This window comes from Musca autumnalis, unplaced genomic scaffold (assembly GCF_047663935.1).
Source record: "Musca autumnalis isolate F117 unplaced genomic scaffold, ASM4766393v1 scaffold_3, whole genome shotgun sequence".
Classification (NCBI taxonomy): domain Eukaryota; kingdom Metazoa; phylum Arthropoda; class Insecta; order Diptera; family Muscidae; genus Musca; species Musca autumnalis.
This window is the reverse complement of record NW_027411866.1, coordinates 207179332-207251420: the sequence shown is the minus strand read 5'-3', so window position 1 is coordinate 207251420 and position 72089 is coordinate 207179332. Positions and strand designations below refer to the sequence as shown.

The 72089-nt window shown below is 35.6% G+C and overlaps 2 protein-coding genes across 3 annotated transcripts; both read left to right on the top strand.

Moving 5' to 3' along the window:
- Positions 1-22347: 22347 nt before the first annotated feature.
- Positions 22348-31909, top strand: LOC141398412 (very long chain fatty acid elongase 7-like). The gene is made up of 4 exons (XM_073975697.1): positions 22348-22410; positions 22490-22595; positions 31309-31500; positions 31833-31909. Exons 1-4 carry the CDS (start codon positions 22348-22350, stop codon positions 31907-31909), a joined length of 438 nt encoding a protein of 145 aa, XP_073831798.1.
- Positions 31910-42255: 10346 nt separating this feature from the next.
- LOC141397009 (very long chain fatty acid elongase 7-like) lies at positions 42256-57433 on the top strand. 2 transcript variants are annotated; one of them, XM_073972779.1, is made up of 6 exons: positions 42256-42302; positions 42413-42518; positions 42585-42775; positions 42987-43130; positions 56715-56820; positions 56904-57433. In XM_073972779.1, exons 2-6 carry the CDS (start codon positions 42458-42460, stop codon positions 57260-57262), a joined length of 861 nt encoding a protein of 286 aa, XP_073828880.1. In that variant the 5' UTR covers positions 42256-42302; positions 42413-42457; the 3' UTR covers positions 57263-57433. The 2 variants fall into 2 exon arrangements, with proteins under 2 accessions (XP_073828880.1, XP_073828881.1); XM_073972780.1 differs by lacking the exon at positions 42256-42302 and adding an exon at positions 42307-42325.
- Positions 57434-72089: the final 14656 nt, after the last annotated feature.

The window sequence follows — 72089 nt, the reverse complement described above, 5'->3', positions numbered from 1 at the left end:
ACAGTTATCTTTCAATTGGATACTACATACAGTTACAACAGGTTTTTATAAAAAATTAACTCATCTTAAAATACAAAGGCGTGGACCGATATAACCCATCATCGAACTTAAACTAAGTTTTGACTAAATATTACCAAATTTTGGACCGAATCGGTTGATCCGTTCGAGAGTTATCGTGCGCTCCAGCCAGACAGACGGACATTGCTCAATCGACTCCATATTGTCTGAAACGCATTTCGTCCACACATACTTGGGGTCTAAAACCATTATTTCGATGAGGCACATTTTGCCCGTATGAAAGTGTATATACCCTCGTTAACATAAATGCTGAGGGTATAAAAACACATTTTTACCCACGTAATTTTAAAAAGTTTTAAACGGACCGAACCGAACGCTTAAAAAATTACGTATATTTGGGCTGAAAGAGCACACTCTCGGGCAATATTCTGTTAAAACGGAAATTATTTCAAGCTGTTCCCTAAAAGTACTACTCCAGTAAATTGAGAATTTCACTTAAATTTTGTAAAGGCTAATTTATTAAAATGGTTCTTAAAACAACAATTGTTCCTACCTACCTAACCAAAAACAATGAACACAACTTCTTTATAGTTTCCGGAAATAGCAATTTCTTGCTCCAGAAATTTGCAAAAATTGCGAATTTTCCAAAATTGCGAAGCAAATTGTCGTTTTTGGGAGTGGGGTGCTCACATTTTCAAATATTTTGAACCAATTTTTTGGTTTCCTTAGTTTTTATATTGTTACGAAAATCACTGATAATTTTATGTTAATTTAGACGAATTTCTGTTAATTTAAATATTTGAATTTTTTTTATTTTTTTATTAAGGATTAATTCATTTAAGAAGAATCACAACTTTGCTATGTTGTACGCCTTCAGTTCTCTCTCTTCAGTTCTTCAACTGTAAAAATTTCATGAAATTAGGCGTTGTTAAATCGAATTCCCCACTACAGCAATTTTAATTTTATGATTTTACTCTACTATGGAAGTCGATCTAGAGACGCATAATTTGATGCAATTTTTTCAATGAAATCACTCTAGTGTGGATCGGGTCTTACATAGCTATTGTTGTTGTACTCTTTCTTTCTATTTACTTTGACTATTCGATTATGTTTCTGCATTGTAACCCCTTCTTCTCTTCCTTATTTACTAGAACAGCCCCATTACTACCCTGTAGGAAATATGGGGGAATGTGTTGACATGTCATCACTTTGTCTACTATTATGGTAGGTAAGGTTAGGTTAGGTTAGGTTGAAAAGAGGGGCGAATAATCGCCCTATGCCGTGGTGGACATACACATAAGTAGACATCGGATTTTTGCATATTTTTGAAATTTATAATGCAAATAATTCGTTTATTAAACAAAAGAAATTGGAGCTTTGTACGCATGATTGATTATTTTCAATATGACATCCAATTTCCATTATTGGAACGACATTGTTCTATATAGTAACGTAGTTAGAATTGTTTTAAATTTCAAAAATATGCAAAAATCCGATGTCTACACATAAGCCATGAAGTAGGCCTGTTATGCGCCCTAGACTAGGTTTTTTGAAGAATGGGACTCTACTGTATTTTATTTAAGGAACTCTGTTCCCTTAACAAAATCCCGTAATTGTTTCAGGTCGTCTACAATTTCCTGATTAGGATCTGGTATTGTGTCGTTCCCTAAAAACTGGTATCTGATGTTCGCGAAAGCGGGGCATTGGCAGAGAGAATGGTAACAAAGTCAACACTTTGTCAACAGGTTGTCAACAATTGATACTTTTACCTTAATAAGAAGAAGCATTGTTTATATTGACAGCTGATAGCCCAACGAAGCATCTTCTTAGATTTTTGCATTTTCTTAATTGTTTGGTGTATAATAATTTTTGCGGTTCGTGAAAAAAGTGTTTTTTTATACCCTCAGCCTTTACGACCAAAAATGTGCCTCATCGAAATAATGGTTTTAGAGTAGATCTAGCAATGTCCGCAACGGATCAGTCGATTCGGTTCAAATTTTGGGTATCGAAATATTTTGTTCAGATTTGATTTAATTTCGAAGATGGGCCATATGGGCCACTCCTTCAGGTTCCTCCCCCACAAATGTTCAAAAATTGTCGCAAAACTTGTGCGCACGATAACTCTCGAAGGGAGTAACCGAATTGAACCAAACTTTGCATAGGGTAATACTACCTCTAGGCATACATGGATTATATCGGTCCACTCCTTCAGGTACATCCCACACAAAATTTGAAATAAGTGCAGTTTAGTGACACCTCATGAATCGTTATGAAATTTTTTGTAGCAGGATGTTCGTGCGGCCCCCGTTACGTCCATGTATTTCGAGGGCAAGCCTCAAAAAAAAAAAAAAAACGCTGCTCTATGTCGCGAGTTCATATAAACGGTGGCCAAATATAAAAGGAGTTGGCGTTGGCAGATGAATTTTGGTATAAATACTTATAGTTCACTGACAATGTCGAGAGCAAAAAATTGGGAAGGTCGGTCCACGTTTTGGGATAGTCCCCATGCAACAGTACTTCTTAATCTTTCGGTATTTTAAATATGTTAGCTAAAATTATCAACCAAAAAGGTTGAATTTTGAGATGCGGGGTTTTCACTTTACAAAAAACTTTTCCGATAAAAATTATGGACATAGGTCCCTTTTTGATACAGACCCCATATAACGGTACCTCCCGATTTTCGGAATTTTGAAGATTTTACACATGTTTCACGCCTAAATATTCCGAAATTTTGCATTAAGGGCTCTCAATGGACCAAAAAACTTTTCTGATAAAAATTATGTACATAGGTCCACGTTTTGAATAGCTCCAATAGAATGGTATCGCCCAATTTTCGGTAGCTGATATTTATACCCTCAGCATTTATGCTAACGAGGGTATATACAGTTTCATACGGGCAAAATGTGCCTCATCGAAGTAATGGTTTTAGACCCCAAGTATGTTTGGGCGAAATGTGTTTCAGACAATTTGGAGTCGATTTAGCAATGTCCGTCCGTATGTCTGTCTGTCTGGCTGGCTGGTGCGCACGATAACTCTCGAAAGGATGAACCGATTCGATTCAAATTTTGGCTTTCGTAATATTTTGTCCAACAAATTTAAATTCGAAGACGGGCTATATCGGTCCACTCCTTCAGGTACCTCCCCCACAAAACTTCAAAAATGTTCGGACAAATTTTGCGCACGATAACTCTTGAAGGGAGTGACCGATGCAATCCATACATTGCACATCCTAAAATATATACCAGATAGAGATCAGGTTCGAATATGGACTATATTTGTCTACTCCTTCCGGTACCTCTCACACAAAATTTTGGATATGTTCACTTTAAAACCTGCTCTCGAATGACTTTGATTTTTGTTAAAGCGATTTGCATTCGCCACCTCCATTACGACAGTAAAAGTTTTTTCAGGGGCAAGACCATATTTCTTGGGAAAACAGCCCGAAAGGTGTAAAAAACCCCTATGTCACCATATGTGGCGGTCGGAGAACACGATAACTCTCGAACTGTTTGGTCCAACATTTGGTCTTCGTCATATTATATCCAAACTTAGTTTCATGGGCAATACCAGTTCACAACTTTCTGTACTTCTCCGCAATATTTAAAAAACGTCACTAAAATGCTAGGACGATATCACTTGAATGGGCCAACCAATTTGGTCCAAACTTTGGATCTCCTAATATTTTATCAAAATTTAGTTTAACTTCTAAAGTAACCCATATCGGTCCTCCCTAAGAGTACCTGCCCTACAAAAGTTCAACATTTGTGTTTTAGTGCAGTTAGTTCCTAATCCACATTTTGGTCGGCAAGTACAAATGTCCAAAAAGGGCCACAAAATTCTTAAAATACTTTAAATACATTCGATCTGTCCGGAGGTGAAAGTTTCGCTTCACATTGGCTGAGGGTGTATATCTGTCGGCAAAGCCGGCTGACACATTTTTTTTTTTTTTTTTTTTTTTTTTTTTTGAAAAATCAATTAAATATGTTGAATTTAATGAATGATTAAACCTAAGGTATGTAATTTTAATAACAAGTATGAGCAAAAGAAATACGATTTCAGAGGCGGCTGATAACATTTGTGGTGAAAATTCGATAATAACACATTTTGTGGAACCTTTAGAGAAGATTGTGGAGCATGACGAATTTATTGTCCCGTCTAGCTGGAAATGCTGAACGCAACTTATATGTGATATTTGAACACGACATAACAATGAGTTACAATGTTGAAGGATTATTTGCCTAAAAATCGTTTGTGAGATTTTTCAATTCCTAGATGTTATATCAACATTCAGCGAATCGCATGATAAAACGTTAAGTGCAACACAAGGATAAATATTTTATGCAGACAAGTCGCGCCAAGTCTGATGGTCAAGAAAATATAATGGAAACTTCTGTTTTTTATTATTTAAATGTTAAAATGTTTAGCCAGCCTTGAAAACATTGGCTTTTGTTACTAATTTTGTGCTTATGTTGAATCTTTGGCTTAGCCGTTTATACAGATAACAAGACTGTAATAAGCAATTTGCACTTTTTGAGCATTTTCAATATTATATGTTTTTTGTTTTCTTTAATAAGATATACTTTTTATACAAAAAAGTAAATTCATTGCCTTATTAAACGTACTATATAACTTTTTAATCTTGTTATTTTTAATCTATGAAAAATTCCAAATAGGCCATGTTAAGTCTGTATTGTATTTTTTTGTATTTTTTTTTGTCCCCAGGGCAAAACATCACTTAATATTCAATATAATTAAATATTTTACTTTACTAAATATTTCGTTAAAATTGTTTTGATTCATTCAATTAATTCATTTAAATTGTTTTTTTTTTTTAAATAAATCTATTTGTTCTCCATTCATATTTATGTTTAATAATTTGTGTCGGAAACTTAGTCACTTTCATCTTATTTACTGCACAATAAGTGCCACCCTAATGTTATTTGGTTATTACTATTTTTGTTATGTGCTTCAAATTCTCCCAACAGGGAATCACAAGTAATTTTTTAATTCGCCCAACAGAGAGAATAATAAGCAGAATCTGAATTCGCCTAACACAGAGAATAACAAGCAGTGTATTGTTGTTGTGAATTGGTTCAGCCATAGAGCGATCAAACAGCAATGCACATATGTACAACGTACATACATACATTTGAGTGCGTATTATTTTCTATGCTTGTTTTCTCTGCCTCTGCTTGTTATTCTGCTGCTGGCTATTGCAAAAAAAAAAAATATGTAATTAGATTGTCCCGCTAGCCCTTTTGGTTTGTAACACACAAAATTCAAGAAATAAATTATTACTGGTGACATTGAAAACGAATGTTCTTTTCATGTTTGTGACGGGAATAAGGGCGAATTTTTAAAGTAAAAAGTGGTTAACATAACTGCAACAAAATAATCAACGCATATCGCCAGTTTGTGGAGAAGTTTATTTGAATTAAAGTGATCTGCCTTACACATTGGGTAAGAAGAACAAAAGGTGGCTCTATTGGAAACAAGTGTTGCTGTGTGAAACAATTAATTATACAGAAATTGGAGCAAGGTTTATGGAAGAAGAAGCGTCAGCTGGATATTTTGATGTTAGCTGGATACAATCTTGTTTGTGAGACACATTTGAGGAATAATACGTGGCAGTATTTCTACGAGAGTTGTCCCAGGGACATTCTACACGTTTTACCCAAAAAGTAAGTAGAATTTACATTTGCGATTCACATACTCAAGTCGGACCCTTGAGTTAGGAGATAGACCAATTACATATAGGATTTTCTCCGGGGTTGTCAAAATAGGCAATCTTCAAACAGGCCAAAAAATTAGAAGTGAAAATCTGGAACTATTGACTCACTACCTCCTATGTCTCTATATACTCACTACTTCCAATGTCTCTACTGAGTCACTACATCCAATGTCTATACTGACTTACTATCTCCAATGTCAACACATGGTCCCTCAGCAACTACTGGCATACTAGTTCCAATGTCACTACTGACTTTCGAATGACACGTTCATACAAAATGTCTATAGGAAATTCCATGAGTTGTGTATAGTTTGTCAGTAGTAAGTCAGTATAGATTCACTATTGACATTTCCTACAGGGTAGTTGTAAACACTCAACGCACAGTGCGAAATATGAGCACTTTAGCGGAACTTTACTAATAACTTTTAAAGGAAAAGGTGCAGATTCCTAAAATTTTGCACAAATGTTTATTATATTAGTGGACAGTGTGGGGCTCAAATTCGGCCACATAGACCCGCGGTTTCCTGTAGCGCTCATGTGGTGGTGGCTGCCGTTTTAACGTTTTACATTCATTTTTCAATCGATTTTGATGCAAATTGGTATATTGAGTTTTCAGCGGATAGAAAACTTATGTACAAAATATTTTCAATATAGGTTCGCGTTTTGGAATAGCCCCCACATGCCGGGTTCCCTCATATTGGGTATTTTAAAGGTTAAAAACAAAAATTGCAACCAATTTTGATGCAAATGTAAATTTTAAGATGTTAGCGAATAAAAAACCTCCTCACACAAAAGCTGTCAACATAGGTCCACTTCTGGGTGAAGCCCCACAACCCTACACATCTATTAAGGAGTAAAATGTCAATATTTTTTGTTTTCATTTGTATCTATAATGTTTATTGGTCCATTCAGCAGGTCTGTACCATTAATTTTGTTAATAATGCCTTTCAGATCAATTTCAGGTCTGCACTGCATTACAATTTTTAACGTATTTTGGTATTTCCACCGCAGCATCTAAAATGTTGCACTATATGTAAATCACCAACATTTAGAGGTCAAAACTATGAAAAATTGCGAGAGGTTTCTTAATTTTACAGAATTTATCATTGTTAGAATTAGTGAGTTCATTTCTTCAAAACACAGTCAACAATGGCGGTCATTGTCGCGTTTACCTTCCACTTTTGGAAAATGCAACTGAATGAAATTCCCGAAGTCTTTTTAGAAAAACTTGAATATCTCCAAAGACCGCGCGATACCGCAGCAGTTTTATAGCTTTGCGAACAGAGGAGAATCCAATCTTTCAGATTATATATATCTTAACACGTGAATGTACGTAACTCACTTTTGAAATGTCCACGGAAAATAAAAAATTATAATTTTGAAAACTTCAAAAATCACTTCTTTCCGACTACAATTGCGCGAAAACAATAAGGGTTTTTTGCATTTTTTAAATTGTAAAATATCATAATTGTTTTGTAAAACATTAAGAAAAATAAATCATGGCATACTGACTTACCATTTGTCCGCGCCACTCCATGTATTTAATGAATCAAAAATACATTTCTTACAAAAAAAAAAAAAATATTAAACAAAAGTGCAACTTTAAGTGCATTTTTAAGTCGTTTCGTGGAATAAATCGACAAACTGAGTATGGACCACTTGCAGTGGAGTACTTAGCTAACGAATTCAATAAAAGTTTAATTAATTTCATGTACTTTGAATATCCCTTAAAGTTCCACTAAACTTCCCAAATTTCGCACTGTGCAACGGTCTGTTTGTATGTGCGTACATGTGTGTATTTGGCAATTGGTTGGCAGTTCGCCTGAACATTGTAAAAGCTCCTAGATCAAGGAGACTAGAACAGTCTATGTAAAGTTTACATTGTAAACACGCGAACGGAAAAGCTGGGAGTTTAGTTTTGAATTGAACGCGATCTTAAGCCGAAAGAGTAAAGAAGTAAAGTGAAAACCAATTAAAGTAAAGTTTTGTGTGAATAACTGAAGTCAAGTCAATAACGCATTGTAGAATCGTAATCTAACAAGAAACCCTGTTTTATTTGGTACAAATTGTATTGGGGAATAAAACAACGTCAACACGGGATTAAGTTCAAACCCTAATTCCGTAACAATATGTTTACTATCGAATCCCATATAGCAATTAACAATCGGTGACCACAAAATATTGTTGGTTTCGGCCAGGAAAATTGATTCCTGAACCACGAGCTGTATCTTGATTTCAACAGACACACAGACGGACGGGCAGGCGAAAATCGTTATTTCTATTTAGAATTTTGTGCTGATCAACAAAGTCTCCGATGAACATTTCGATGTGTTATAAACGGAATGGCAAATAAAATTATAACCTTCATATTATGGTAGAGGGTATAATAATCAAACTAGAAAATAAGCAATTTCAAGCATTGAACTTCCAAAAAAAAATATACAAAACCTGAATTAAGTATATAATATGCAAATGCTTTTAATTTCTTCCACACTTTCGCGATTTTTTGTTATTATTTTGGCACATTGTATATAAAACCATATCGCTAATTTCATTAAAGAAGTCTTATGTCAGAAAATGCGTCATTTTAAAATTTATAAATGCAAAGGAATTTGTAGAATACACAGAATAAAATATTTCAAGAATTTTAAAATATTTTCATTCGTGATGTAGTTTTTTCGTACTGTACAGGTACCTCACATAAGATACATGTGCAGTTTCCTATTTCCTTCCGAAAGCCACTATTTTTTGAAACATATGTAAGATTTTCATGAGATGCAAAATCACTTTCATATTTTTCTCTATATTCCACTATTTGCTCTCATATTTCCTCTCTTGTTTGGTAAATGCTCTCAACTTTGTTCTCGTTTACTTTTGTCTCGTCCCCAGCAAAAAAGTCCTCCAAAAATCATGGGTTTTGTAAAGGATTTTTGGCAGCCGTAACTACTCGCAAACCACCTTTCTTCCCCATTATTTTTACAAGGGCATGTCGCACTCAGTTTGTAGTTATTTTATGGCCACTAGAATAACTAGTTATTCTGTGGCCACTAGAAGTTGAAAAGTAAGTTGAAAAAAATTCTATTTTTAGAACAGTTGATGTAGAGATTTTATTTTTTTAATTTCATCACACTTCTTACTTTTATTTTATTTTGCTCGCTGTGCGATTTGAACACACGAACCCTCTGATTTCTAGCCAAAGACACTACATAGTGTAAGTGCACCTAATGTCGGCATGTACCAGTAGTCGGCACCTTTTGAATTTGAACTCAAATAACTAAAAATTAAGAAAACAAAATAGGAAAATTATCTTAAAAATCCTTCAACAATATTGTCAGCTAACTTTATATAAAATTTCATTGAGCTAGGACCAATTACTATATCGAAATTTAAGTTTTTGTCAGTGAGTGTTTTTCACCACAACCGAAAATGCATGTTTCTTAAGAAAAAAATTGTGGAGATGTTAACCTTATAAGCTCTGTAATTATTTTAAAATGAAGAAATTTTCCATAACATTTTTGTTATATAGGTAGAGAACAGTTAAAAGAACACTTCAGAAAAAGAAATTTTAAAAAATATTTATAATTGTGCAATTTTTGCTGATGCCGACTTTAGGGACAAAAAAATATAAAATTTGCCTGAAGTCGGCATGGAGTTATAAACATTGATTTTTATCAATTACTTTTAGCTAAAAATTATAAAAAATACTAAAGAAATACTTTAAAGGCTAATTAATAAAAAAATAGTTTCAATTTGAAAGGAACTTTAGCGATTTTAAGCAATATTAGCCATGATTTGAAGTACGTACGTTGTGGGGTGCCGACAACTGGGTAATAGATGCCGACTACTGGTACGAACTAATTTATTTAAACAATATGTTTAAATTCCCTTATTTTTTGAAGTAAAATCAATAGAAATGTATACAAATAAACTAGAAATGTATAAATAACTAATGCTTAAGCTATAGTTCTTTCAAATGTTTAAGAAAAAATGTAAAGTATGCATTTTTTCTTTATTTAAATATAACATGCCGACTACTGGATCATATCATGCCGACTATTGGGGAATGGTGCCGACTACTGGTGAAAAAGCAGTATTTCACTAAAATTGTATATTTTTCATGTTGAACAGAAATAATCAAAAAAATTGTTTATATAATCTAAAACTACACAAAATAACGAATCATAACAACTTAAATTTAATATGATTGGATATTTAGACTCGGAATGACATACGGCTGAAGATACGAGAATCCTTAAAGTGCCGACTACTGGTGCACTTACCCTACTATGCCACGCACACGAACATTAAGGGTTGCTTAACACGCTCGCGGACGTAAATGCTATAACATTCCGATGCAAAATGACGTGAATGCTATAGCATTCACATTGTCAGCCAATTTTTGTTCATTTACTTGTATACAATCTTAAGTTTTGGTGATTAATATACATAATACGATTTATTTCAACAAGATACATTCTATAATAAATAAAAATAATTTTTGTTGACGATCGTTTGGCTTAAGGTCATTAAAAAGCTGTTGATATTTTTGTTGTTAAATTGTTATTTTATTTTTATCCAATATTTCAATTGTCTTCGACAATCATCTTCAGGGATATGAATTTTTAGAAGAGTATCCGTTCCTTTCTAGTGGTAATGTCAAACTAGAAAGGAACGGATACTCTTCTAAAAATTCATATCCCTGAAGATGATTGTCGAGGACAATTGAAATATTGGATAAAAAAAAAATAATAATTTAACAACAAAAATATCAACAGCTTTTTAATGACCTTAAGCCAAACGATCGTCAACAAAAATTAGAACTCAACAGGTCAACAATAACAAACAACAAAATAAAAATAATAATAATAATCAATTATTAATAAATAACAAGTAAAAAAGTATCAGTCGGCTTTGCCGACAGAGATATACCCTCAGCCTGTGAATATTGAAACAAGTTTTTTCCCAAAAAACGTATGTATTTAGGTAGTTTTACAAATTTTGGGCGTCTGAACCGACAAAAATGTTGATTAGGATTAAATATCAAAAGTTTTGCGGAGGAGATACTTAAAGGAATGGATTGACCATTAAGGAAGTGTGTCTCCAGCCACTATATATGGTGTCATAGGGGGTTTTTACACCCTTGTCCCTGAAAATAAAACTTTTCCCATCGTTATTGAGGCAGCGAATGCAAAGTGCTTCAACAAAAATCAAAGTGATTCGATAGCAGGTCTTAAAGTGAACTTTTCCGACATTTTGTGTGGGAGGTACCGGATGAGTGGACAAATATAGTCCATATTTTAACCTGATCTATATCTGGTAGATATCCTAATATAATGTGCGAAGTATGGACCAGTTCGGCCACTCCCTTCAAGAGTTACCGTACGAACAATTTTTCCTAACATTTTTGAAGTTTTGTGGAGGAGGTACTTGAAGTAGTGACCGATATAGCCCATTTTCAAATTTAAACTATGTTTTGGTAAAATTTTACGAAGGCCAAAGTTTGGACCGAATTGACATATCAGTTCGAGAATTATCTTGAGCTCCAACCACTACACAAGGTGTCATAGGGGCTTTTTGCAACTTTCCGGCCATTTTCTCAGGTAGTATGGACTTGCCCCTGATTAAACTTGTACCGTCATATGGGGGGAAGTGAATACAAGTTTGGACAAAATATTACAAAAGCCACATTTTGGACCGAATCGGTTGATCCATTTGAGAGTTATCGTGCGCACCAGCCAGAAAGACAGACAGACGGACATTGCTAAATCAACTCAAATTTGTCTGAAACACATTTCGTCCAAACATACTTGGGGTCTAAAAACATTATTTCAATGAGGCACATTTTGCCCTATGAAAGTGTATAGGGTATATAGCCTAAAGGCTGAGGGTATAAAAAATGACAAATTTCAGCCATTTCGGGTTCGTATTGGGGCCAAAGCCTTTAGGCGTGGACCTCTACCAACAAATTTCAGGTGAAACGATTTTTTACATTCTCAACGAAGACGAATTACCAAATTTCAACCGTTTTGGTGGGATAATGAAGCTTCTAAATACCGAATATCGGGAGGTACCGTTCTGTGGGGGCTATATGAAGGCGTGAACCTATACCAACAAATTTCAGGTGGAAAGTTCTATACACCCAACGATAACTAAATAACAAATTTCAACCAGTTTGGTGGGATAATGAAGCTAAAACCTTCAAAATACCGAATATCGGGAAGTAGCGTTCTATGGGGGCTATATGAATGCGTGGACTTATACCAACAAATTGCAGGTGGAAAGTTTTATACACCCAACGATAAATAGGATAATGAAGCTAAAACCTTAAAAATATCGAAAATCGGGAGGTACCGTTGTATGGGGTGTATATCAAAACGTGGACCGATATATCCCATTTTCAATACCAACCATCGTGCAAGTAATAAAGGCTTCTGTACCAAATATTTACTCTCTATCTATAAAATTGCGAGCTGTATCTTGATTTCAACAGACAGACGGACATGGTTAAATCGACATAGAATTTTATGCTGATCAGTAATATATATATTTATAGGGTCTCCGACGAATATTTCGATGTGTTACAAACGGAATGACAAATTTAATTATACCCTCCATATGGTGGATCGTATAAAAACAACATATGGGTAGGTTGCCAAACACAAGACAAACATGTTTATCAACAGTTACATATCGAGTAGCAAACATACCAAAGAAATAAAAACGGAAAAGATACATAACAGAAACATCAAGAAACTCCACAACAAATGTTTTTTCACCACTATCGTAGAAACTATCGTCATTCATTGCCGATATTCGAAATCGAAGGTTTTCCTGCCACAAACTGAGCGACGAATGAATCGTTTTCAATTCAATCTCGCGTGTCATTCTTGAACAAAATATCCGCAAAATTATCAAAAATCATTTGAAAACCATATCGTTTTCGATAGCAGTGGTATGGTGGGTATGGTCATAGTGCAAACCTCTTAATATAAGTTCATTGAATTTAGCAGTTATTCCAGTAAATTTACTATTAATTGATGTTTTTTTTTTTAATTAGCCCACTCTTTATACATAGGAATGTCAATTATTCAAATATTGAATTGATGCAATGCCGTTTGTTAAAGTTTGGGATTTATTTCAAATGTCTTTAGTTGTTTGCTTAAAGCAATGCTAATCGCTTAAATTGATTTATTTTTCTTCTTTTTTAATTTTGTACAGTTTTTAACCTTGACAAAATTGTGTTGATTAAATATTTTAATACATAAATATACATACATACAGTGAGCCAACTAGGTGTTTGCATATATGAAGGCGTAAAATACCGAAAATCGGGAGGTACAGTTCTATGAGGGCAATATGAAAGTTTTGCACCCCCAACGAAGACTAAATACCAAATTTCAGCCATTTCGGCGAAATATTGCGGCCACAACCTTCAAAATACCAAAAATCGGGAGGTACCGTTCTATGGGGCGTGGGTCCATACCGACGAAATTCTGGGGAATTTACCAATTTTACCAATGAAGACTAAGTATCAAATTTCGGTGTGATAATGAAGCTAAAACCTTCAAAAGACCGAAAAACGGGTGGTACTGTTCTCTGTCTGCTATACCAAAACGTGGACGGATATAGCCCATTTGCAATACCATCCTATGGGCATCATAATCTTCTATACCAAATTACAAAACTCTATCATAAAAATTGTGGGCTGTATCTTGGACAGACGGACATGGTTATATCGACTTAGAATTTTTTCCTGACCAAAAATATATATTTATGAATATTTCGATGTGTTACATACGGAAATCATGAGGTACAGTTATATGGGATCTATACCAAAACATTAACCTATTTTAAAAATTTTAATGGCGAAAAATTTGAACCACTGTGAAGCTAAAATGCTTAAAATCCTCGAAATGCCAAGAACCGGAAGGTATCGTTAAATGGGGTCTGTATTAAAACATGATTTTGACAACTTTTATTACAGGGAACCTTAAATGTTAAATTTGGCGAGGTTCAGTCAAAAAATGTATCTAAACCCCTCGAAATACCGGACATCGGGACGTGCCGTTATATGGGGTATTTACCAAACCATAGACCTATATTGATAATATCTTGTAGAGAAGTTTCGTGACAATTGGGAGTCTCAAATGTCAAATTACATGTTGTTCAATCAATAAATGTAGCTAAAATTTTGCAAAATCCGAAAATCGGGAGGCACTATTATATGGAGGCTATAGTTAAACATTGAACAATTTTAAAAATGTTTACTGGCGAGTTTTGTGACCACGGTGAAATTCAAATGTCAAATTGCAGCTTCCTCAAATATGGGGGCTAAACCCAAAAATTATGAACCTATGTAGAAAATGTTTGATGGAGAAGTTTTGCGACCATTGGGAGTCTCAAATTTAAAATTGCATGTGGTTCGGTCAATAAATGTAGCTAAAATCCTGAATATACCGAAAATCGGGAGGTACATATGAAGGCCATACAAAAACATAGATATATTTTAACAATTTTTTAGTGACGACGCTTTGTGGCCAATTTTCAAATTACCGCTTATTCGGTTAACAACTTTAGCCAAAATCTTCATGGACTTATGTTGATAATTTTTGGTGGAGAAGTTTCACAACTTAAATGATAAATTTTTAATTAATTTGTCATTGGAATCGAGCTTAATGATCAATGATGCAAGTGAATAAGGAAAGCCTACGAATCGAACCCACACAACCACCACTATGTGACATGCATGTTTCGCGTTTGGCAGAGGCTCTTCAGACATATCGGCTGTGGAGTGGCTTTCCTATCATCAAATGCATTTTTTTGTTCTTTCAACAACAATGGGTATTTGCCCATTTAGTTGTGCTTTCATGACAAACGCTTAGCGCTGCCTTTGAAAGGAATGAGTGTGGCTCTGAACGCTAACACGCCGTGAAAACACCTTTTTTCTTGTGTTTTTCAAGGACGTGGGTGCAAACCTCAGTCTGGCTCAGGTTAAATTTGGGGTAGTTTAGTCAACAAAAAAGTATCTATACCCCTTAAAATACCAAAAATCGGAGGTACTCTTTTATGGGGCTATACCAAATCATAAACCTATATTAACAATTTTTGGTGGAGAGGAGTTGGGACTACAAATTACAGCTGCTAGTTCGGTTTAAAACTGTAGCTGTAATCCTCCAAATAACGAAAAAACAGGAGATAGCGTGATATGGGAGCCATGCCACACGTGGCCGATATATCCCATCTTCTAACATGACCTGGCTATGGAAAAAAGATACCCAAGTGCAAAAATATAGCGATGTACCTCCCGATTTTCGTTATTTTGGGGATTTTAGTTAAATTCGTTGCCCGAACTACCTGTAATTTCACGTTTGCGGTTCCCAGTGGTCACAAAATATCTCCACTAAAACCGTCAACATAGGTCCATGTTTTGGTATAGCCCACCATATAACGATATCTCCCGATTTTTGGTATTGTTTTGTATTTGCGACTATCGATATCTTCGCTGTTTGACCACCTACGACAACCTACTTTACTCGTTAGGAAGGCTATATTTTCTACTTCCATTGTCAGATTTTGCTTTTGGTAAATCTCTGTAGAAACTGAGATATTCGCTGTGGAAAAAACATTGACGTTTTCACCAAATAAGTTGTTTGCCCATTCCGACTCCTAAATATTATCCGACCATCACCAAAATCAATAGGCTTCTTCCCCCCGGGACATCATAAACATCCAATATTGTGTTACGATCCAATCAAAATTTCGACCTGTAGCGTGATTACAAGGTTTAGATGGACAGACGGGCGGAGGGACGGACACACATAGCCAGATCGACTCAGTTACTCAGCTGGGTCTACGACCATTATATCGATATTACAAACTTTTTGGCCATAACCAACATATAATACCCTCCCCACTTAGCACAGTGGATCCAACCATTGGCCAAAAATAAAAAAATGCATGACAAAATTTTGGTACAACATCTGGCAACTCTGACAGCTATGATATGGACCTTTTTAAAAATATATTAATTTTTGTTTCATTCGAACGCGATCTTCTTAAGAAAAGCTTCAAAAGTCGGAACATTTGACTTATATTTTTTGTTGTGAGTACAACCTATATTTCAAGTGCAAGTAAATATATTCAAAATATCGCGAAACTAATACGTATACCAAAATATTATACATAGTGGATTTTGAAGGAGGAGGTAATAGCTTTATTTTCATTAAAAAATAGTTTTTTAGCGTGTTGTGGAATTCTGGTTAGCTGCATATTTTCTTAGTGTATTTTGTAATGCCAATTCGATCATATACATACATTTGACTTAAGGTTTTAGTCATGGTGCCCACCAGTGCCCACCTCGGTAATAATTTTCCAAAGTAGGTAATGGGTTTAGGATTATTCAGTATTAAAATCGGCTGCCATCTAGTGCCAGACAATAAACGGTGGACCGCTGACTAAAGCTGCCCTAGAATAGGGTTTCTATGGATATATTAGCGTATAACTCTGTTATCTGACCACGTACATTAACATAATTGGTATCAGTGGCAAGATGATGAAGTCTTCTTGCAAATTTGTCCTACGTTGGCGGTACGTGCCTTCCAGGAAGGACGCTATAAGATCTTTATTAAAAAATTTACCAATTTTCAGACAAAAATGTTAATTTATTTTAATCCGCTAATTTGGTCGGATTTTATGTTGTTTGGAAGATTGTTTTGTTTCCCCAAGCCTATTTTTGCATCATAAGATAATCGGGACCTTTGTTCATGCCATTTTGTATTAACAGCATAAAACAATTCTTACCGTATACCCACTCCAGAGGGGAAAGGGGGAGAATGTTACGCTCGTGGTTTCTTAAAACACTCTTCGCAGAAGCACATAGCTGTAACCGGCGCATAGGCTTGATTTTTACACTCTAAATATTTTTGGCCACTTTCTCCATACAAGTGGATCCACTGTGCATAGTGGTGATTATGTTATTTGAATTTGAAAATACTTCTATCCGTCCAAACGTTACAGAATTTGAAAAAAAAACGACATTGAACTACTGTGAGGCTTATGAACCACGAGTTGTACCAGCCGACCGATATATCGATATAGTCATGTCAAAAATATGATTAAAGAATTCCCCGCTAGAAAGGCATATGAATACGAACCATTTGAGTGTGTTCGCCCCAATGGATGGCCAAAACTACGAAGGAATCAAAAATAACAAGTAAAAAAGCGTTAAGTTCGGCCGGGCCGAACTTTTCATACCCTCCACAATAAAATATTCTGAACTAAAATGGAATAATTAGTTTTCATTCCTGTCCCCAACTTTGAGTGGGTACGTTAAAATGTCAGATAATGTACATAAAATGCTTCATTCGGGAGGCCCGTTTTTATGGAGCCTATATCTAACTATGTATGTTCACAATTTTTGGTGGCCTAATTGGGAGGTACCGTTATATAGGGGTTATAATAAAACATGGACCTATGTTGACAGCTTTTGATGGAAGCCTTTAATGTCAAATAACTCCTAATTCGGTTAAAAATTGTAGCTAGACTCCTCAAAATACCGAAAGTCGGTACGTAACGTGGGAACTTCAAATGTCATTAACAGCTAGTTCGGAGGTATGTGGGCTATACGAAAATATGAACTTAAATGAACAATTTTTGTTTTCTTTTAAATTTCAAATTACAGAAAGTTCGTCCAAAAAATAAAGCTAAGGTACGGAAAATCGGTAGGTTCGTTTTGGGGCTATACCAAAACATGGGCCTACGTTCGGTTAAACATTTTAAGTAAAATCCTCAAAGTACCGAAAATCGGGAAGTATCGTTATATTGGGGCTATGTTGAAAATTGTAGATGCAGATGCATGGTGACCACTAAAACCTTCAAATGTCAAATTACAGTTAGTTCGGTTAAAAATTTTAGCTAAAATTGCCAAATTACTGACCAAATTGGGAGGTACCGTTATATGGGAGCTATATCCGAACATGGACCTATGTTGACAATTTTTGATGGAGAGGTGTTGTGACCACTAAGAACTTCAAATGTCAAATTACTGCTAGTTAGGTTTAATATTGTAGCTAAAATCATCAAATTACTGAAAAACGGAGGTACTTTTATATGGGGGCTTTATCAATACATCGACCTTTCTTGACAATTTTTAGTGGAGAGGTGTGGTGACCACTAAGAATTTCAAATGTCAAATGTTCAAATTACAGATACATAATTTGGTTAAAACTTGTAGATAAAATTCTCAAAATACCGAAAATCGGGAGGTACCGTTATATGGGGCTATACCAAAACATGGCCCTATGTTCATAATTTTTTCGAATATAAGTCATTTGGTCACTATGAACCCTAAATATCAAATTATAGCTAATTCGGTCTAGAAATGTGACATAAAACGTCAAAATACCTGAAATCGGGCGGTAACGTTATATGGGGGCTATTCCAAAACATCGACCTATGCCCACTAGTTATATAAGTTTATTGGCATTTAAGAACCCTAAATGTCAAATTATAGCCTAATCGGTCTGAAAATGTAGCTAAAAACGTCAAAATACCGTAAATCGGGGGGCACCGTTATATGGGAGCTATACCAAAACGTGGACCGATATAGCCCATCATCGAACTTGACCTGCCTGCAAACAAAAGACGCATTTTCCCGAAATTTCAGACAATTTTGGTGGAGAGGTGTGGTGACCACTAACAACTTCAAATGTTCAAATTACAGATACATAATTCGGTTAAAACTTGTAGGTAAAAATCTCAAAATACCGAAAATCGGGAGGTACCGTTATTTGGAGCTATACCAAAACATGGACCTATGTTCATAATTTTTTCGAATATAAGTTTTTTGGTCACTAAGAACCCTAAATATCAAATTATAACTAATTCGGTCTAGAAATGTGATTTAAATCGTCAAAATACGGTAAATCGGGGGGCACCGTTATATGGGCGCTATACCAAAACGTGGACCTATGTCCACTAGTTTTGTTATATAAGTTCATTGACACTTAAGAACCCCAAATGTCAAATTATAGATAAATCGATATGAAAATGTAGCTAAAAACGTCAAAATATCGTAAATCGGGGGGTACCGTTATATGGGGGCTACACCAAAACGTGGACCTATGTCCACAAGTTTTGTTATATAAGCTTATTGACACTTAAGAACCCTAAATGTCAAATTATAGCTACATCATTCTGAAAATGTAGCTTAAAACGTCAAAATACCGTAAATCGGGGGTACCGTTATATGGGGGCTATACCAAAACGTGGACCTATGTCCACAACATTTGATATATAAGTTTAGTGACGCCTAAGAGCAATAAATGCCAAATTATAGCTAAATCGGTCTGAAAATGTAGCTAAAAACGTCAAAATACCGTAAATCGGGGGTACCGTTATATGGGGGCTATACCAAAACGTGGACCTATGTCCACAAGTTTTGTTATATAAGTTTAGTGACGCTTAAAAACCCTAAATGTCGAATTATAGCTAAATCGTTCTGAAAATTTAGCTAAAAACGTCAAAATATCGTAAATCAGGGGGTACCGTTATATGGGGGCTATACCAAAACGTGGACCTATGTCCACAACTTTTGAGATATAAATTTAGTGACGCCTAAGAGCCCTAAATGCAAATTATAGCTAAATCGGTCTGAAAATGTAGCTAAAAACGTCAAAATACGGTAAATCGGGGGTACCGTTATATAGGGACTATACCAAAACGTGGACCTATGTCCACAACTTTTGTGATATACGTTTATTGACACTTAAAAACCCTAAATGTCACATTATAGATAAATCGGTCTGAAAATGTAGCTAAAAACGTCAAAATACCGTAAATCGGGGGGTGCCGTTATATGGGGGCTATACCAAAACGTGGACCTATGTCCGCAACTTTTGATATATAAGTTTAGTGACGCCTAAGACCTCTAACTGCCAAATTATAGCTAAATCGGTCTGAAAATTTAGCTAAAAACGTCAAAATACCGTAAATCGGGGGTACCGTTATATGGGGGCTATACCAAAACGTGGACCGATATAGCCCATCATCGAACTTGACCTGCCTGCAAACAAAAGACGCATTTTCCCAAAATTTCAGCGTTCTATCTCAATTTTTGTGGATGCTAGAGTGATTACCACAGACGGACGGACGGACGGACATGCACAGATCGACTCAGAATTTTACCCTGATCAAGAATATATATACTTTATAGGATCGCAAATGAGTATTTCAATGCGTTACAAACGGAAGAACAAACTTAATATACCCTCCATACTATGGTGGAGGGTATAAAAAAGCCGTGCGTTTGGAAATCTATTCATTGTTCGGCTAATGGAACAAAATGTTTTCATAAGCACGCTGCACTTGAAGCAACTTTAACTGGAAGGTGCGTACACCTGGGAAGTTTTTGCGGATTTTGAAACAACAATGTTCATAGATGAGAAAAATCAAAAAAAGAAAAATTGCCGGAGCGCTATTTAAATAAATCGTGATTCAAGTCGGTATTTTTAATGGTTTTTTTAGGTTTTCGCGATTTTGCTTGAAAACTGCAAGCCATATCGAAATAGAACAAAAAAAAAAAAAAACGTTGTAGCTATGAAAATTCTCTACAAAATTGGCCTTAATGGTATTTTCGTAGGTTTTAACGTTTTTGAGATATAGAATTTCAAATTGGGTCAATGTACTGACCAATGAACGGAAACAAGCAAAACGATTCCCGTACCAATCACACAAAGCCATAAACTTTTCAGTTTCTCTGAATCGTTTCATTCTCACAACCAAAACAAAAACACAAACTTTTCAGTGTAAAATGATGGAAACCGTACGATTGCGGAAATGTAACTTCGGTTATGCTTTGCCGAGTTGTTTCATTCACCACCGAAACAAGAAGTATTTTTGGGAAACGTTTGCGGTGCGTATTGTCAATGACACACTCAGACACACACACACATGTGATTGCTTAACAACCCTATAAGAGAGCATCAGCATACCACAGTAATTTTATCAACCACCAATCAGCATACCACAGTGAATTTTATCAACCACCAAACGTTTTTGATTTATTCACATGTGTTTCGTACTATTCCGTTTTCTATCTGCTCTTGTGGAGTTGAGTACTTTTCGTTTTTCGTTTTGTTCGTACTCACGAATGTAAACAAAACAAAACTAAACAGCGAGCTCGGCCAACGAGGGTTATGTTTCGTTTTGTATTGTTCCTATGGAAAATACGAAACGAAACGATTGGAAATGTTATTTAAAGTATTTTTACGTACTCTGGTACTGACTGTATCTTCACAGTGTCATGACTGCAATTTCCCAAATTAAACTTATATATCTCAAAAACGGTACAACCTAGGGAAAATATGCCAAAGCCAATCTTGTAGAGAATTTTCACAGCTAGAAATTTTGTTAAGTTCCATTTGTATAGGACTTGCTGTTTCCAAGCAAAATCAAACCCAAAACAACCCCTAAAAATGTCATATTGAATCGCTATTTATTTAAAAAGCGCTCCGGCGATTTTTTGTTTGTTTGTTGAGTTTCCTCATCTATGAACATTGTAGTTTCAGAATCCGCAAAAACTTCCCAGGTGTAAGCACCTTCCGTTTAAAGTTGCTTCAATAGCACCGTGTAATAGCAAAAGCCTTCTACATATGTACATAAATAAGAAGTGTCTTCAACAGCCAGAGATTCAAGAAAAATCTCAACACGTAGTATTTACATATTATATTGTGCAAATAAACACTGTATATTAAATCATTTTCATTTTACGCATTTGAAAACATTTAGCCGCCCACCTGTATGTTAATTAAGATTTGATTCAATTGCATTATTATGTATCTTAGAATAAATAACAGCATGAATAGCATTAGATAGAGACGCATGCTATATAAAATCGCATTGCAAACTTTATCTTCAAGCTAAATAAATTCTAGTCACTGTTGCTATTAATTTACCAGACGTTCTAAGTGTTAAGTGCTCTAATCGGTGAAGAGGAAAAAAAAACTAAAAATGCTCCTGCTAAAGCTGTTATATCAAGGAATTGTGCATGGTGTTAAAACTTTAAGAATAGGCAAGTGATGTGTGCGTTAGATATAGATGTGTTTCATTCGAATTCTTGGAGAAAATTGCTATGGCTATCAGTTATGAACCACTAAAATAAGGAAACCAAAAAATTATGTAAAAAAAATATTTCTGATATTATTTCTCCAATTTGTGTAGATTTTGGAATAGTTTTTAATGTTGCCAAGTTTTCACATTTCAAGGAAACTTGACAACTTTTAATGAAGAACAGACATTTAATATACGTTGCCTTTCCTTTTCTTCCAGATGAACGCATAACAACACATCCTGTATTAGGCAGTCCATGGCTAATGTTTGCCTCAATACTCTTCTATTTATTTTTAATATTGGTAGTGGGAAAAAATTTCATGGAAAACAGAAAACCTTTTAAAGTTGAGAAGTTTATGCAATTGTACAACATTGTACAAATCTCTTTAAACGCTTTTATATTTTATGAAATTGTCCGCTACACCATTATGCGATCGGATTATAGTTTAAAGTGTGAACCATACAATCCACACGATAGAAGACCAGCAACAATGAGGCTAGTTCGACCAGGAGTATTGTATTATGTATCAAAATATTTGGATTTCTTTGATACGGTAAATATAAAATGGAATGAATTTGATATGCAGACATAGCTAATTGTAACTAATTATATTCATAACGTTACTCTTGCAGGTATTTTTCGTTTTGCGTAAGAAACATAATCAAATGACTTTCTTACATCTATATCATCACTCGTGCATGATTTTTGGCACTTATATGTATTTGTCGCAAATGTTTGGTAAGTATTTGTTGAAATAGAATGTTTAAATAAGAAGAATGGTAAAGAAAGCCAAATTCAAAGCAGAAATTATTATACAACTTTTAAGCTGGGTACACATTGTCAGTTTTGAATGTCGATATTTCGCAATTATCGATAACTGTCAAACCGTCCAGCAACCACAAAATATTTTGCGATTGCATGATGAATGACAAAAATGAACGGCCACACTAGCAAGCAACAACAAAGCTGTCATTCAAAACTGACAATGTGTACCCAGCTTTAATATCCTCCACCATATATCACATATTATTTAATTTTCTTTTCTGTCCACAATTTTTAATTGAAATATTTTGGGTATTAAAAACTTCTTCAATCGGGCGCCACCTTTATATTAGAGCTATATCAAAGTGTGGACCTATGTTGACAATTGTTGATGGAAACATTTTGTGACCACTGGGAATCTCAAATTTCAAATTACATATAGTTCGGCCAAACTCCAGACAGTTGGTTATATTTGGAGGAAAAGTTTCGTGACCACTTTGAACTTCGAAAACATGGATCTATGTTGACAATTATTCGTCGATACGTTTTGTGACCACTGAGAACCTCAAATGGAAATAACAGCTAGTTCGGTTAAAAATGTTTGCTAAAACTCACCAAAAACAACGAATATCGGGAGGTACCGTTTAGAGGTGGGCGCGTGTCGTGTCGTGAGTAGTGCGTGTTCGTGCTTTCTAAAAATACGCCGTGTTTGTGCGTGTCGTGCCGGAATGCATTTTTGGCCGTGCGTTATCGTGTGTTTTTGTTCGACACGGTTTTGCACGACACGACTAAACACGATCTGCACTATGTGACACGATCGTGCTAAATTTTTGGTCTCCCTTTAGAAGTCGTGCATCGAAACACGAACATCGAACAAGAATATAAAACCGACCAAAATATTCCTCAAATTATTTGCTTCGTTTTTTTAGTCTGGTACATAGACTAATGAAGACATAGACGCCGGAATGCTCTCACCGAGTATGTTCGAATTGAGTGTGGTAACTAAGAAACTCAATATAAAATGCCAAAAAATACAACTTAACAAATATTTTGTTCTGACGAAAGTCTACATAGGGTTAGTTTTTGATGGGAACTATATCCTCAGACAAAAATATCCAAGATAATATTGTCATTTTCCCCAAAAATCGTCTTCGACCTTTTTTGAGCTTTTGGGTTTGAGTGACTTGACCGCGGAAAAATTGAGTAATCCGTCGTCTGTATATTCATTAGCCTATGCTTTGGTCTAAAAAACTTTTGAAAGTCTGCTCAATTGGTACCATTGACTCTCAATTCATGAAAGATTTGGAAGCTAAAACTAAACAATCATTGCTTAAACGCTTTATACCAATAATGACACATCTTATAGGGACGTTTTTATTTCCGCCGTTTAAGAAGATGATTTTTTATTAGCTAATGTAAAAACAATATTTCTTGATATACAAAGCGAGAACATATGATGAGCAGGAAATTACAATGCCACATTTACACGAATTATCAGAGTTTTTGGATCAAAATGGCAAAAATGCAAAAAATGAAAAAGTCTCCAATTGATACAGAAATTGATACATATTTTCGAGTGCCGTATGTAGTCAGACTAATGTTTTAAACTTTTGGAAACAGTGTAATCTAAAATATTTAAAACAGATAGCCAGGAAATTTTTGGCTATACTCGTTAGCTCAGGAACCAGCGAGAGATTTTTTCCCACATCTGGAAATATTCTCAACGAAAGGCGTACTAGACTTTTGAGTTCTTTTTCTTCTTTATTTGCTAATTCGATTTTCGAATGTAAGCGACCATACAATTATATCGAGGTACATTTCATTTACTTATTTATATACATATTAAATTTGATATTATTTAGTACTATATATTTATAAATTATTAACAATTATCTCAAAAGTGTTTTTATTTCTTGCCGCATTTAGAAGGTTTGCCGAATTATTATATTTTGTCCATTCTTCTATGTTCTTTAGCCAGGTCATCTCTTTTCTGAGTTCTAACTTGGACAAAATAATGTTTTTAAATAAGAATAGAAAAATTAGATGTACATATGAATATTTTTTAAAAACACCTGTATCGATTTCTCCTTTTTTGTAATTTCGTGCGTGAGTGTGCGTGTTCGTGCCTTCTCGAAAAACGCCGTGTTTGTGCGTGATTGTGCATAAAAATTTTGGTCCGTGTTCGTGCATGTTAGTGCCTAAATTTTTAGGCGCGCGCCCATCTCTAGTACCGTTATATGGGGCTATACAAAAACATTGACTGTGTTAATTTTTTGGTGGGGATTTTTTATGGGAACCTGAACTAATAAACTACAGGTAGTTCTAAAATCCTGAAAGTACCGAAAATCCGGAGGTACCGTTATATGCGGACTATGGAACAAGTAAAATAGTATCAGACGGCTTTGCCGATGGAGATATACCCTCAGCCTATATGAATCGAAACTTTTATCGACGTACAGAATTTTGTGGCTCTTTTTGGACATTTGAACTTGCCGACAAAAATGTGGATTAGGATTAATGTTCAAAATGTTGCGGAGGAGGTACTTGAAGGAATGGACCGAAATAGTCCATTATGGAAGTTGATCTTATTTTGGGGGTCATATCTTTTCGAGTGATATAGGGCCCACTAGTCACTTTTGTGGGTCATAGTGTAACTTTTTAATCAGTAGGACTTGTTCATGGAAAACATAATCTCGCTGTGAACGGGACCATACGAATAGCAACAGTGTTCATTTCCCAAGGATCTTCGAACAGACCCTAAACTGCACTTAGGCATACATGTTGAACTTCTGTGTGGGAGGTACCCTAAGGAGAAGACCGATATGGACCATTTTAGAAGTTAAACTAAATTTGGACAAAATATTAGGAGATCAAAAGTTTAGACCAAATAGGTTGCCCCGTTCAAGATATATCGTTCATACCATTTTAGTGACATTTTTAAATATCGGGGGAAATACCGATATTGCCCATCTTCGAACTGACGACGTAAAGCAGGCCGCGTATGCAAGTTGCTTCAACAGAAATCAAAGTGATTCGAGAGCGGGCATTATAGTGAATTTATCCGAAATTTTGTATGGGAGGTACCTGAAGGAGTAGACAAATATAGTTCATATTCAAACCTGATCTATATGTGGTAGACATATTAGGATGCGTAAAGTATGGACCAAATCGGTCACTCCATTCAAGAGTTATCATGCGCACAATTTTTCCGAACATTTTTGAACTTTTGTGGGGGAGGTATCTGAAGGAGTGGACCGATATAGGTTATCATCAAACTTATATTAAGTTTGGACAAAATATTACGAAGGCCAAATTTTGGACTGAATAGCCAGATCCGTTCGAGAGTTATCTTGTGCTCCAACCACTACACGCGGTGTCATGGTTTTTTTGCAACTTTCAGGCTATGTTCTCAGGACGTATGGACTTGCCCCCGATGAAGCTTGTACCGTCGTATGGGGGACAGTGAATACAAGTTGCTACAGCAAAAATCAAAGCGATTCAAGAGCAGGTCCTAAACGATTATCCATGATGGTCGGGACCGGAAGTATTACGGATAACCGATTTTCCCGGATAATGGAGGCAATGCTTTTACGCAGTTTTTGAATATAGTAGTTTATATGTTCGCAAATGACTATTTCAATCCGTTACAAACGGAAAAACAAACTTACTATGCCCTCTATACTATGGAGGAGGGTATAAAAAAATATTATCAATGGCAAAGAAATTATATACTACAACTAAAAAAGTATCAGTCAGCTTTGCCTACAGATTTATAACCTCAGCCTGTAACAGAGCAATGAAACAATTGTAGGAGCGGTAAATATGTATGTGTTAAAAACACATTGCCTTTTTTTAGAGAAATAAATAGTATTTTTGTTGATGACAAAATAAATTTTGTAAGTTGGCGGCGCACATTGATTCAGAATAGCTTTTTTCTGGTCAAACCTCTGTAACTTTTGAACGGATTGAGATAATTTCATATTTTATTGGAAAAATTAAAAAATTATCTAATTAATTCCCTTTCGAGTTGGGCTTATTAGACCTGTTTATACATTGAAAAATTAGGAGTCTACCGAAGTCCCTCACACTCAACCATTACGCTACGTTTCACTGGTGGTTAAGCCGATCTTCAGGCGTATTGAATGTTGTTTTTGTGGCAGACGAAGGCAAAGCTTGGAAACTACTATATATATCGCACTTCATTAGATAAATGCATATGCGAAATTATGTCAGTTAATTGAAACTCCAAACTTTTCCTATAGTCCTGCTTGGTAATCCCATTTTTCAATGTTCACAAATACTATGGTAACTTTTATTCCTAACCTATAATAGGTCTAATAAGCTCAACACAAAAGAGAATTAATTAAATATAACTATAAATGACCTTCGCCTTAATAAGGCAAAAATAAAAAAATTATTTCAGCATGAGCCAGGCTGGGATTCGAACCTGGGTCTCCGACAACTGAGTGTCAAGGTTGCCGGCGTCTTAGCGTTCTGAGCCATCATCAACTTGTAAAAACTTTGGTAGACAACAATTGATGATCAAAATCTTCTGATATAGGAAAACAATTGCTAATGACGTAGGAATAAAACTTACCATAGTATTTGTGAACATTGAAAAATAGGATTACCAAGCAGGACTATAGGAAAAGTTTGGAGTTTCAATTAACTGACAAAATTTCGCATATGCATTTATCTAATGACGTGCGATATACAGTATCGGCCAAAACTAAAGCACCCCCTCAGTACATATTTTTAAAATGAAATTTTTTTTAAGAAAACAAAGTTGTAATTTGTATTTGTATTTTTCGTTTTCTTTATTTATATCCATATTAATAGAAAACACAATCAGAATGTATTCAGAATGTAATAAACAAAAGTTAAAATTCAAAAATCATTTTAGGTCGAAAATGTAATCGGACAAAACTAAAGCACCCCCCTATTTGAAGTATAACAAAAACCATTGAAATCATATTTCGTTGGGCCTCCTCTATTCTGGATGACACAATCACATCTTTTAGACATAAAGGATTCTAAATAATTAATTATTGCAGGCGAAATAATTGATTTTCGGAAAATTTAGCTTAAATCCTCAAAATACTGAAAATCCGAACTTATCGCTATATGGGGGCTATACCCAAACGTGGACCTAGGACAACGATCTTTGGTGGATATGTTTTGTGACCACTAGGAACCCTAAGTACCAAATTACAGCTAATTTAGTGGGGAAATATGGCTTAAAAATTCAAAATTCCGAAGATCGGAAGGTTCCGCTATAACGATGCTATACCAAAACATTACCCGATATTGTTCATATCCATCCGAAAATGATACTACAGCCTCCTCTGGTGAAATACAAAATCGTTAAGTTTAAAAATTAGAAAAAGAACGATTCACAAAAGAACGGTAGACGTCGACTTATTCAGTCGACGACCAGCAAGAAACCTTTAATATCGACTAAAAGTGAATTGGATTAGAAAATGGAGGATACTGCTATTTTCCGATGAAGCTATATTTAATTTAATGTATTCAGATGGTAAAAGACGTGTACCAAGTGGGCAACTGTTAAATCCTAAATATTGCTTGTTGGTCGTCGTCGACTGAATAAGCCGACGTCTACCGTTCTTTTGTGAATCGTTCTTTTGCTAATTTTTAAACTTAAGCGATTTTGTATTTGAACAGAAGAGGCTGTAGTATCTTTTTTAAATGGATATAAACAATATCGGGTAATGTTTTGGTATAGCATCCTTATAGCGGTACCTTCCGATCTTCGGTATTTTGAATTTTTAAGCCATATTTCCCCACTAAATTAGCTGTAATTTGGTACTTAGGGTTCCTAGTGGTCACAAAACATATCCACCAAAGATCGTTGTCCTAGGTCCACGTTTGGGTATAGCCCCCATATAGCGATAAGTTCGGATTTTCAGTATTTTGAGGATTTAAGCTAAATTTTCCGAAAATCAATTATTTCGCCTGCAATAATTAATTATTTAGAATCCTTTATGTCTAAAAGATGTGATTGTGTCATCCAGAATAGAGGAGGCCCAACGAAATATTGATTTCAATGGTTTTTGTTATACTTCAAATAGGGGGGTGCTTTAGTTTTGTCCGGTTACATTTACGACCTAAAATGATTTTTGAATTTTAACTTTTGTTTATTACATTCTGAATACATTCTGATTGTGTTTTCTATTAATATGGATATAAATAAAGAAAACGAAAAATACAAATACAAATTACAACTTTGTTTTCTAAAAAAAAATTTCATTTTAAAAATATGTACTGAGGGGGTGCTTTAGTTTTGGCCGATACTGTATATACTAGTTTCCAAGCTTTGCCTTCGTCTGCCACAAAACCAACATTCAATACGCCTGAAGATCGGCTTAACCACCCGTGAAACGTAGCGTAATGGTTGAATGTGTGGGACTTCGGTAGACTCTTAATTTTTCAATGTATAATAAGCTCAAATCGAAAGAGAATTAATTAAATATCACTATAAATGACCGTCGCCTTAATAAGGCAAAAATTAAAAAATTATCACTTTTTCAAATCAAAACTCCGTAGATCAAGATAAGCTCAATTAATTCAATTAAATAAAACTCTCACAAATAAATTACCTTCGTCCTAATAAGACAACAATTAAATAAAAATGCCAATCTATCAAACTTTTGAACTGGAAGGCATTACAATTCATGAAGAAAAAAGTCTTGGATTGTATATGTGTGTATTGACGAAGGATACTAGGAAGCGCAGAGACACTAGGCTGACTTGGTAGTACAAAGGCTTCAAAAATACTTCACATCTGCAAATACAAGTTTTCAAACTCAGCCTTTGTTTAGCACCACATCTAAATATGCCTGATGAGCTGGCTTAAACCACCAGCGAAACGATCGTAGCATATTGGTTGGATGCGTGTGGACTTCGCTAGATATCACTTTTTCAATACAAAAATCCTTAGGTCATGATAAGTTCAATTAAGTCAATTATATAAAACTCCCACAAGTAAATGACGTTCATTCTAATAAGACAACAATTAAAAAAAAAAAACACTTTAAACAAGTAAAAAAGTATCCGTCGGCTTTGCCGACAGAGATATACGCTCAGCATATCTGAATTTAAACTATCATCTACGGACAGATCGAATGTATTTAGGGTTTTTTCAATATTTTGTGGCCCTTTTGGACATTTGAACTTGCCGACAAAAATGTGGATTAGGATAAAAATTCAAAAGTGTTGCGGAGGAGGAACTTAAAGGAAAGGACCGACATAGTCCATTACGAAAGTTGATCTAATTTTTGATAGATATCGCGCCCACTACTCATTCCAGTGGGTCATCGCATAAATTTTGGACCAGAAAATCGATATCGGTTATTTTGGAAGTTAAACTGAATTTGGACAACATATAGGAGATCCAAAGCTTTGGACAAATTGGTTGCCCCGTTCAAGAGACATCGTGCACTCCATTTTGCATTTTTATCGAAATTTTTTATTGAGGTTGAAGTACCCGAAGTTGTTGCCTATCTTCGAAATGAGACTAAGTTTGGACAAAATATGACGAAAGCCAAATTTTGGACAAAATTGGTTGATCAGTTCGAGAGTTATAGTGCTCTCCAGCGAGTACATATGGTGCTATGGGTTTTTTACACCTTTCGGGCAGTTTTATCAAGCAGAATGGACTTGCCCCTGAAAAAACTTTTACCGTCGTAATTGAGGCAACGAATGCATATTGCTTCAACAGAAATAAAAGTGATTCGAGAGCAGGTCTTATAGTGAAATTTTCCTAAATTTTGTGCGGGGTACGCAAAGGAGTGGACAAATATAATCAATATACAAAGCTGATATACATCTGGTAGATACATTAAGGTGTGTAATGTATGGACCACATCGGTCACTCCCTTCAAAACTTATCGTGCGCATAATTGAACTCCCAAAATTTTTGAACTTTTGTGGGGAGTTACCTGAAGGAATGTACCGATATGGCTTATCTTCGAACTTAGGTTAAGTTTGGACAAAATATGACGAAGGTCAAATTTTGGACTAAATCGGCATGTCCGTTCGAGAGTTACCTTGCGCTCTAACCACTACACACGGTGTTATAGGGGTTTTTGTACTTTTCGGGCTATTTTCTCAGGAAGTATGGACTTGCCCCAGATAAAACTTGTACCGTCGTATGGGGGGCGGTGAAATGCAACATGCTACAACAAAAACCGAAGCGGTTCTAGAGCTGGTCCTAAACTGAACTTTTTCGAAATTCTGTGTGGGAGGTACCCGAAGGAGTGGACCGATTGAGTCCTTATTGTAACCTCATCTAAGTCTGGTAAAAATTTCGCGATGTGCGAAGTATGGACCACATCGGTTACTCCCTTCAAGAGTTATCGTGCGCACAAATTTTCCGAACATTTTCGAACTTTTGTGGGGAAGGTACCGGGAGGAGTGGTCCGATATAACCCATCTTCGAACTTCAACTAAGTTTGGACCAAATATTACCAGTACCTCGATTTCTAAACCAGTATGCGACAACGGTATTCAGAGTCAACGCATATTGGTTCACAAATAATTTTTTCTCTCAAAAGAATTCAAAAAAAGAAGAATACCTCTCTTTGAAAATTGTCTAATTCATATGTATGTTGTTTTTATTGCTCTGCTTCGAATAATTGGTTTTAATTGTGTTTTGTTTTTTTTTTTTCAGCCTCACATGCAACATTAGCGGGTATATTGAATTCGTTTGTTCACGTTGTTATGTACACATATTATCTGATTGCTGCCACCAAGCCGAAGATTGATTTAACCCCATTGAAAAAAATATTGACCAGTATGCAGTTAATACAATTTGTCATAGTGGCAATACATTTTTCAATTCCATTACTTGTCCATAATTGCGGTGTTAATTCGTTCTGGATGTGGATAGCCTATATACAGAATTTTTTTATGATTGCAATGTTTGGACATTTTTATTATAATGCTTATATTAAAAAAAGTCGGAAAGTAAAAACATAAATTTTAAGACTTTTTGTAATTGGCTTCAAGGCTCCATTGTTATCAATAAAAAATAAACATTTTTACACATTTTATTATTTCATTTTGTTTCGATGGATTTCACTATGGGACAAGAAAATTATTAGCCATTTTTTTTTGACACCGCAGCGTGATAGAAGACCAAAAATAAGAAGTCACGTGTCCAGGCGTTTTCCCCTATCACATAATCTTTCGCAGTTATGGGCCCCCAAAAGCCTGAAGCTTTGATGTTAATAAAGATCATTGTGTCAGGCACATATCTTCTTAACGGCTAAGAATTTGGGTTTACTCGCGGAAGCAAAGCTGTAGCTCTTAAGAATAATAATTGTAAACACATAAAATCCAGTCAACCTCATCTTCAAGGTCAAAATCGTCAATGTCAAATTTCCATTATAATTTTATTCTCGGATATTAGTCTGCAGATATCTAACCGATTAAAATTTAAGCAAACACCAACTAGAAAAAAGTTCCTTAGATCTCAATAAGGGGATGAAAGATACCAAGGAACGGTCCTGACCGGCTTTAACACGGCAAAATCTATGATTTATCTTGTTCCCTCTTTCATCTGAAGTGGACACTGACCTCCCGGTGGTGTCACCTGGGGAGCTGCCTTTAACACCCATTAAAGGTAGCGATCTAACATATGCCGCGCGTTCACCCATAAGAACGCTAAAAACTTGGAGTTGGGCGTCGGGTTAGCAACACTCCCTAGAAAAAGCAGCCAACTATGAACAAGTGAGAAAAGGTTATAGTCGGTACGGGGCAGACTATGTGATACCCTACACCACTAACTCTGTGCATAATCTTTTCACTCGAAAACATTTATTTTAGTGAGATACGAATGTTTTCACCTATATGGCTTTTATACCAAATGACTTAAGGCGAATTGAACCAAAATAATTAATATTTAATTTTATATTTGACTACTATCGACATCACCAAAATCAATAGGCTTCCATTTCCGTGAGAAAATTTCGTGATGATCCGATCAAAATTCCGACATGTAGTGTGATTGCAGAAAAAGTTGAAATAAGGGATGCATTACCGACTATTCCGATATCTCTATTATTTGACTGCCTACGCCAACTTTGCCTATTTTGCATCATTGTAAAGATGGGATCTTCTTCTTTCATAGTCAGGCTTTGCATTTGGAAAGTCCCCGGCCAAAGATGTGATATTCGTCATTATAATTAAAATCGCAAAAATGAACATTTGGGTTTTATTTGCGACTATTGTGATATTTTCGTTGTTTGATCACCTACGAGAACCTACTTTACGTCATTTGAAAGGTGATATCTTCTACTTTCATCGATCAAAATTGCGACCTGTAGCGTGATTACAAGGTTTAGATGGACAGACGGACGGACACACATAGCCAGATCGACTCAGCTCGTCGAGACATTCATTTTGGTATATATAAGTATGGGTCTACGACCATTATTTCGATGCGTTACAAACTTTTTGGCCAAAACCAACTTATAATACCCTCCCCACATAGTGGTGTAGGGAATAAAAACGAAAGAAAAGAAAAACAAACCCCTCTAAAGTTGACAAACCCCGCAAACGTTTAAAGGGTCATAGTCTGAGAATCTGCACCTGGAATGTTCGCACTCTTTATAGAGAAGGTGCAATATAGGCATTGACAGATGTACTTGACATTACTGTCATACCAGAAATACGATAGATTGGGAAAGGCGTCACAACAACACCTAGCGCAAATTCGGATCCGTTAGTCATTACGCAACCCATTACAAAATAATTTAAACAAGATTCTTTTCGCATTACAAGTAGTCTGAAAAGTAATGGGTTACTTCTTAAAAATTTGCAAGGCAAACCTACTCAATTTACTCCTCACTAAGTAATGAGGACGGTGGTACAGTGTGTGTGTCCGACTATAAATCCTAGGGTTGTGTGTTCAACGCTCACCGTCGGCACGCGAGTTTTTGTTAATTAAAAAATAACAGTTCGTGGTGCACATGTGCACTGCACATTTAAGTTCTTAAGCAGCCCTTTTTATTCGTGTGCGTGGCACAGTGTGTAGTGTCTTTGGCTAGAAATCAGAGGGTTCGTGGGTTCAATTCGGGCAGACAGCGAAATAAAATAAAGTAAAATAAAAGTAAGAAGTTTGATGAATTAAAAACAATTTCTCTACATCAACTGTTCTGTAAATATAATTTTTTCACCTTACTTTTCAACTTCTATTGGCCACAGAATAACTAGTTATTCTAGTGGTCATAAAATAACTACAAACGGAGTGCGACATGCCCTTGTAAAAATAATGGGGAAGAAAGGGGGTTTGTGAGTAGTTACGGCTGCCAAAAATCCCTTACAAAACTCATGATTTTGGGAGGAATTTTTTTGCTGGGCACCTAAAGGTGACGCACTGTATTATAGCTGCCATGACACAAAGCATGAGTTTGGTTGCAGATTTGTAGTTAGTCGAAGGTTAAAACATCTGGTCTCCAGCTTCACCCGAGTGAATGAAAGACTCGCTACAATTCGATTAAAAGCAAAATTCTTCAACATCAGATTTAGACAGAGAAGGACGAACAGACCAAAGATATATTTTACGAGCGCTTTGGCGATTTTAATGCCAAAATAGGAAAGGTGAATATCTTTGGCCCAACAGCCGGGAAATTCAGTCCCCACAGTGTAGCATCTGACAATGGTTTAAGGCTGATAGACTTTGCAGCTGCAAAAACATGGTAGTTAGTAGTACCAAATTTAAGCATCTCGATATTCATAAGGGCACCTGGCTGTCTCCATATCAAAGAAAAAGTAATCAAATTGATCATGTTGATCATAGATGGAAGACATTCATCGAGCGTGTTGGATGTATGATCATTTCGAGGAGCAAACATACGGGTATGTTCTGAGACACACTTCACCTCTTACTTCACACCTCAAGCATTTGGTTCACCCCATTTCGCTTATTTTTCGAGTATTTTATGGACAGACTAGGGTGTACTTAGCACAATTAAATTCACAAGAAATTGGAGTAAATTGGTTGAGCAAAATGCTTGAGGCGTGAAGTGTGTCTCAGAACATTCCCGATAGATTCGGACCACTACCTTGTCGGAGCAAAGGTACTTACCCGTCTAAACGTTGGAAATAAAGCACGAACAGATACAACACGGAAGTTGGACATCGGTAAGCTGCAATCACAAAAGATAGCCACAACATATTCCACTCAACTGGCCCAACTGCTTAATCAAAGCACTCCTCGTCCCGATAACATATCATCATAATATTACGCACTCCATGCAAAACAGCCGCAAAATCCATACTTTGATACAGGGACCTCCACCAAGGTATACATGGTATGACCAGGAGTGTCGTGCGAAGAAAAAAATGGGGCATATAGCTACTCTACAATAAGTAGTAAATCGTAGCGCCCGAGAGAGGTATCGGGAGAAAAGGAGAGAAGAGAAAGGTCTTTTCCGCAGGAATAAGAGAGAAATGGAAAGTCGGGATGTACAGGAGCCAGAATAAAGTCCGCAAGTTCTACCAAAGAGTGAAACTTCAAACTGATGGCTTTGGTACACGCACATCCTCCTGTAAGGACCAGCAAGGTTATTTGGTAACTGATTCAGGCAGTGTGCTCAAGATATGGAAATAAAATTTTTCCAAACTGTTGGTATCCGATAGTAGCGAAGACGGCAAAGATACCACAGATCCAATCCCAGAAGATGGTATTAAATGTATTTCGCTCAGCCAAGATGACATAAAGACAACCATAAACCGGCTGAAGAATAATAAGGCAGCAGGAGCCGATGGCTTACCAGTCGAGCTGTTCAAAACAGCAGGCGACACGCTAATAAGGTGTATTCATCAGGTGAGCAATCCTGTGCCCTGTCCACAAGAAAGTAGATAAGACTGTGTGCTATAAATATAGGGACATAAGTCTTCTCCCTATTGCTTACAAGATAGTGTCAGGGATAATGTGCGAACGACTAAAGCCTATGGTCAATGAAATGCGGCTTTAGACCTGTCAGATCCACCATTGACTAGATATTTACCCTGCGGCAAATCCTGGAGAAGACCACAGAGATGCAGATTGACACTTACCACCTTTTTGTTGATTACAAAGCAGCCTTCGACAGCCCCCTACGTTCATAGCTATTCCAAGCCATGTCTGAATTTGGAATCCCTCCAAAGCTCATCCGGCTTTGTAGAATGACATTAACTGATACTCTATAGTCAGTTAAAATAGGAAAGAACCTCTCCGAAGAGTTTGGTACCAAAAGAAGTTTCAGACAAGGTGATGGTCACTCGTGTGATCTTTTCCACATTCTGCTGGAAAAGTTTATACGAGATGCGAATAACAAACAATTGTTCTATAATGGGCAAGCTAAGTAAATAAGTAAGTAAGACCCTATAAAGTATATATATTCCTGATCAGGGTAAAATTCTAAGTCGATATAACCATGTCCGTCCGTCTGTTGAAATCAATATACAGCTCGCAATTTTTAAGATAGAGCTTTTTAATTTGGTATAGAGTTTTATATTACTCCACAACAACCCACCGAAGTGGCGAAGATTTGGTATTAGCTTTGTTCAAAAAAACAAACTTGGCTGCTTAAAAACAAGTAAAAAAGGATCAGTCGGCTTTGCCGGCAGCCTGTGTGAATTGAAACTTGCATCAATGGACAGATCGAATACTAGCTAAATATGGATTTGGATTGAAATACACATTTCTTGTGGAGGAGGTACTAGGAGGAATGGACTCACATTGTCCATTTTGAGATAGGATCTTATATTGGGAGACATTCCTTTCGTGCCAGTGTGTCACCGTAGAATTTAGAGCTTTTGCACCATTAAACATTGAAACACTTTTTTTCCAAAAACGTTTATATTTTGGGAGTCTTAAATTTTGGGCGTATGAACCGGCAAAAATATTGATTTCGATAGAAACTCAAAAAGTTTTGCGGGGAAGATATCTAAAGGAATGGACCGAAAAAGTCAATTTTTGAAGTGGGTCTTATTTTGGGTGTCATTCGATAGACATCGCGACCACCTGTCGTTTTAGTTGGTCACCATATAATTCAGAGGTTTTGGACCATTATATCAGGAAGCATGTACTTGCCTACGAAAAACATGATATCGCTGTAAAAAAGACCACTAGGTAAAAATTTTCAAATGATCCTCGAACAGACCCTTAACCGGTTTGACCTGTTTATGAGATATCGCGCGTACCATTTTAGCGAATACTTTCAAATTTTTTGGGGAGGAACCGAAAGGAGTGGATCTCAATGGTGCCATAGAGGGTTTTACACTCTTCGGGCTGTTTCCTCAAGAAGTATGGACTTGCCCCTGAAAAAACTTTTACTGTCCTAATTGAGACAGCAAATGCAAGTTGATTCAACAAAAATCAAAGTGATTCGATAGCTGATTCCGATTTAGCTCGATTCATATTTAGCTCAATGATATGGGACCTACTGTTTATCGCCGAGTCCGAACGGCGTGTCTTAAGGCACCACTTGTGGAGAAGTTTTTCAAGGCTGAAATACTCAGGAAATGTCGCCAACATTACTGAGGGGTATTATGCCACCGTTGAAAAATGTTTGATGTTGACTGGCCGGGGAATCGAACCACCGACCTTCTGCGTGCAAGGCGGACGTGCATACCATTGCACCACGGTGGCACCCGTCTTAAAGTGAACTTATCCGAAATTTTGTGTGGGATGTACCGGATGGAATACCGGATGGAAATATAGTCCATATTTAAACCTGTCCTATATCTGGTAGATATATTAGGATGTGTAAAGTATGGACCTATTCGGCCTTTCCCTTTAAGAGTTTTCGTACGAAGAATTTTTCCGAACATTTTTGAACATTTGTGGGGGAGTTACCTGAAGGAGTGGCCCGATATGGCTTATCTTCGAACTTAAACTATGTTTGGACAAAATATTACTAAGGCCAAATTTTGGACCGAATCGGCAGATCCGTTCAAGAATTATATTTCGGTGTCATAGGATTTTTTTGCAACTTTTAGGATATTTTCTCAGGAAGTATGGACTTGCCCCTAATGAAACTTGTACCGTCGTATGGGGGGCATTGAATACAAATTGCTAAAACAAAAATTAAAGCAATTCGACAGATGGCCCTAAACTTAACTTTTTTCGAAATTTTGTGTGGGAGGTACCCGAAGGAGTGGACCGATTAAGTCCATATTGAACCCTTATTTAAGTCTGGTACACATTTCACGATGGGCAAAGTATGTACCAAATCGGTTACCCCCTTCAAGAGTTATCGTGCGCACAAATTTTCCGAACATTTTCGAAATTTAATGGGGGAGGTAACGGAAAGAGTGGAACGATATAGCCCATCTTCGAACTTAAACTAAGTTTAGGAAAAATATTACGAAAGCCAAAATTTGAACCGAATCGGTTCACCCGTTCGAGAGTTATCGTGCGCTCCAGCCAGACAGACGGACGGACATGCCTAAATCAACTCCAAATCGTCTGAAACACATTTCGTCCAAACACACTTGGGGTCTAAAACCATTATTTCGATGAGGCACATTTTGCCCGTATGAAAGTGTATGTATATACCCCCGTTAGCATAAATGCTGAGGGTATAAAAAATAACAAACAAAATAAATTTCACTGTTTTTATACCCTCAGCATTTATGCTAACGAGGGTATATACATACACTTTCATACGGGCAAAATGTGCCTCATCGAAATAATGGTTTTAGACCCCAAGTATGTTTGGACGAAATGGGTTTCACACAATTTGGAGTCGATTGAGCAATGTCCGTCCGTCTGTTTGTCTGGCTGGCTGGAGCGCACGATAACTCTCGAACGGATGAACCGATTCGGTTTAAATTTTGGCTTTCGCAATATTTTGTCCAAACTTAGTTTAGGTTCGAAGATGAGCTATATCGGTCCACTCCTTCCGGTACTTCCCCCACAAAAGTTCGAAAATGTTCGAAAAATTTGTGCGCACGATAACTCTTGAAGGGAGTAACCGATTTTGGTCCATACTTTACACATCGTGATACTTCTACCAAACTTAGATGAGGTTCCAATATAGACTCAATCGGTCCACGCCTTCAGGTACCTCCCACACAAAATTTCGGAATAGTTCAGTTTGAGACCTGCTCTCGAATCGCTTTGATTTTTGTTGCAACACATTGTATTCACTGCCCCTCATACGACGGTACAAACTTCATCAGGGGCAAGTCCATACTTCCTGAAAAAATAGCCAAAAAGTTGCAAAGAGCTCCTAAGACACCGTGTGTATTGATTGGAACGCAAGATACTTCTCGAAGGCATCTGTACATTCGGTCCAAAATTTGGCCTTCGTAATATTTTGTCCAAACATAGTTTAAATTCGAAGTTACCTCCCCCAAAAAAGTTGAAAAATGTTCGGAAAAATTTTACGCACGATAACTTTTGAAGGGATTGACCGATGTGATCCATACTTTGCACATCCTTATACATCTACCAGATATAGATCAGGTTCGAATATGGACTATATTTGTCTCCTCCGTCTGGTACCTCTCACACAAAATTTCGGATAAGTTCACTTTAAGACCTGCTCTCGAATCACTTTGATTTGTGTTGAAGCGATTTGCATTCGCTACCTCAATTAGACGATAAACGTTTTTTCAGGGCGAGTCCATATTTTTTGGGAAAACAGCCCGTAAGGTGTAAGAAAACCCCCTATGTCACCATATGTGGCGGTCAGAGAGAACTGTAACTCTCGAACTGTTCAACCGATTTGGTCCAATATTTGGTCTTCGTCATATTATATCCAAACTTAGTTTCATGGGGCAATACCGGTCCACAACTTCCGGTACTTCTCCCCAATATTTAAAAATGTCACTAAAATGCTAGGACGACATCACTTGAATGGGGCAACCAGACCCGTAGTTCCTTTTGGGGATATACATATAATCACTTTCTGAGTCGATTTATGCATGTCCGTCCGTCTGTCTGTCCGTCTGTCCATGTATTTTTGTTCGCAACGTACAGGTCGCATTTTTTGTCCGATTCAGCTGAAAATTGGGAGCTACAACTTTTTTTAGCCATAGGAAGAACACTATTGCTTTTGGTGAAAATCGGTTCAGATTTGGATATAGCTCCCATATACATTTTCATCCGATTGCACGTATTTGCTGCACCAAACACGCTATATACGTCCAATTTTGATGAAATTTTGAATGTGTGACTGAATTCCGTCTAGAAATAAGTGTGCCAAATTATATAGAAATCGGTTCAGATTTGGATATAGCTCCCATATATATGTTCGCCCGATTTCACGAATTTGCTGCAACAAACACGCTATATACGTCCGATTTCGATGAAATTTGGAATGTGTGACTGAATTCAGTCTAGAAATAATCGTGCCAAATTATATCGAAATCGGATCAGATTTGGATATGGCTCCCATATATTTTTTTGCCCGATTTCACGTATTTGCTGCACCAAACACGCTATATACGTCCAATTTTGATGAAATTTTGAATGTGTGACTAAATTCCGTCTAGAAATAAGTGTGCCAAATTATATAGAAATCGGTTCAGATTTGGATATAGCTCCCATATATATTTTCGGCCGATTTCACGTATTTTCTGTACCAAACACGCTATATATTTCCGATTTCGATGACATTTGGAATGTTTGACTGAATTCGGTCTAGAAATAAGTGTGCCAAATTATTTAGAAATCGGTTCAGATTTGGATATAGCTCCCATATATATTTTCGGCCGATTTCATGTATTTTCTGTACCACACACGTTATATATGTCCGATTTTAATGAAAATTGGAATGTGTGACAGACTTCGGTCTAGAAATAAATGTGCCAAATTATATCGAAATCGGTTCAGATTTGGATATAGCTCCCATATATATGTTCGCCCGATTTCACGAATTTGCTGCAACAAACACGCTATATACGTCCGATTTTGATGAAATTTGGATTGTTTGACTGAATTCGCTCTAGAAATAAGTGTGCCAAATTATATAGAAATCGGTTCAGATTTGGATATTGCTCTCATATATATTTTCGGCCGATTTCACGAATTTTCTGTACCAAACACGCTATATATTTCCGATTTGAAATTTGGAATATGTGACTGAATTCAGTCTAGAAATAAATGTGCCAAATTATATCAAAATCGGTTAAGATCTGGATATAGCACCCATATATATTTACGGCCGATTTCGCGTATTTGCTGCTCCAAACAAGCTATATAAGTCCGATTTCAATGATATTTGGAATGTGTGACTGAATTCGGTCAGGAAATAAATGTGCCAAATTATATCAAAATCGGTTAAGATCTGGATATAGCTCCGATTTATATTTTACATATTCACAGTGGTGTAGGGTATCATATAGTCGGCCCCGCCGACTTTGATCCTTTCCTTACTGGTTTCCTTTTACCTTAATTGTCAAATAAATATCAAATCAGCAGTATGATAGATTTTCCACTTTTTACACAACGAAATATGTCGAGCAGAATGTAGTAAAAGAGAGAGCCATTTTAGCTCTCTCTCCTCTCTCACTCTCTTAAAAATTGATTCCAGCTTTACTACTTTTTTGGGTTAAGGAACGCTTTCCGAGTTAAAAATGGTAAAACTTGGAAAACCCTTTCTGACTGAATTTCGTCGGTTTATGTCCACGTTTCGATATAGCCCCCGATTTTCGTAATTGTGAAAGATGAGACGTCAATATCCCACCGAAATGACTGAAATTTGTTGTTGTTTGTTTAGTCTTTCATGGGGTTATAATTATGTTCCAGAAAAGAATTATCAGTATAGGTCCACGTCTTCCTAATTCCCTCATAGAAGCGTACCTCTTGATTTACGGTATTTTTTAGGTTTCAACCACATTATCTTACTGAAATATCAGAAATTTGGTGTTTAGTCTTCTTTGAGTCTAAAAACTTTACGCCAGAAATCTGTCGGTATAGATCGACGTTTTGATATAGCTCCTCATAGAACGGTACCTCCTGAATTTCGGTATTTTGAAGGTTAGCGACATTATTTTACCGAAATTTCTGAAATTTGGTATTAAGTCTTCTACACAAAACGAAATAAACTAATTGTTCCATTTTACTTAAAAGCCATTCGTGGTGGAGGATATAACAAGTTCGGCCCGGCCGAACTTAAAGTCGTTCTTACTTGTTTTTAATTGTACTTTTTTTGTAATTGAATAATTTTGCTGTTCCACCGTGTAATTAATTTTGGAGAAAGTCTAAGTCAAAGGCTTTACGTAATTGAGTAAAACGACGGCACAAATAGTGAGTATTTATCTTTGCGTAAATGTTTACATTGTGTCAAATTAATGTATTTTAATTTGGTCTATCAACTATCAAAATTAAAAAAACGACAATCTATATACAAAGTAATCTATATACATACAAAGTACACACACAGTCCACGGTAATTAGCATATTTTCTTTCCGTATTAAGTCTATTTGCAACTTTCAGCTGTCGAACTTTACAAAATGAAAACAAAATTCCAAGGCACCATTTCTCCATTCTCCATTACATATTGGTTGTCATTTCGTTCATTGTCATTGAAATGATATGCCTATTTGGAATGAATATTTATTATATTTAATTTGGGTAAAGGTATCTTCTATAGTATGTTTCACTAAAAAAATTACAAAAATTCCAGATATCATTCATTGAAATACTTTCATACGAAGAACAAGTAAAATTGGGTTTCTTTTTTTTGTAATTGCTATAATAAAAATTGTGTTGTAATAATTATTTATATTGAATTAATATTTATTTTTTTTATTTTTGTCTTATGAATTACAGTTGTAACGGAAGTGAATTGTTCTAGTTCTATTCAAGGCATTTACAATGTTTTATGTTGTCAAATATTTATATGGATTATTGGCCCAGCTGTATGCTGATCATGCCGGTATGTGTGATTGTGAAGAAAAAATTGACATTTATGATGGTTTTATAACATTACGTTTTATTACAGATCCACGAGTCAAAGACTGGCCACTGCTATATGAACCATTGCTTCCGTTGACCATTATCAGTTTGTATTTATTGTTTGTCTTAAAATATGGACCAAAGTGGATGGAAAAACGCCATCCCTTTGAACTGAAAAATGTAATGCGTTTGTATAATGCCATACAGGTTATAGTCAATTTCTACATATTTGCATCGGTAAGTATTGAATTAAATGACTGCGTCAGCGTCTATTACAACATTGTAAATTGTTGACAAAATTTATGCACGTTTTTTATTGCGTTGTTGTCCCCTTTTTTGTCCAACCATCTAATTTGTCTAATGGATTTACATTTTTTCTGTTTCTTTTCGTTTTTTGTTTATGTGAAATTTGTTTTCCTATGAATGCACGGTCAATGCACGTGGACAGGCCATTCCAAATTCATATGCCCATAAAAACTTTAGCTTTCGCTGCCAACCACCAACTCCAACCAACACAGAGCCATGGATGATGCGTTGTCTTCAACTAACGTATGGCTATTATTTAACAAAGTATTTGGATCTTTTTGATACGGTATGTGAATATTTTTTTATATGAATTCATTTCAGGATTATACATTAAACTGAAACAGAAAATTAATACATTAAATTGGAGTAGTAAAAAAGCGTAATCTATATATTACGACAGTACTTAGCTTCTACGCCAAGGCCTATTCCTAGGAGGAGTAGAGTACATTAATTGTATGACCTTTGGCCCGTATGACTTTTTGAATGATTTCCATTAGCGGGAATGAATGGACTTTTGCCTAATAATTCCTTAAATAAAGTTTATTCCATTTAAATTATTAATAAGGTTCCGCACAAACCACTTTGAAATTTTATATTTGTGAAAAAATACTGTTAAATGAAAAAAATCCTTTGCCTATTAATAACTAGACAGGTACCCGAAAGAGTGGACCTATTGAGACCATATTGGAACCTTATATTACTCTGGTAGAAAGTTTACGCTATACAAAGTATGGACCAAATCGGTTACTCCCTTCAAGAGTTATCATACGTACAAATTTTCCGAACATTTTCGAACTTTTGTGGTGGAGGTACCGGATGGAGTGGACCGATATAACCCATCTTCGAACTTAAACTAAGTTTGGACAAAATATTACGGAAGCTAAATTTAAACTATGTTTGGACAAAATATTGCGAAAGCCAAATTTTGGATCGAATCTGTTGATCCGTTCGAGAGTTTTCGTGCGCTCCAGCCAGCCAGCCAGACAGACGGACGGACATTGCTCAATCGACTCTAAATTAACTGAAACACATTTCGTCCAAACACACTTGGGGTCTAAAACCATTATTTCGATGAGGCACATTTTGCCCATATGAAAGTGTGTATACCCACGTTAGCATAAATTCTGAGGGTATAAAAACAAGTAAAAAACGTCCACCATGAAATATTCTGAACTAATATGGAATAGATAGTTTTGTTTCCGTTACGAAGGTACCATTGCCCACATTTTTAGGCGAATTTGTTTAACCACTTCGTAAACCAATTACCTACTACCTAACCTTATCTGGTCAGCTAAAATTTTCTACAATACTTGAAATTGGGCGATATTGTTGTTTAGGGGCTATACCAAAACGTGGACCTATGTTCACAACTATTGGCGGAGAAGTATTTTGATCACTATGAACCATTAAAGTGCACCCAATTTATAGAGAAAATGTAAATAAAAATAAAAATTTTGAATAAGAGTTATCCGAAGAACGAGATTGATATGGACTATATCCGACTTGATACATGACTGGATGAAATAATATGATGTGCAAATTTTGGACCAAATCGATTGTTCCCATCGAGTGTTATCGTTCACACCATTTTACAGAATAGTTGGCTTTCTATGTTCAAGGTTGTCAAAAAATTTATCCACCGAAAAGACAATATCCCCCTCAAAATTATTTTAGACCCCAATTGAGGCGCTCAGCACTAAAACGGCCTAACCAACATGCCCAAAAAATCAAACAGACTGTAAAGATTTAACTGAAACCTTTGGAAACAAATTCCAAAAATTATTTTAGAAGATAGTATTACCTAGTGTTAATCAATGCAATATGGAACTGTTTTAATAGTTATTTCAAAAGGTTCTGTTTAGATCTTTATAGTCTGTTTGATTTTTGTGGACATGTGGGTTAGGCCGTTTTGGCGCTGAGCGCCTTAATTATGTTTGGACGAAATCTGTTTCAGACAATTTGGAGTCGTTTTAGCTATCTCCTTCCGTCTGGCTTTCTGGACGCACAAAAACTCTGGAACGGATCAACCGGTAATATTTTATTCAAACTTAATTTAAGTTCGAAGATGAGCCATATCGGTCCACTTCTTCAGGTATAAACATTCGAAACTTTTCGCTAAAATGGTTCGCACGCAACTCTGGTCCATACTTCGCACATCATAATATTTCTACGAGACATTGATCGTCCAAACATACTTTAAATAAAAACCGTTTTCAATGATTAAACAAAAATATTTATTTAACACATTTTGGCATCACAAATAATTATAAGGTGGACCGATATGGCCCTCTTCGAAGTTAAACTAAGTTTGGGCCGATATAATAATTTGGACCGATTTTAATTTCTACAGACTGACTGACATGACTATATCGACTCAGAATTTTATTCTGATCAAAAATATGTATACTATATATGTGGATAAATATGGGCCACATAGACCAGCGGTTTCCTACAGCCCCCACGTATCGGTGGCGACCGGTTTTAGATATTAGGTTCATTTTTCAACCAATTTTGCGACAATTTGGTATATTGGGGTTTCAGTGGATGGAGAACATCTGTAAAAAATATTGCCTATATCTGTTCCCGTTTTGGTATAGTCCCCATTGAGCGGTACCGACCGATATGACATATTTTAAAGATTCTAAGCACATTTACCAACATATTTGTTTGTATTTTGGCATTTTTTGTTGTTCGTAGGTAGAAAAATGATTTGCAAAATATAAGCAACGTAGGTTCTCGTTTTGCTATAGCTCCAATATGAGGGGTCCCCTATTTGAGATATTTTGAATGTGTTAGGTGATTATTGCCAACAGAGTTTAGTTTACTTGAAAATTTGTATTCGTTGAATAGAAAATGTTCTAATAAAACAATTTACGGCATTGATCCTTGCTTTGGCACTAACCGCTCTCCCCCCAAACATCCACAAACATTAACAAATGAAAATGAAAACATATATTTTTAAGATTTTTTTATTTTTAGTATAGTGTAAAATTTTCGCTAAATGGTGCACAATAACTCTCGAAGGGACCCAGCAAAAATTCTCATTACAAACCTCCTTTCCCACCCATTATTTTAACAAGGGCATGTCGCGCGAATATCTGGTTATTTTGTAACCACTGACAAAGATAGATGGTAACCACTGAAATAAGTAGATACTGAGTAGATTCAGACTACTTATTTCAGTGGTTACAAAATAACCAGACATTTCGCGCGACATGTCCTTGTTAAAATAATGGGTGGGAAAGGAGGTTTGTAATGAGGATTTTTGCTGGGGAGTGACCGAACTGGTCATGACTTTGCATATGATTATATTAATTTCAGGCATATATCAAGCTCGCATTTTTTACGAGGGCAAGTCTATACTTCCTAAGGTAATGGTATAAAAGCTCCAACAAACTAAAGTGGTATATCCCCAAGATAACTATCACAGGGAGTTTTGAATTAGTCCAACATTTGGACATGGTATTACTTTATCTTTTCATGTACCAGGTTAGAATATGGACAACATCGGTCAAGTCCTACGGGTACCTCCCACAAAAAATTTGTAAAATGAGCAGCTCAGCAGCTAGTCTCGGATTGATATGATTTTTTTTGCCAAATAGTTATTTTTGCAGGCCCTGTTACGACGGCGAATTTTTTTCGGGAGCAAGTCCATACTTCCTAACTTTATGGCCCACATTCTCCAAAAATCCTGCCGCCGTTAACTAAACTGGGTAGCACATAAGATAACCCTCAAAGCAAGAAACCTATTTGGTTCAAACCTGCTTCTGACAGACTCGTATTATTTCTTCTTCCACTGTCTTGTGTCGTTGAGTTTCAACGATAACAACATAACAAAATGTTGTTGGTAGCTTATACTAGCCATAACCTACCATACACAAACCGTGACAGTGTTTTTCAAATATAATATTCTGCACTAATAAATTAGTTGTTTTAATTATTAAAACAACAACAATGGGATTAAGCCAGACTGTTTTGAAAAATCAAAATTGTAATAGCTATCCCATAAAAAAACGCCACCAATGTTCTATTTGAGAAACACTGGCACGGTTTGTGTATGGTAGGTTATGGCTGGTATAAGCTACCAACAACATTTCGTTATGTTGTCTTCGTTGAAACTCAACGACATTAACTTTCGTCGGATTTCTGTGAGGTTGCCAAAGAAAAACTTCTTATTGAAGTTTTTTCTGGGTTTACCTTTATATTTCGAGCTGACGATTGATGTATAACAAGCCTTTTATTGAAGAAGTTATTGAAAAATGACTTCGGTGGATAATATACACAAACACGAAACAAGGGAACTGATGAGATCCTTTGGCGAGGATGGAAACTAGTCTTCCCTGCCTTACCCCTTAGCGAACAATGCCAAACCTTTCCACTAATAAATAAGTTGTTTTAAATATTAAAACAACAATGGGATTAAGCCATACTATTTTCAAAAATCGAAATAAACAATATTTAATATGGAAATAATGAACATTAAAATTTGTTAGAAAATTAGTTAATATATAATTTCATTTAATTACTGTTCGTAACACATTTGTATAATTTTCCAAAAGATCGGCCGTAAATCACCCCTACAAATCAATAGCGACCAACATTTTTGAGGAATTTCAAAACATTTCTTGTAAAACATTGGCGCAAAGGTCCAAATAGACTTATTAACACATTTAGAATAAAAAACAATTTTTTTGTATTGATGTTTTTGATGGGTTTATTTGGTCAGGTTATTACTATGACAACAAAAACAAGTTTTATTTAATTTTTAGCTCAAGGTTTCGTTGTTTTTTTCCAACTTTTTCAAGAGCGTTTATTAGGAAAGTTTATATATTTTCCATTAATATTTATTGCTTGTAAATATTAAAAAAGTGGGCACCACAACATTAATATTATAAATAATATTAAATAATTAAAAGAAAATAAATAATAACAAGTAAGCAAAAGCTATAGTCGGACAGGGCCGACCATGCCATATCCTACACCACTACCCTGCGAATTAGCTTTCAGCAAATCAAAATTCCTTTTGAACAAATAAAGTTATTGTAAGAATTAACATTGTGGAGTCTACCACCTTATCACATCAAGTTTAACTAACAATATAATAATTGTTCCACAAACATGCCAGAAGGGACAGTGAGTGCACCACAATTCATATTACATCAATGATATGGGGCCTACAGTTTACCGCCGAGTCCGAAAGGCGTGTCTTAAGACACCACCTGTAGACAAGTTTTACATGGCTGAAATACTCAGAAAATGTCGCCCACTTTACTGAGGGGTATTTTGCCATCGTTGGAAATGTGATGTTGGCTGGCCGGGAATCGAACCCCCAATCTTCAGCGTGCAAAGCGGGTGTGCATACAATTGTACCACGGTGGCACCAATAAATACTTTTATCATGGAAATTTGAGGAAGTTGAAATATAGCTCCACTCTATGGCATAATATTAGAAACGAAGATACTTTATGATTTTTTGTTTTTGGTATTGATCATATTAAATGTATGGGACGTCCATTCTTTAAAAATCATAATATGTAAAATTCCCATGTTATGACATTTCTAATAGGGTGCCAGCGTGGTGCAATGGTATCAAATTTTCAACGGTGGCAAAATACCTTTCCTGAGTATCTCAGTCATGAACAACTTCTCTATAAGTGGTGTCTTAGGGCACGCCGTTCGGACTCGGCGATAAACAGTAGGTCTCATATCATTAGACAGCGGAATCCTATGCTATTGCATATATGGCTAGGAATGTTGTAGAGGTAATGTGATTAGAAAAAAACTCGTTTTATAACAAAATAAAATAAAAATAAATTAGTCTGGACCTAATTATACCCAAAGCATTTATGCTAACGAGGGTATATGGCGAAAAACAAAAATTTTTTACAATCGATGAATCCGAGTTTCACCTTTTCAGAATTCGCGAACTGTTAACATATTCTATATAGTATGATATACATTCTTTAAACTGAAGTGTTTTAAGAGGAATCCCATAAGGTCGACCATTAAAATTAATTTACGTGGAAGCTGTGTTGGCATCAATGTAGAAAAATAGGTAAAAATGGGTTGAAGCCAACAAGTTTTTTTATGCTCCCTTCCGATTTTAGGCTTAACCTTACATTTTATAGACATATGCCCAAAGAAAGACTCAAAGAATACTTCATGGGCAATATGATACTAGTGTATCATTTTTCGATATATCCACTGCATCCACCTAAAATTGATGCTGACATTTTGAAGCCTGAATTTCGGGGTTTTTTGAATTGTTTTAATAATTCGGACGCGCAACAAGATAATATTCAAAACTCACATTAGGATTATAAAACTCGTGATTCTACGTCGTTTAATGCATATCTCATGAGTGTGCTCCTCACAGCATCCTAGTAATTGGAGTCTAAAGGCCAATATTTGATGCGTGATTTTTTTTAAAAAACCTATTTTTTGCGTTTAAAATTTACAAGTGCCATTCAATTTCCTTTGTACCCCGCGTGAATTTAGTTTTTTTACGCGACGGATCTAATGAGACCTTCCGCGATCGAATCCATCCACTAAAACCGCGGATATAGATACCCTGAAAATAGGAAAAGCAGCAAAAAATTATTTCGACAAATCCGCGTACTAAACCGCGATTTTCTTAAATTTTTTTTACGTAAATGGAATCCTTTATACGCGATTATAATATTTGCGAAAACGCGTGTCATAAATTACAGAGATTCGCGTGTAATATGGGTTTTTCACCAAAAATAGAATGTGGAGGCACATCCGCGGTTCTTGAAGAATCTAATTAAAATTGGTATATTTGGACGTATTTTTGATAGGCGCTGACGAAACCGGATGCGCATCAAAATCGTATGCACATTGCGCGACTTTTACCAACTTTAAGGTTTTTTGATGTGTATGATGCAATTGGCGGCACACAATGGCCCCTGAGTGAAACATCGAAATATGCATAAATTTTGACAGAGATTGATTCGCTGTATCCAAAAACGGATGCGCATCAACCGACTTTAACTAATTCGCGAATAACAGGCTTTTTAATTATAATATTAATTGAATGATTGTAATTTCAATATTACTCTTAATTTCCTACCCTTATAAGTTATCACAGTAATCAGTTAAACTCTCACGATGGTAAACCATATGTTTTGATGAAGTTTTAACTGTATACATTCATTATTCTATGGGATTTTAGCAAAATAGTTGGAGAACTCCCAAATATTTTTTTCTAATTTTTAGAATCAAACCAAAAAAATATTTGCAACAATATTTTCCAACAATAAGTTTTTCTCTTTTGTTGTTGCTATAATATGCAATTTATGTACCCAATCTCTATATATTTGGTATCATATTTTTCTACGCATTGTCTAGATTCCGCATATATTCTTTAATTTATTTTTTGAGGGTTTGTACGGATTCTGGGACAGGATAATTTGGATTTACTTCAAAATTTTTGTATTATTTGTTGACTTTCCGCGAAAATAATAATAAATTTAATAACTATTTAAACATCTACGAATAGATATGGCCTGCTGTTAACGATTTATGCACACATTTTCTCATAACAACAAAAAATATATTTTTAAATATTTTTTCTTTATATGAGAATAAAAACCGCTATAACTTTTGCGCGCATTGGCCAATTTCGTGAACGCGAGCAGATTTGAACCCGGATTTTTTTCCTTTACCTCTGTACCAAAAATCGTAGATGTGCCCGTAACAAAAATTTTTAATTTTTTTCAAATGGAATTGCAAAGGAATTTTGTTATTCGCCATATACACTTTCATACGGGCAAAATGTGCCTCATCGAAATAAGGGTTTTAGACCCTAAGTACCCAGCAAAATATATTGGAAGCAGTGCAATGTACACTACTTCTATCACGGCATGTTTTGATGCAGTTCAAACGGAGTCATGAAAAAGGCACTCCATTCCTCATATTTTAACCGCTTTTGGATGCAATCCAAAGAATCACATCCATTTGCAGTTAAAATTCAGTGCCAAGGGTCAGTTAAAATGCAGTGGCAAAGGGTTAGTTAAAATGCAGTGCTATGGAGTGCATCTTTCAGTAGTCACGCTCTTGTAAAAATCATGAGTGAAAATGCATAATTGGATGCACTTCCAGATTACTTGTACATATAATTTAACTGCATCTTTGGAGGCAAACATTTTGCTGGGTATGTTTGGACGAAGTGTGTTTCAGACAATTTGGAGTCGATTTAGCAATGTCCGTCCGTCTGCCTGTCTGGCTGGCTGGTGCGCACGATAACTCCCGAACGGATGAGCCGATTGGGTTAAAAATTTGGCTTTCGTAATATTTTGTCCAAACTTAGTTTATATTTATTGCATACGAAAATATGTAAAATAAATAAATTTTGTATATGCAAAAAAATAATATTTGCATATGCATAATTTATACATTTTGCATATATTTGCATATGTGATATATTTCGATTGGAATTTAATCAGAAAACAAAAATTTCCCAAAATTTGACAAAAATAGGGGTTGCATAAAATTCCGTGTCTAGATATCATTGAGCTAATATTTTTAAGAGGGGTTTGTTTTTCATAGTATGTTACTTTTTGGAGTGATAGGATACTATCCCAACCCATGTTTTTAACGACCTTAGGGGAACAAATTTTTGGTTCTGCTTCTGCTTTTAAGAAAAAATATTATAAAAACGCTAATTATTTTAATGAGCACAATTGTTACTAAAGAGTTCTCTCGAAGTTACTTCAGCGAGTAGATTGCATAATACATGTAAAATGTTAGTCAGGGTTCGCGCAATGCACATAAAATTGATAAATTATCGAATATAAGTCAACTTTTTTCAAAATAAAGACCCATTTAGCGTTCATAAAATTACATAAACGTTTGTTGTAGATCAAAACTTCACGGCGAATCATACAGATTGGTATTATAGTTTCGATGTTACAGCCAAAATAAGCACACATTTTGGTCAAAAAAATAATTTTTCGTTTGAAAAAAATATTTTTTTGTTGTAGAAAATATTGGACAATTCTATAGGAATACTTTCTTCATTTTGCTTAAATCTCCCAATAAAATACACAGATTTTTATACCCTCAGCCTTTAGGCTAAAGAGGGTATTTACACTTTGATACGACCAAAAATGTGCCTCATCGAAGTAATGGCTTTAGACCCCAAGTATGTTTGTACGATATCCGTTTCAGACAATTGTGAGTAGATCTTGCAATGTCCGTCCGTCTGTCTGTCTGTCTGGCTGGTGCGCACGATAACTCTCGAATAGGGATAGGTAATGGAAAGCAATAATCGATTTTTCGACTTTTCGATTTTGGTCTAAAACTAAAAATGCGATTTTTCGGTCGTGCGATTATTTCAGTTGTCTTAAAACTCTACTGTCGACTTTTTCTTAACCCCAGAAAATCGATTATAATCGACTATTCGTCGATTTTTGAGTCTCCTTTTGAATTTGTAAAACCGCCAAAAGTGTAAAACCCCCAAGTCGGCAATCTATGGGCAAACTCAAAAATCGATCACAAGATAATCGATTATGCGATTTTCGCTACAGACAAAAGTCGACTACGATTTTTATATTTTTTACTGCAAAAAGTCGATTAATCGATTAACCGAAAGTCGACTTACATCTCCCTACTCTCGAACGGATCAATGGATTCGGTTCAAATTTTGGGTATCGAAATATTTTGTCCAGATTCGATTAAAGTTCGAAGATGAGCCATATAGGTCCACTCCTTCAGGTACCTCCCCCCCACAAATGTTCAAAAATTGTCACAAAACTTGTGCGCACGATAACTCTTGTAGGGAATAACCGATTTGGTCCATACTTTGCACATCGTGTAATTTCTAGCAAGCTTAGATGAGGTTCCAATATGGACTCAATCGGCCCACTCCTTCGGGTACCTCCCACACAAAATTTCGGAAAAGTTCGGTTTAGGACCTGGTCTCGAATTTCTTTGATTTTTGTTTACGCAAGTTGTATTCGCTGTCATCTATACGACGCTGTAAGTTGCATTAGGGGCAAGTTCATACTTCCTGAGAAAATAGCCTGAAAGTTACAAAAAACCCTATGACATCGTGTGTAGTGGTTGGAGCGCAAGATAACTCTCGAGCGGATCTGCCGATTCGGTCCAAAATTTGGCTTTCGTAATATTTTGTCCAAACTTAGTTCAAGTTCAAAGATGGATTATATCGGCCCACTCCTTCCGGTACCTCCCCCACAAAAGTTCGAAAATGTTCGGAAAATTTCTGCGAACGATAACTCTTGAAGGAAGTAACCGATTTGGTCCATACTTTGCACATTATGAAATTTCTACCAGACTTAGATGAGGTTTCAATATGGACTCAATCGGTAAACTCCTTCGAGTACCTCCCACACAAATTTTCGGAAAAGTTCAGTTTAGGACCTGCTCTCGAATCGCATTGGTTTTTGTTGTAACATCTTGTATTCACTGTCCCCTATACGAAGGTACAAGTTGCTCAGGGGCAAGTCCATACTTCCTGAAAAAATAGCCTGAAAGTTGAAAAACAAACCCTATGACACCATGTTTATGGGTGCAAACGCAAGATAATTCTCGAACGGAAATTCCGATTCCGGCCAAAATTTGGCCTTCGTAATATTGTTTCCAAACTTAGTTTAAGTTCGTAGATAAGCCATATCGGTCCACTCCTTCAGGTTCCTAACCCACAAAAGTTCAAAAATATTCGGAAAAATTGTGCGCACGATAACTCTTGATGGGAATGACCGATTTGGTCCATACTTTACACATTCTCATAATATCTACTAGATATAGATAAGGTTCGAATATGGACTATATTTGTCCACTCCATCCCGTACCTCCCACACAAAATTTTGGATATGTTCACTGTAAGACCTGCTATTGAATCACTTTGATATTTGTTGAAGCAACTTACATTCGCTGCCTCAATTACGATGGTAAAAGTTGTTTCAGGGGCAAGTCCATACTTCTTGAGAAAACAGCCCGAATGGTGTAAAAACCCGCAATGGCACCCCATGGTCTATGACGGTTTATTCCTTTAAGTACCTTTTCCGCAAAATTTTTGAACTTTAATCCTTATCAACATTTTTGTCGGTTCATACGACCAACATTTTGAAACCCCCTAAATACATAAGTTTTTTTGTGAAAAAAGTGTTTCAATTTGCACAGGCTGAGGGTATATCTCTGTCGGCAAAGCCTACTGATACTTTTTTACTTGTGCTTTATAGACATACATATTAAAGCTTTCCCATTGGGGAAGATAATTGGGTTGATTAGGATATACCTCAAAGCTTCTGAAATGGAAATAGAGGTCAATTAACACATTTTAATTTATATGCATTTTAAAATACGTGTAAATCTCATGATTATCAAAATCATTTTATCTGCATGTGATTTTCGTGTACAGCAAGACCATATCTTTAAAGTTGTATATAATTTTCGAAATATAATTTGCAGGCTAAGATGTAGCATCGGCTGCATCTTAGTGTTCAAAAAGCTATAAAACATCGCTAGTTTGCGCAGGGTGCATACAATTTTTGTCCGCATCCGATTTCAGTGTTCACCATGAAAATCTATATCGATATATATATAGTTCAAGGTCAGCAATCAAGAACCGTGGATGTAGCATCATCGGTATAAAATGAATGTAGCTCCCTTATCAGTGAAGTTTTTAAATCTCTGTTTTCGCAAAAACGAAGATGCTGCAATCGTTTTTTCATTGCATTGGAAACGACCCACAGAAAACGCGATAAAATACGAGATATTTTCAAAAACAATTTTAGGTGATTTTCCTACTTTGGAATTTCTCCTAACCCGCGTTTTAGGAAATGGATTTTTACGGGTAATCATTTATTTGACCCGGAACGTGAAAAACCAAAAATGTGCAATCAAGTACGAGTAAATCGAGTGACAATTTTAAAAATTAGGTTCGCACAAAATTTTCGTATTTGGATATAGATTTCTGTGAAGCTGTGTGGGCTACATTCACGACGCATATATCAAATAACTCAGAATCGCGAGTTCTACAATCCCTTTTTGAAAAACCTGTTTGTGGAACGAAATTAGAAGGAAAAATCAAAAAACGCTTAAAATCTGGCTTCAAAATGTCAGCATCATTTAATGGTAGAAGAAGATCAAATTTTGAAAAGTAATACATTACTTATATAGTTCGCTTCTACTTTTACTTTGACAGGAAACTCGTGAAAAGTAAGGGTTTCTCACAAATCTAGAGAAAACAAAAAAAGACAGGTTGGCTTCAACCCATTTTTCGACAAAAACATAGCCACAGCTTCCACGCAAATTATCTTTTAAGGCCAATATTTTTGGCCACTTCCAAAAACATTTCATTTTATCGAAAAATATTTAATTTGTATAATATATAATCACAATTCGCGTCTTTTAAAAGGGTAAACTTTGGTTTCAGCTACGTTAAATTTTCAAAAATATTGGTGGTATACCAAAATGAATGTCTCGACGAGCTGAGTCGATCTGGCTATGTGTGTCCGTCCGTCTGTTCATTTAAAACTTGTTATCACGCTACAGGTCGCAATTTTAATCTGATCGTCCGTCGTTTTGGGTGTTGATGAAGGTCCCGGAGGGGAAGAAGCCTATTGATTTTGGTGATGGTCGGATAATATTTAGGGCTTGGAATGGGCAATAAAACTTATTTGGAGAAAAAGTCAACGTTTTATTTCAAAGCGAATATCTCCCCTTCTATATGGGGTATATCAAAAGCAAAAGCTGCTAATAAAAGTAGAAAATATTACCTTTGCAGCGACATAACGTAGGTAGTCGTAGGTGGTTATACAACGAAGATATCGCAATAGCCGCTAATAGAACCCAACTTTTCATGTTTGCGATTTTAATAATAATGACAAATCTCGCAGCTTTGGTTGAGGACCTTCCAAAAACAAAGTCTGACTATGAATGTAGAAAATCCCATATTTCCAATGATGCAAGTAGGTTGGCGTTGGTGGCCAAAAAACGGAGATATCGCAATAGTCGTTAATTCATCCCATTTTTCCACTTTTTTTTTTGGAATCACGCTACAGGTCGCAATTTTGATCGGATCGTCACGAAATGTTGGGGGTTAATGGGGGTAAAAAAAGTAAAAAATATCACCTTAGCAACGATGTTACGTTGGCGGTCATAGGCGGTCAAACAACGAAGATATCGCAATAGCCGCTAATAGAACCCAACTTTTTATTTTAATAATGTTGACGAATATCACAGCTTTGGTTCGGGACCTTCCAAAAGCAAAGTCTAACTATGAAAGTAGAAAATCCCGTTTTTACAATGATGATACAATGACGATATGAAGTAGGTTGTCATAGGTGGTCAAACAACAGAGATACCGGTAATGCATCTCTTTTTCCATTTTTTGTGCAATCACACTACAGGTCGGAATTTTGATTGGATCCTCACCAAATTTTGGGGGTTGATGGGGGTCTCACAGAGAAAGAAGCCTATTGATGGTTAGCGTAAATCCCACTTTTCAATTTTTTATTTGAGTTGTACTGACGATGCACTTAAATGCGTTTCAACAAAATTGACCTGTATTAATAAAGACATTCAGAGCAAAGGCGCTAAGCTATCCCTATTTTAATATTTTGAATTTTACCAGTCAAAAGCTTATGCACAGGGGTAGTGGTGTAGGGTATCACATGGTCGTCCCCTACCCGACTATAGCCTTGGCTCACTTGGTTTCAAGGTTGAGATACTGTCTTGGGGCACAGTTTTGTAATTACAAAATTTACCAAGACCTTTACATTCGTACGTCACCCTGCGCCTGTTAAATGTAAAACATTTATAAATCATTATGACAAGTATATTTTAAATGATAATTTACTGTTTGTTTATCTCGTGAAATTTCCAGATATTTATTGTGTTGCGGAAGAAGTCTCAACAAGTAACATTTTTGCATGTCTATCATCATGCCGGTATGGTGTTTGGAGTTTATGTCTATATGACCTTCCTGCCTTGTAAGTTTTCAAACATCCCATTGTCTTTTATTATTACCTTTATTACTTACATATATTAACATTTTTCCTTATGCCCATTTTAGGTAGTCACTCCACAATGTTGGGCATCGTAAATCTCCTGGTGCATACGGTCATGTATGCATATTATTTCATTGCATCGGTGAGGCCAACTACAGCGACAATATGGTGGAAAAAGCATATTACACAAATGCAATTGTTACAATTCGCTTACTTGACATTCCATTTCTTGCAAGTTGTGGTGAATAACACCTGCGGTCATCCTTTCCTAATAGCAATGGTCGGTTTTATTCAAAACATTTTCATGTTTGCTTTATTCTTTGACTTCTACTATAGAACATACATGAAGAAAGATAACAAAGCGAAGAAAGTTGAAGAACGAAGAACAATTACAAAAGATGAGACGAAAATTAAATCTAGTTAATCTATAATCTATTATAAACACTTAATTATTATAATTTTTTTCTAAGAATTTTTGTTTCTTAAGATTTATAAAAAATAAATAAATTATATAATTGATTCATGCAATCGCATTAAGCGTCCCACTCACCATCGAGCATGCTTGGCAATATGTGTGGAAAATACAACAAATGTATTATAATGTTTTTCCAATCCCATGAATGGTTTTATTTTTTATTTATTTAGATATACAATTATTGACAAGCATGCCAATTTTAGAGGAAAAAATCAACACTTGAAATATTGATTGAATGTCAAGCTACTCTTTTATCAATAACATACATATCTACAGAACTGATTCATCGGCTGAGCAAGCATGCTTCGTAGTAAGTGGTGGCTTAAGGATTTATTTAATTTTGGAAAATAAAGGTTAATAAAACGTTGGGGATGAAAGATACCAAGCAGTGGATCTGGCTTAAACATGGCAAAGCCTAGGACTTATCGTTCGCCGCCCTAGCACGTCAACAACCGATAAAAACACTATCAGAGAGGTTGTTGATGAAATTGACATATCGTTCGGCTCATGCCAATCATGAAATGTGCGCCAGCAAAGATTGTTCAAAAATTGCTAAATTGTGAGCAAAAAACAACGTGTCATGAACATCGCTCAGGAGATTGTTGAACATCATTAAGCTCGATCAAGATTTCCTCAAAAAGATCATAACTGGCGACGAATCATGGATGTATGCCCATGACATTGAAACCAAAACCCAATCATCAAAATTAAAACGTCCAGAAGAGCCAAAACAAACAAAAAATCACGTCAAATATGAGTGTTTCTTTTTTGCCATCACAAAACCATTATCATGCTTCAATCATCGTATTCATTGCGCATTTCAGAAGTGTTTCAAGGATTGGAAAAATCTCTGACATAAGTGTATTATATCTGAGGGGATAACTTTGAAGGGGACAAGATAGTTATTGATGAATAAATAAAATCTTTAAAATAACGCTTATTTTTGATCGGGCCTCACATAGACATAAATACTACTGTCAGGCGCCATTTGACTTTTGTGTTGTTGAATGTTTGACAGTTTTTAGCCTATAGGTACTCAGTACGGTTTGACGTACGATTAGGTGTTGGGCTGTTTACAGTGACTTGACAAAAATTTAATTTATTGTGAACAGTTTAGTCCGACCATTTTCCACAATATTCGCGGCAAGAGTGCACCGATGAAATTAAAACTTTATATTGCGATGAAGCACCATCCTGTGAAAAACTGGTTTACTCAATTAACACGTGACCGACGTACGTAGGGTTAAAATCCGTAAAAACGGCGCTTAATTGAAAAGTGAAAACATACTTTCTTAATAATCTGTCTTCACAGGGTTAAAGAGGACAAAATTCTACCTTACTATCCAAAATAGCAATGCCGTATGTTGTTTACTTTTCTTGATGCACTGTGTTAAAATTGAGAAATTTTACAAGTGTTTGCGAACATTTTAAAAAACACAAATTTGGGTAGTTATAAACGGTGATAACGTAGTTTTTAATATATATAAAACTCTCATTTTTAGCATTGATGTATCAAGTAGAGGTATTTCTTAATATTTTGGGAAAAATTTGTTCTTACAAAAGTGTTGTAGAAATATGCATAAAAAATCTTCAAAATATGTCCATATTTTTCACAATTTTGAAATGTATTAGAGTATAAAAAAAGAGTGTCGAGAAGGTCGTGATAAATTTTTTTGTATTTTTTCTTGAGTGTTCTCTTTTAATTTCCACTAAAACCCCATGTCGTTTTTTGCGCATTTTGAGTTATGTCAAAAATGATGAAAATAGTCATGAGTCATATTTTTGAATTTTTGGGTTTTTGTCTTTATTGTCTCTGTGTTGCATTGATGCCTGCGTTCACCCTAAATAAGACTATGTGTGCAGGTTTACCATTACTATATATATATACTAGCAAAATGCCCGCTACTTCGTATGCGGAAAGGATATAAAAAAAAAACAAATAAACAATATATAATATGGAAATGACAAACACTGAAAATTTGGTCGCACTAATACCAATTTTAATCAATATTTATTTTTATCTTAGTACTGTACGTACCCCTTAAGTTCGTTTTTAAAAAAGATCAGCCGTATCTCACCCTTACACATTAACAGCGAGATCAACGTTGCACACCAATACACACCCTAACTCCAAAAAATAAAAATTCCAGCACTGTCCCTACACCCAAAAACAAATTGAGTACCATTAAGTAATTTTCGTATACTTATGGTACGTATTTCGACGACATATCTCAGCCATACACGGACATTAATACAAAATAATTACAGTAAATTCCATAATAATTACAGTAATTCCAAATCTCAAGATTCCAGCTGTATCCGTTCGTCCAATTCCAAATTGTACCAAACTTAGTATCAAGTCGAACTCTTCGTACCCATAAGAAAGATTTTCCAAAACTACCTCAATCCTTCACTTTAGTAGTAATCTTACTTCCAAATTTCAGGATTCAAACTCTATCCGTTAAACCAAATTAAAATTGCACTAAATATAGAACAATTTAGAATTTTCGTACCAATTTTCAAAACTTCCTCAACGCAACAGGGCTACAATAATCATACTTTCAAATTGCAGGATTCCACCGCTATCCGTTCACCTACATACAAATTGTACTAAATTTAGTACCATTTAGTGCTTTTCGTAACCATAAGTTTGCTTTTTCAAAACAACCTGAATCCTACTCTTCGACTGTAATCGTAATTCCAAATTTCAGGATTCCAGCTCTATTAATTCACCCGAATCCAAATTGTATCAAATTTAGTACCATTTCTTTCCCAAACAAAAATTTCAGGATTCCAGCTCTACAGTTCACCCAAATCCACATTGTACCATATTTAGTACCATTTAGTACTTCTCGTACGCACACGTACGACTTTTAAAAATTTCCTCAATACTACACTCCTACAGTAATCTTAATTCCTAATTCCAACACTATCCGTTTACTAAAATTCAAATTGTACCGAATTTAGTGCTTTCTGTACCCATAAGTACGAATTTCCAAAACTACCTCAATTCTACTGTCGACAGTAATCTTAGTTCCAAATTTCAGAATTCCAGCTTTATCCGTTCATCCAAATCCAAATTGTACCAAATTTAGTACCATTTAGTACTTTTCGTACCTCAAAGGTACGAATTTCTAAAACTATCTCAATCCTACGCCCCTACAGTAATCTTAATTCAAAACTTTAGGATTCCAGCTCTATCCGTTCACCCAAATCCAAATTTAGTACTGCTCGTAATCATAAATACGAACTTCAAAACCATTTCCTTATTTCAACGCCATTTCCCAACCTTGATACTTAAATTCAGGATTCCAGTTCTATCCGTTCACCCAAATCCAAATTGTAATAAATTTAGTACCATTTAGTACTTTTCGTACACATAAATACGAATTTCCAAAATTTCCCCCAATCCTATGATCCAACAGTAATCTCAATTTCAAATTTCAGGATTCCAGCTCTGTCCGTTCACTCGAATCCCTATTGTACCAAATGTAGTACTTTCGAACACATAAGTACGAATTTCCAAAACCACCCTCATATCTCAGTCCTACACTTCACAGTAATCTTAATTCCAAATTTCAGGTTTCCAGCTACATACATACGTTCACCCAAATCCAAATTGTACTAAATTTAGTACCATTTAGTACTTTTCGTACCCATAAGTACGAATTTTCAAAACTACCTCAATTCTACACCCCACCAGTAATCTCAATTCCAAATTTCGAGATTCCAACTATATCCGTTCACCCAAATCCCCATTGTCCCAAATTTAGTACCATTTAGTACTTTTCATTCACATAAGTAAGAATTTCCAAAACTTCCCCAGTCCTACACTCCAACAGTAATATCAATTCCAAATTTCAGGAATCCAGCTCTATCCGTTCACTCAAATCCAGATTGTACTAAATTTAGTACCAATTATTACTTTTCGTACACTCAAGTTTCCAAAAACCCTTTGGTGCATCTTTCTTACTCTTCATCAGTGATCCTCAGTCCAAATTTGAGGAATCAAGCCCTATCCGTTCACCCAAATCGAAACTGTACCAAATTTAGTGCTATTTAGTATTTTTCGTACCCTATGTACGAATTTCCAAAACTTCCACAATATTAAACTCCACCAGTAATCTCAGTTCCAAATTTAGAGATTCCAGCGCTATCCGTTCACCCAAATCCCCATTATACAAAATTTAGTTCCATTTAGTACTTTCCGTACACATAAGTACTAATTTCCAAAACCACCTTCATATCTCAATCCTACACTTCAACAGTAATATTAATTCCAAATTTCAGGTTTCCAGCTCTATCCGTTCATTCAAATCCAAATTGTACTAAATTTAGCACCATTTAGTACTTTTCGTACCCATAAGTACGAATTTTCAAAACTACCTCAATCCTACACCCCACCAGTAATCTCAATTCCAAATTTCGAAATTCCAGCTATTATCCGTTCACCCAAATCCCCATTGTATCAAATTTAGTACCATTTAGTACTTTTCGTACACATAAGCACGAATTTCCAAAACTACCCTCATATCTCAATCCTACACTACAACAGTAACCTTAATTCCAAATTTCAGGTTTCCAGCTCTTTACGTTCACCCAAATCTAAATTGTACTAAATTTAGTACTTTTCGTACACATGATTGGTAATTTTCCAAACCATTTCCTTTTAGAAGCACCACTTCCCAACCTTGATTTCCATACCAAATTCCTATATTCCTGGGGCCTATTATTGATTTCATTCAAATTACAGATTTTGAAATTGAAAATTGAATAGTTATGACTGTACATCTCCATATACGACAAAATTCTTAATTGCAAATAAATCGTGGTAATATGCACAATTCTATTGCACTTTCATTGATTTGCAAACATTTAGTTATTACCAAAAAGTCAGGTCCATACAGTTTTTAGTAGTTGTTATTTCTGGCCGATTTCTGAATTTATTCCCCTAATGTTGTCTTCAACAGCAACTCATTTGTTCATTTGCGTAATTGATGTTTATACACCATTATCACCAACTGCGACATCTGTTGCAATGGAAGATAACAAATGTCTTGTCTTTCTATTTATTATTTAGTGGTTTACGATAAAATAAGTGCGCCTAGAAGTAAACTACAAAATTTGAAATTATGTGTGATCTCTTACGATATCAAGAAGTTATGGCATTGTTAATTTTACACATGTCTTGCAGAGGGCCAACTAATTGAATAAGTACGTAATAGTAATGAAAAATAAGGATTTTTGTTGTTGTTATTTTTTGTGGTTCCAGGACGAATTTTCTAAAACCCGGCCATATCTCGCACATTTGCATCAACAGTGACCCACTGGTAAAATTTCAAGCTCCTAGCTTTAGCCGTTTTGGCTGGGCGTAGATGATGAGTCAGTCAGTCAGTCAGTCAGTCAATCACTTATCACCAAGCTCATTTATATATATAGATATATATATATCTATATATAGATATATAGATATATAGATATATATATATCTATATATATAAATGAGCTTGGTGATAAGTGATTGACTGACTGACTGACTGACTGACTGACTCATCATCAACGCCCAGCCAAAACGGCTAAAGCTAGGAGCTTGAAATTTTACCAGTGGGTCACTGTTGATGCAAATGTGCGAGATATGGCCGGGTTTTAGAAAATTCGTCCTGGAACCACAAAAATAACAACAACAAAAATCCTTATTTTTCATTACTATTACGTACTTATTCACTTAGTTGGCCCTCTGCAAGACATGTGTAAAATTAACAATGCCATAACTTCTTGATATCGTAAGAGATCACACATAATTTCAAATTTTGTAGTTTACTTCTAGGCGCACTTATTTTATCGTAAACCACTAAATAATAGAAAGACAAGACATTTGTTATCTTCCATTGCAACAGATGTCGCAGTTGGTGATAATGGTGTATAAACATCAATTACGCAAATCAACAAATGAGTTGCTGTTGAAGACAACATTAGGGAATAAATTCAGAAATCGGCCAGAAATAACAACAACTAAAAACTGTATGGACCTGACTTTTTGGTAATAACTAAATGTTTGCAAATCAATGAAAGTGCAATAGAATTGTGCATATTACCACGATTTATTTGCAATTAAGAATTTTATCGTATATGGAGATGTACAGTCATAACTATTCAATTTTCAATTTCAAAAATCTGTAATTTGATGAAATCGCTAAATAATTAATGAAATCAATAATAGGCCCCAGGAATATAGGAATATAGGAATTTGGTATGGAAATCAAGGTTGGGAAGTGGTGCATCTAAAGGAAATGGTTTGGAAAATTACCAATCATGTGTACGAAAAGTACTAAATTTAGTACAATTTAGATTTGGGTGAACGTAAAGAGCTGGAAACCTGAAATTTGGAAATAAGGTTACTGTTGTAGTGTAGGATTGAGATATGAGGGTAGTTTTGGAAATTCGTGCTTATGTGTACGAAAAGTACTAAATAGTACTAAATTTGGTACAATAGGGATTTGGGTGAACGGATAGAGCTGGAATCCTGATATTTGGAATTGAGATTACTGTTGGAGTGTAGGATTGAAGAACTTTTGGAAATTCGTACTTATGTGTATGAAAAGTACTAAATGGTACTAAATTTGATACAATGGGGATTTGGGTGAACGGATAATAGCTGGAATCTCGAAATTTGGAATTGAGATTATTGGTGGGGTGTAGGATTGAGGTAGTTTTGAAAATTCGTACTTATGGGTACGAAAAGTACTAAATGGTGCTAAATTTAGTACAATTTGGATATGAATGAACGGATAGACCTGGAAACCTGAAATTTGGAATTAATATTACTGTTGAAGTGTAGGATTGAGATATGAAGGTGGTTTTGGAAATTAGTACTTATGTGTACGGAAAGTACTAAATGGAACTAAATTTTGTATAAAGGGGATTTGGGTGAACGGATAGCGCTGGAATCTCTAAATTTGGAACTGAGATTACTGGGTGGAGTTTAATATTGTGGAAGTTTTGGAAATTCGTACATAGGGTACGAAAAATACTAAATAGCACTAAATTTGGTACAGTTTCGATTTGGGTGAACGGATAGGGCTTGATTCCTCAAATTTGGACTGAGGATCACTGATGAAGAGTAAGAAAGATGCACCAAAGGGTTTTTGGAAACTTGAGTGTACGAAAAGTAATAATTGGTACTAAATTTAGTACAATTTGGATTTGAGTGAACGGATAGAGCTGGATTCCTGAAATTTGGAATTGATATTACTGTTGGAGTGTAGGACTGGGGAAGTTTTGGAAATTCTTACTTATGTGAATGAAAAGTACTAAATGGTACTAAATTTGGGACAATGGGGATTTGGGTGAACGGATATAGTTGGAATCTCGAAATTTGGAATTGAGATTACTGGTGGGGTGTAGAATTGAGGTAGTTTTGAAAATTCGTACTTATGGGTACGAAAAGTACTAAATGGTACTAAATTTAGTACAATTTGGATTTGGGTGAACATATGTATGTAGCTGGAAACCTGAAATTTGGAATTAAGATTACTGTGAAGTGTAGGACTGAGATATGAGGGTGGTTTTGGAAATTCGTACTTATGTGTTCGAAAAGTACTAAATTTGGTAAAATAGGGATTCGAGTGAACGGACAGAGCTGGAATCCTGAAATTTGAAATTGAGATTACTGTTGGATCATAGGATTGGGGAAATTTTGGAAATCGTATTTATGTGTACGAAAAGTACTAAATGGTACTAAATTTGGGACAATGGGGATTTGGGTGAACGGATATAGTTGGAATCTCGAAATTTGGAATTGAGATTACTGGTGGGGTGTAGAATTGAGGTAGTTTTGAAAATTCGTACTTATGGGTACGAAAAGTACTAAATGGTACTAAATTTATTACAATTTGGATTTGGGTGAACGGATAGAACTGGAATCCTGAATTTTAAGTATCAAGGTTGGGAAATGGCGTTGAAATAAGGAAATGGTTTTGGAAGTTCGTATTTATGATTACGAGCAGTACTAAATTTGGATTTGGGTGAACGGATAGAGCTGGAATCCTAAAGTTTTGAATTAAGATTACTGTAGGGGTGTAGGATTGAGATAGTTTTAGAAATTCGTACCTTTGAGTACGAAAAGTACTAAATGGTACTAAATTTGGTACAATTTGGATTTGGATGAACGGATAAAGCTGGAATTCTGAACGGATAGCGGTGGAATCCTGCAATTTGAAAGTATGATTATTGTAGCCTGTTGCGTTGAGGAAGTTTTGAAAATTGGTACGAAAATTCTAAATTGTTCTAAATTTAGTACAATTTTAATTTGTTTAACGGATAGAGTTTGAATCCTGAAATTTGGAAGTAAGATTACTACTAAAGTGAAGGATTGAGGTAGTTTTGGAAAATCTTTCTTATGGGTACGAAGAGTTCGACTTGATACTAAGTTTGGTACAAATTGGAATTGGACGAACGGATACAGCTGGAATCTTGAGATTTGGAATTACTGTAATTATTTTGGAATTTACTGTAATTATTTTGTATTAATGTCCGTGTATGGCTGAGATATGTCGTCGAAATACGTACCATAAGTATACGAAAATTACTTAATGGTACTCAATTTGTTTTTGGGTGTAGGGACAGTGCTGGAATTTTTATTTTTTGGAGTTAGGGTGTGTATTGGTGTGCAACGTTGATCTCGCTGTTAATGTGTAAGGGTGAGATACGGCTGATCTTTTTTAAAAACGAACTTAAGGGGTACGTACAGTACTAAGATAAAAATAAATATTGATTAAAATTGGTATTAGTGCGACCAAATTTTCAGTGTTTGTCATTTCCATATTATATATTGTTTATTTGTTTTTTTTTTTATATTCTTTCCGCATACGAAGTAGCGGGCATTTGGCTAGTATATATATATATATATATATATATATATAATAATCGGAACTTTATATATAATTTATATGAAATGATGGCGACAATTTGGAGTTCATTTCGTTCTTATGAATGTTTGTTTTAATTTTCATATAAACTTCAACGCAAGGTGCAATTACCAGGTGATACGGTAATCCCAGGTGATGTCTACTTCGCCTACGAGAATATACTGAGGGACGATTTGGCATGAAAAACCAAAAAGTTTAAACGCACAAAATTGCATAACTCCACTATTTTTCAACCGATTTCTTTATTGTTTCCCATTTTGGAAAGCTAACTAATTTTCCTTCTTGCTTAAAGTAAATAATTACTTTATTAATTATCTTATACGCAGACTAGAACACAACCGATTTTTAACAGTTATGGCTTGATTGAAAGACATTGGTCTTCCCTTTTAAAGAAACAAGAAATATAGAATTCGTTGTGAAAAAATAAACAAGTTTTTCAATACATTTACCGTTATATTATCAAAAAAACGAAGCGACCCAAAGACACCAAACGTATTTTCGTCTTCAATAGAATCACACAAAACAGAATTTATGCATCAGAACCCCTGCAAAGTTGTTTTCAACTTTTGTATCACAGTGTTATTGACTACCAAAATAAGTTTCGGCAATTCAAATGAAATCAACACAGAAATCCCAGAAAAGCTTTTAAAACCTCGAAATATCAGTAAATATTACAAAAATTGAATTGAAGCTGAAATAAAAATGCACATAATATTAATTGTTGTGTCTTTTGGATCTGAAAAAATGACAGAGACATGAGCACTGAAACGAAAAATCCATTGTGTTTTCCTCAAAATGGCATTTTGGAAATCGGTGACCACTCTAGCTGGAAAACTAATACCAATATTTTGTGGGCTTATTTAGAACAAAAAAAACTAGTAATTTATCGATGCATTCAAAAAATATTAATTTGCAATTTTATGATCAAAACTTGATAGTTTTAAGGTAAAAATTGATATTTTGATTTGACTGTTCACCATTTTTGTATAAACTAATATTTTGTAAAATCCGCCTGTGAAGGACAATATTTTTATATTCTAAATAAACCCACAAAAACAAAGGAAGATAGGTTAAATCCTTTTCTAGTTAGAATGGTCACCGCAAACCGTTTTAATAACAAGTAAAAAGTCGTTAAGTTCGGCCGGGCCGAACTTTTTATATTCTCCACCATAAAATAGTCTTAATTAAAATGGAATAATTAGGGTCCTTTTACAATTTTAGGTGGAACAATTTTCGACAATGGTTAGACTCCTACTGCCTCCCACTATTGCTTAAATTACACTGTGAACACAAATGTTGGGACAGAGATAATTCCTTTTGGAGATGAAAGCCCTTAGTGTATGTATATTAAAAACCCCGAAGGACAGATGCGCCGTGATTCGAACTTCCGCGTTATGGCGTGATGAAGTTTTTGCAAGAGACCCTGTAAGCCATCATGAATTAGCATTATATCTGTGTTTGTTGTTTTTGTAGAGCACTTAAGCAACAGTGAACAAAGATATAACGCTAATTCCTGATGGCCCACAGGGTCTCTAACAAAAATTTCATCACGCCATAACGCGGAAGTTCGACTCACGGCGCATCTGTCCTTCGGGGTTCATAATATACTCACCAAGGCCTTTCTTTCCCAAGAGGAATTTTCCGTGCCCCAGACTTTCACCTCCATTTTGTTGCACAGTGTTATCTGATCTAATCTAAAAAAATGTGTTCAGCTAGGGGAAAGGTACCACCTACGGGGCTATATCAAAGAGTCAACCTATCTTTAAATTTTTTGGCGGAAAAGTTTTATAGCTGCAGGGAACTTCAAGAGTCAAATTGAGGGTAGTTTCATCAAAACAATGTAGACCCTCACAAATGGACCCATGTTGACGAATTTTAGTGAAGAAATTTCGTGACCACTGAAAATTCCCGAAAATCGGGAGGTACAGTTATATGGGGGGATATACCAAAACATGGACCTATATTGACGATTATTTTTGAATAGACAAAATTGTACCTAAATTTCTCAAAATACCGATCATTACAGCTAGTTCGGTTAAAAATTGCGGTTAAATTCTCAAAATACCGTAAATGGGGAGATACCGTTATATGGGGGCTATACCAAAACATGGACCTATGTAGACGATGTTTCGTTGCAGATGTTTTATGACCACTGAGAACTTCAAATGTCAAATTACAGCTATTTCGGTTAAAAACTGTAGCTAAAATTCTCAAAATACCGAAAATTGGGAGGTACCGTAATATGGGGGCAATACCAAAACATGAACCTATGTTGACGATGTTTGGTGGAGATATTTCATGACCACTGAGAACCTCAAATGTCAAATTGCAGATATTTCGGTTACAAATTGTGGTTAAAATTCTCAAAATACCGAAAATCGGGAGGTAGCATTATATATGGGGGCTATACCAAAACATGGACCTATGTTGACGATGCTTGGTGGAGATGTTTCATGTCCACTGAGAACCTCAAATGTCAAATTGCAGATATTTCGGTTACAAATTGTGGTTAAAATTCTCAAAATACCGAAAATCGGAAGGTACCGTTATATGGGAGCTATACCAAAACATGGACCTATGTTGACGATGTTTCGTGGAGATATTTCATGACCACTGAGAACCTCAAATGTCAAATTGCAGATATTTCGGTTACAAATTGTGGTTAAAATTCTCAAAATACCGAAAATCGGAAGGTACCGTTATATGGGAGCTATACCAAAACATAGACCTATGTTGACGATGCTTGGTGGAGATGTTTCATGACCACTGAGAACCTCAAATGGCAAATTACAGCTAGTTCGGTTAAAAATTGTAGCTAAAATTCTCAAAATACCGAAAATCGGGAGGTACCGTTATATGGGGGCTATACCAAAACATGGACCTATGTTGACGATGTTTCGTGGAGATATTTCATGACCACTGAGAACCTCAAATGTCAAATTGCAGATATTTCGGTTACAAATTGTGGTTAAAATTCTCAAAATACCGAAAATCGGAAGGTACCGTTATATGGGAGCTATACCAAAACATGGACCTATGTTGACGATGCTTAGTGGAGATGTTTCATGACCACTGAGAACCTCAAATGGCAAATTACAGCTAGTTCGGTTAAAAATTGTAGCTAAAATTCTCAAAATACCGAAAATCGGGAGGTACCGTTATATGGGGGCTATACCAAAACATGGACCTACGTTGACGATGTTTCGTGGAGATATTTCATGACCACTGAGAACCTCAAATGTCAAATTGCAAATATTTCGGTTTCAAATTGTGGTTAAAATTCTCAAAATACCGAAAATCGGGAGGTACCGTTATATGGGGGCTATACCAAAACATGGACCTATGTTGACGATGTTTCGTGGAGATATTTCATGACCACTGAGAACCTCAAATGTCAAATTGCAGATATTTCGGTTACAAATTGTGGTTAAAATTCTCAAAATACCGAAAATCGGAAGGTACCGTTATATGGGAGCTATACCAAAACATGGACCTATGTTGACGATGCTTAGTGGAGATGTTTCATGACCACTGAGAACCTCAAATGGCAAATTACAGCTAGTTCGGTTAAAAATTGTGGCTAAAATTCTCAAAATACCGAAAATCGGGAGGTACCGTTATATGGGGGCTATACCAAAACATGGACCTACGTTGACGATGTTTGGTGGAGATATTTCATGACCACTGAGAACCTCAAATGTCAAATTGCAGATATTTCGGTTTCAAATTGTGGTTAAAATTCTCAAAATACCGAAATTCTCAAGGTACCGTTATATGGGGGCTATACCAAAACATGGACCTATGTTGACCATGCTTGGTGGAGATATTTTATGACCACTGAGAACTTCAAATGGCAAATTACAGCTAGTTCGGTTAAAAATTGTGGTTAAAATTCTCAAAATACCGAAAATCGGGAGGTATCGTTATATGGGGGCTATACCAAAACATGGACCTATGTTGACGATGTTTCGTGGAGATATTTCATGACCACTGAGAACCTCAAATGTCAAATTGCAGATAGTTCGGTTAAACATTGTGGCTAAAATTCTCAAAATACCGAAAATCGGGAGGTACCGTTATATGGGGACTATTCCAAAACATAGACCTATGCCCATATCCTTTGGGATATAAGTTTGTTGATCACTAGGAACCCTAAATCCCAAATTATAGCTAATTCGGTCTGCAAATGTGGCGAAGAACGTCAAAATACCTCAAATCCGGAGGTACCGTTATATGGGGGCTATACCAAAAAGTGGACCGATATAGCCCATCTTCGAACTTGACCTGCCTATGGAAAAAAGACTCTCGGGTGCAAAATTTCAGCACTCTATCTCAATTATTGCGGACGCTAGAGTGATTACAACAGACGGACAGACGGACAGACAGACGGACATGGCTAGATCGTCTTAGAATTTTATCCTGATCAAAAATATATATACTTTATAGGGTCGCAAATGATTAGTTCGATGTGTTACAAACAGAATGACAAACTTAATATACCCTCCATACTATGGTGGAGGGTATAAAAAGAGTGTTTCGTACACGGTCATTTGCCACAAAAATGTAGTAATATTTTTTAACAACAAACATTTCGAATGCAGCTTAAAATATGCTCTTTCAGGTGAAACAACAAAAAACTAAACATTTTTGTAGTTTTCTTAAGGTAAGGTCACATTAGGCAAATATTTGCTCTAAATTTGTTTCCTGATATTTGCCCAAACAAATGTGAATTTCATGCAAATTTTTGTTTGTGTTCACATTAGAGGCAAATATTTGGCCTATTTTGTTTGCTCAAACAGTGACAAATATGGCAACGGGCAAACATGTTTGCCATGTGTTCACATTTGAAAAAATATTTTCACCCAAAAACTGTTTGAGCAAACTGTCGACAAACATAAATTTATTTGGACTAGAAAAATTTCAAGAGAGAAATAAAAAATATGGCGTTTCGTTTATTGTTTGTTGTGGAGAATGGGAATAAAATACCATCTGTTTGGCAATGAGTGCCTTTGCGGAATGAGTTTATTTGAGTATTGTTGCGAATGTATGTACATACATATGTACATATGTATGTATATAATGGCACATTGACATTGTGCTTTGGAATATTATTTTTATTAACAGCTTTTAATTTTTAGTTTGCATTGTAATGTTTTCAAAACCAAAAAAGGATTTTTTGTGTTAATATATTAAAATTGACAGATAACACGGCGCGCCTGAATCAATTTGGAATGGAAAGTGCTTACACCTGGGAAGTTTTTCCGATTTTGAAACTACAATGTTAAATGAAAAATCAAAAAACAAAAAATCGCCAAGCGATATTTAAATATGTCGCGGTAAAAGTTCACATTTTATAGGCGTTCAAGATTTGGCTTGGAAACCGCAAGTGAAAATGTAGAATTGAAAATTCTATACACGATTGACCATTATGACGTTTTCCTATTGTTTACAATGTTTGAGATATAGAAGTTCAAATTGGGACAATGCACTGACTCCATCGACTGCTTACAACTGCATGTGACTGCAATGTCACAATTTAAAGTTATATATCTCAAGAAATATTACAATCTAGGAAAAAATTACAAAAGTTATAGAGAATATTCACAGCTATAAGATTATCTCTAGTCCAATTTCTATAAGACTTCGAGCAAAATCCTTGAAGATAATTTCCATTTAACGCCTTCTTTAGTCCCATTTCGATAGGACTTGCTGTTTCCAAGCAAAATAAAAAACCTAAAAAATCCCAAAAAATATGAACTTTAAACGGCAGCGCGTTTCAGAATCAACGAAACTTCCCAGGTGTAAGAACCTACCAGGCGCACCGTGATAAAGATGTAGTTTTTTTGTAA

Excerpts from the sequence above, each read along its gene's own strand:
- LOC141398412 (XM_073975697.1), top strand. The coding sequence starts at position 22,348 with ATGAGGCTAGTTCGACCAGGAGTATTGTATTATGTATCAAAATATTTG. Across the intron at positions 22,596-31,308 it reads GTATTTGTCGCAAATGTTTG|CCTCACATGCAACATTAGCG; the intron begins GTAAGTATTTGT and ends TTTTTTTTTCAG. Across the intron at positions 31,501-31,832 it reads ATTACTTGTCCATAATTGCG|TTATGGGCCCCCAAAAGCCT; the intron begins GTGTTAATTCGT and ends AATCTTTCGCAG.
- LOC141397009 (XM_073972779.1), top strand. The coding sequence starts at position 42,458 with ATGTTTTATGTTGTCAAATATTTATATGGATTATTGGCCCAGCTGTAT. Across the intron at positions 43,131-56,714 it reads ATTTGGATCTTTTTGATACG|ATATTTATTGTGTTGCGGAA; the intron begins GTATGTGAATAT and ends TGAAATTTCCAG. Across the intron at positions 56,821-56,903 it reads CTATATGACCTTCCTGCCTT|GTAGTCACTCCACAATGTTG; the intron begins GTAAGTTTTCAA and ends TGCCCATTTTAG.